Source organism: Ochotona princeps, chromosome 14 (genome assembly GCF_030435755.1).
Source record: "Ochotona princeps isolate mOchPri1 chromosome 14, mOchPri1.hap1, whole genome shotgun sequence".
Taxonomy (NCBI): domain Eukaryota; kingdom Metazoa; phylum Chordata; class Mammalia; order Lagomorpha; family Ochotonidae; genus Ochotona; species Ochotona princeps.
Window position 1 is genome coordinate 4,460,446 of NC_080845.1, and position 62,314 is coordinate 4,522,759.

At 51.5% G+C, this 62,314-nt stretch overlaps 2 protein-coding genes and 1 non-coding gene across 10 annotated transcripts in view; 1 reads left to right on the forward strand and 2 right to left on the reverse strand.

Moving 5' to 3' along the window:
- The window catches only part of SPTAN1 (spectrin alpha, non-erythrocytic 1), a 59,215-nt gene extending 38,110 nt beyond the window's left edge, over positions 1 to 21,105 (reverse strand). For all 8 annotated transcript variants that reach the window (XM_058672791.1, XM_004593516.3, XM_058672788.1 and 5 more), the window contains exons 1-9: positions 20,947 to 21,105; positions 9,972 to 10,211; positions 8,182 to 8,307; positions 5,016 to 5,156; positions 4,542 to 4,688; positions 2,472 to 2,605; positions 2,189 to 2,333; positions 1,942 to 2,096; positions 872 to 1,007 (exon numbers count right to left, since the gene is read on the reverse strand). In XM_058672791.1, coding sequence (XP_058528774.1) covers positions 872 to 1,007; positions 1,942 to 2,096; positions 2,189 to 2,333; positions 2,472 to 2,605; positions 4,542 to 4,688; positions 5,016 to 5,156; positions 8,182 to 8,307; positions 9,972 to 10,208 — 1,221 coding nt within the window. In that variant the 5' untranslated portion in view covers positions 10,209 to 10,211; positions 20,947 to 21,105. The remainder of the gene's footprint in view (positions 1 to 871; positions 1,008 to 1,941; positions 2,097 to 2,188; positions 2,334 to 2,471; positions 2,606 to 4,541; positions 4,689 to 5,015; positions 5,157 to 8,181; positions 8,308 to 9,971; positions 10,212 to 20,946) is intronic.
- Positions 21,106 to 29,421: 8,316 nt separating this feature from the next.
- GLE1 (GLE1 RNA export mediator) lies at positions 29,422 to 60,637 on the reverse strand. The gene is made up of 16 exons (XM_004593517.3): positions 60,477 to 60,637; positions 50,421 to 50,624; positions 49,517 to 49,627; positions 47,793 to 47,941; positions 47,488 to 47,548; positions 47,126 to 47,380; positions 42,902 to 43,133; positions 40,467 to 40,579; positions 40,238 to 40,307; positions 37,798 to 37,940; positions 37,521 to 37,711; positions 36,955 to 37,084; positions 32,666 to 32,770; positions 31,098 to 31,180; positions 30,190 to 30,253; positions 29,422 to 29,553 (listed from the first exon to the last, which is right to left on the reverse strand). Exons 1-16 carry the CDS (start codon positions 60,573 to 60,575, stop codon positions 29,485 to 29,487), a joined length of 2,079 nt encoding a protein of 692 aa, XP_004593574.2. The 5' UTR covers positions 60,576 to 60,637; the 3' UTR covers positions 29,422 to 29,484.
- Positions 53,291 to 53,400, forward strand: LOC118759987 (U6 spliceosomal RNA). Its single transcript, XR_004996511.2, has one exon. It is a non-coding gene; the product is annotated as a U6 spliceosomal RNA (small nuclear RNA).
- Positions 60,638 to 62,314: the final 1,677 nt, after the last annotated feature.

Consider the following 62,314-nt stretch of genomic DNA (forward strand, 5'->3'; position numbering starts at 1 on the left):
CTCCCAGCCCCGAGCTTTGTATCAGCCCAGCTCCAGTTGTTGCAGCCATTTAAGGAGTGAACCAGTGGAACAGCTTTTTCTCTCTATAAATCTGACATTCAAATAAATAAATCTCAAAACAAACAAAACCAAAGTAACAATATTTTTAAAGATTCTATGCAATAACATTTTCTAAGCTTGCTTAAAATTTTTCAATTCCTGGGCCCAGCGCTGTAGGCTAGCAGCTAAAGTCCTTGCTTGGGGAGGGGAAAGCAGTGGCCTGGGAAAGCAGTTGAGGGCAGCCCGAAGCCTTGGGACCCTGCACCCACGTGGGAAACCCGGAAGAGTCTCCTGGCTCCTGGCTCCTGGCTTCAGCTTGGCGCAGCTAAGGATGTTGGGGCCACTTGAGGAGTGAAGCAACAGACAGAAGATCTTCCTCTCTGTCTCTCTTCCTCTGTATATCTGACTTTCCAATAAAAATAAATCTTTAAAAACAAAAATTTTCAATTCCTTTCAAGATAGTGCCTATTAAAGCTCATATAATTATGAGCTATGTCCCACAGACCATACCTTGGGGGAAATATCAGAAAAACACTTTAGACTTATTCAAACCAACCATGAAATCTGTCATCTAAAAATGGTAGCACAGCAGGGCTGTGCAGGGCTGTGCAGGGCTGTGCAGGGCTGTGCACCCGTATCCGTCAGAACTAGCCTCTCTGCTGCTGCGGGTCACAGGTCACCGACACCGGATCCGCTCAGACCTTGGCCAGAAGCAGGAGGAGCAGGTCTCCCTAGAAAGGCCCCACAGGAATTCACTCGGCCCTCACTGCCCAGGACAGGCTGCTGTGGTGGGAGACGATGGCTTCAGTACTGGCCAAGCCTGGCAGTGTACCTTGTGCTCCTGGTGCCTGTCCAGAAGGGCTTCGGCTCCTGCCACATCATTGGCGAGTTCATCGGCATTGATGAGGGCTTTCATCTCGGTCACCCAGCTGGTGAGGTCACGGAAGTCAGCGAGGAAGCGCTGAAGCCTAGAAAAGCAAAGGGGACCCATCAGATGTTCTGGCAGAGGTCCCATGCTTCGAGGTCTACGTTCTCCAAATCCTAGCAAATCATACAAACTAGAGGCCAGGAAACTATCTGCTCAGTGCAGACTGCAAGGGAAAGCAAGACAAAGCAGTAATCAATCTTCTGGAACGATGGTTCTGGTGGCAGTATGCTGGCGCAGTGGGCTAAACTGCTGCCTGCAGTGCCTGCATTCTAGATAGATGCCAGTTCAAGTCCTGAGTACTCTACTTCAGACTCAGCTCTGCACTAATGGCCTGGGAAAGCAGTGAGAGATGGCCCAAGTGCTTGGGCCCCTGCATGCACATGGGAGACCCAGAAGAAGCTTCTGGTTCCTGGCTTAGATTTGGTCCAGCCATGGACATTATGCCCATTTGGGGAGTGAATGAACTAGCAAATGGAAGATCTCCATCTCTACAATCCTGCCTTTCAAATGCATAAATTTTAAGAAAAAAGAAAAAAAAGAAACAAAGAAAGAATTAAAAAAAAAAAACTTACATTCTTTCCAACACTAAAATATTCTGGCTTTTAAAAAATTTTAAATTGCCCAGACTTATTCTATATGTTCAAGTGAATTGTGATTCTAGCAGAACATTCTTTTCGCTCTAGGCTATTTCCCAGGATGCTCAGAGAACGAAGCAGACACTTCCCTCAGTGTTACGGCACTGGCACGTGATGAAGTAGTAAAGCTACATATATACACTGCACCACCAGCTGCCATTCTCCAGCCAAACAGAGTGAAAGGAAAGGGATGGCATTTTCCGACTGGGCAACACTTGACAGGTGTAAGGAAATTTCTCAGTGTCTGAAGCCAGCCCTCCACCTGTGTGCCCCTCTTCTCCAGTGAGGTCAGTGACCCCGGCTGATTGGCGCTGGCTGGCACTGGAGGACAGCAGTCACCTGTATGAGTCGTTGAGCCGTGCGTGTCTCTCTGCGGCCAGAGTGCGGATCTGCTCCCAGTTGGTAATCAGCTCCTCTCGCTTCACCTGGATCTGCGGGGCACTCAGCGGGTGGGACTGCTGCAGGCGGTCTGCCTCGGCACACAGGGCCTTGACCTAGAGACACTCTCTCTTAGAGCCATGCCCCTGGCCCTTGAGGCGGACCCCAGGGTGGGACCAACTTCAAGCTCAGCTGTGTGCACACCCACCTTGTCCTCCAGGGCAGCCAAGTCCCTCTCCAGCCCTTCGTGCTTCCGAAGCAGAGCCTGCACGCTTGCCAGATCACGCCCAAAGTCGTCAGAGGCCATTAACTGCTCCTTTTCCTTGATCCAGCTGATGGTCTCGTCCACATCCCTGCAGAACCAGTGCATCAGCTGACGCAGTCATGACAATTGCCCGGCGAGCAGGGATCTCGCGTGAGCCCGAGGTCATGCTGGCATCTCACGGCTACCGAGCCCCACCCGGCAGAAAGGTGTCCACTCAGGCCAGTACCTGTTAAAGCGCTGGACCTCAGCAGCCCCGAACAGCTTGCCCTGTCTCTGAAGAGCGAGGCCCTTCAGGCGCTGCCAGGCTGCATTCACCTCGTCCTGCTTGGTCCTGATGAGCTCCTCCTCGGGGTGCTGTTCCTGAAGCAGGCAGAGCAGAGGGGACGGGGCGGGTTGTAAGCCTCAGCACAGTGGACTGTGCCTCACAAGAGCTCCTCCTTTATGGAAAAGAGCAGATTCATAGCCCACGCCTCGGGATGGCATGGGCAGTGCTGAACGCAGCTCTGTGCATCAGCAGTCAACTCCGCGGCAGCCTCAGCCACCTGGCTCACACATGGGACTGAGAAGTTCACGAGACTTTCAGGGCTCAAGGGTTTGTTGCCAATTCCAGACTTGAGACATTCTGTTCAAAGTACTGCTCCCCACGGTGGGTGTCTGGCCCCCGGGACACGTGCATCCAATGCCCGAGGGGTCTCGGTGGAGCCCTGGCTCTGCTTCTGAAGCAGTCCTCTGTCAGGGACACCCTGTGAGGCAGCACCAATGGCTGAAGTCCCTGGTCCCTGCCACCCGCGCGTGACCCGGAGGCAGTTCCATGTGCCCAGTGCCAGCTGTTCGTGGGCATCTGGGAATCAATCAGTGCATAAAGATCTCTGTCTTTATGTTCTTCAAATAAAATAAAATCTAAAGAATTTAAAAATTAAAAGTACCCTTCGCCAGCTACATTTTGGTACTTATGTTTTGAGTCCATTACAAAACAGTACGTAGGGGCTGCTGCAGTAGTAGTAGCACAGCAAGTTAAGCCAGCACCAGTTCAAGCTCCAGCTAAGCAGCAACAGATGGCCCACACACCCACATGGGAGACCTGGATGGAGTTCTGGCTACTGGCTTTGCCTGGCCCAGCCCAAGCCATCAGGGCCAAGTGGGAGTGAGACAGTCAACAGGCAGAAGATCTTGGTGTCTCCCTCTTTCTCTAACTCTGCCTTCAAACAAAGGGAAAGCAAAGGCCCGATGTGATAGCGTAGTGGTTAAAGTCCTTGCCTTGCACGCCCGAGAACCTACATGGTCGCTGGTTCTAATCCCGGCGGCCCTGCTTCCCATTCATGTCCCTGCTTGTGGCCTGGGAAAGCAGTCAAGGACAGCCCAAAGCCTTGGGACCCTGCACCCGCATGAGAGACCCAGAAGAGCTCTTGGCTCCTGGCTTCGGATTGGTTCAGCTCCAGCCGTTAGCAGTCACTTGGGGAGTGAACCACTGGACGGATGATCTTCCTCTCTGTTTCTCCTCCTCTGTATATCTGCCTTTCCAGTAAAAGAAAAAATAAATCTTTATTAAAAAAAAATAATAAAGCAAAAAGGTGAAGCGACTCAGGGGTACAGCACCACCTGTGAGACAAGGGGCCTGGGCTAACTGCTCAGGGCGTGCGAAGACCCAGTCACTGTGGAAACTCAGGTCTTCTGAGCGACACTGGCCACTCTGGCTGGGATTCACTCAGCAGGCCTGAGGCAGATCTCCAATGTAACACCTGTACCTCTGGGATCCACTCTCCCTATAGCTGCTGTTAGCTGAAGTTGCCAGAGCACCTGAACTTGGCAGTGGCAGGGGAGGGTGACAGCGCAGCTTGAGGAATTTCACACACGGGTTGCGGAGGGGCGTCAGTCCCCTCCAAAGGAGCTACCGGTGTAAGAGCCCACTGGAGACACGGCTCCCCTAGGCTGCCAACAGAGTGCCAGCAAGCTTCCCATCAAAAAGGAAGTGAGGAGCTGCAAGGGCCGTGGACGTTTGCCAAGGCTAAGCAGGCGCTGGCCTGAGAAACCCTGAGACCCAGCTTCCAAGGCCCAGTGAAAGCTTCACCTGGCCCCACCCAAACATGGGTGGGGCAAACATCAAATGAACTCTGCCCTTCCTGCCTGGGGCAGGCGTTAAACCTCACTCTAATTAGCAGTAATCAGCCCTGTGCCTCACTCACACTGAAACAGACACCCTCACAGAGCCTGCGACCAATCGCCAGGTATTCCTCCGAATAGCTGAGGAAGTCGGCCCAGTCACATCCGGAGAGGCACCCGGCTCTCGGCCACTCACCTGAATCAGCTTGGCGGCAAACTGGTTCACTTCATTAACTCGTTCTTCATGAGCAGCCATGTCTGTTTGAAACTCTTCAAATTTCTTCTGTAGAACTTCTACGTGTTCCAGGTCCTGGCCTAGCTCCTCGGAAGTCACAATTGCCTCCTAGACAGGGCCGTAACAGCCGGAGTTACCAACCAAAGCAGGGTTGCAAAGGCTCCCAGAAACACACCAGGCAGCAGGGGGACTAGAATCGGGGCCTCATCCCTGATGGACGCGGCTGGCTGTGTAGCCTGTGACTTGGGCCCCTCTCAGTTAAGGGGCATTTCGCCTCACATTCGGCTTTTAAAGTCAGCAAGCAGAACAGAGCTGGCCAGTCACAGGGCAATTCCACTCTGCCAACCGTGTGCTGCACCGGCCCTCCACTGCAGCTCTTGGCGGGGCCTCTCCCCTCCCTGGAAAGGGCTTGCAGGCCTTCCTGTCCCAACGCACCTTGTCATTGATCCAGTCCATCACGTCCTCACACTCGCGCAAATACTGCACCAGCTTCTGGGCCTGCAGCAGCTTGACCCCCTTTTCCCGCATCTTCTCCAAGAGAAGGTCCCACTGGCGGTGCAGCTCCAGCAGGCGCGTCTGGAGGTGAAACGGCAGGTTGCCCGTGAGGTTACGACTCTGCCACACAGTTCCGACAAGCTGTAACCTCATGGGACTCCAAATAAAAATCCATTCAGAGGGTAATTCCTAAACTCCAGATTCCACCGAGTGGCCAAACTGCACTCTCCCAGCGGCCGGTGGGCCTCTGAGTCTCTGAACTGGGTTTTCCAAGGGAGACACTCCAACTGACTTCAGGGAAATGAGTCCATCACCACAGTGGGATTCCTGGGCTGGTAGACTATCAGGGAAGGAAAAATGGGAATTAACAAGGAAACTGAGCAGAAAAACTGAAGGGTGTGCTCTCAAGTCATGGAGGTAAGCAGAAAAAACAAAAGATGCCTCCTAAACCTAACCGCACAGCCGCTGCGGCACAACAGGAAAATCGCAGCGTGGAAGTGGAAAAGAGGGGAGTCCTGAAAGGGGATCATGTGTCAAAAATTTTTTCTTGGCTTTAGTTTTGGAATTTCGAAGAAAAAAGAAAGTTTGCAGCACAATGTATTCCATGAGACTGATTTCAGATGTCACCCAGGTGGCAGCCACAGGGCCAAACATACCGAGCTCCCAGCATCTGTGGGTTCTGATAGCACAGGCGCGCTAAGGACTTGCCAAGAACGGCGCTGGTGGTGAGGATGGGGATGGTGGGGGCGTTACAGGATGGCAATCAGTCCAGGATTCCAGCCCAGCCTCCACGCCTGGGTTATACACACCCAAGATCCTGGGAGCTCGTGAGAAACACTGACAAAGACAAAACCTCACAGGAAAGGAAGTTGGGGATCCGCCCACCACTGACAAGTCACTCCCAGCAAAACAGAAACCTGAGAGGCAGGGAGGCGGTCAGCATGGGTGGATGCCCTGAGAGACCAGTGTGGCCGGTTCGCCAGCAAGGAAAAGGCAGTGGCGGAAGTGACTGTCACACACTTGGCTTCTGCCACCGCCGGCTAAGACCGTGAGCCAGCACCGAGGAGAGCGCGACAGGCACTGCAAGGCAGGCGAGAGTCAAGCACAGCAAGGCGATGCTCCACCTACTCGGATGTGGGACCCGATGTGGGTGGCCGTGACTATGGGGCGCCACGCCGTCCGGTACGGGGTGAAAGTCTAGACCGGTGACACACAGGTTATCCAGGGCACAGACAGTCTCCCCATACCACCCACCTTCCTCTATGCCCATGCTGCCTGCAAACTAAGGTACTGAGTTATGGCACCAAGCACACTGCCTCGCCAGGACCACCCAGGAACTTGCTCAAGTTAAGCGAGAGGCTACGCTAGGCGATCAGAGAAACACCTCTCATGCTTAAAGGCCACTGCCAGCCTCGCACATTTCATTTTCACACAATTAAGCTGAGAACCGGGGCAGGGCTGACTCCAGCAGTGAGGAAGCGTCCTGTTCATGGTCTTTTTGATCTTGCAGAAGACAGGTTAGGGAGGGTCCAGTTTTGCAAGCTTCCTACTATCTGAGAGTATGAGTGGGCAGAGCGCAGGCGTGTCACAAACACCCTGAAAGCAGACAGGGTGGAGAGCAAAGCCCGGGTGTGATCTCGCAACAGAGGCACCAACTTTCAGAGACGCAGCTGGAGGGAGACTGAGGAGAGGATGGGAATGAAAGCCAAGCCAGTCGGCGTGACTGGGGAGACAACTCTGGCTCGGCCACCAGAGGAGGTGACTTTGGGAAAGTGACCCCAAATACTCTGAGCTTCAGTCCTTTCGACCAGCTGTACGGCTGCTCCACAGGGTGCGAGCAGTACTTCTAATGCTGCTTCACAAGGCTCTCTACCCAGGACACAGGGCAAGGCCAGCTGCAGGGTCTGCCCTCCTCCAAGGTCACTCACCGCATCCAACGCTGCATCTACACCTCAGATTTCCTGAGTCTGAGGACCCATTTACTTTGGGAAAACCACTTCATCAAAGAAAGAACAAGGCATACTGATTTCATTGACTCTAAGACACTACATAAAATAATGGAAAAATGGGCAGGTATATGTGTGTATTTAATTATACAAACACATACTACATTGCCAAAATTGGCTGAATGTGTAAACAGCTGGTTGCATGGCATGTGGAGTCCATTTTCTTTCCTATTTACCATTATCACTAGGAATAGCTAATAACCTTCAGTCCAAAGCCCAGAGCTTACTGCAAGTCTTTATCTGAGACTACAGAGGAAAGCAGGGCAACTGTGGACAAGCATTTTGCTGAAAGCCACTGGCCCGGACCCTGAGGGGGCGACAATTCCTCGCTGGGGCTTAAGCCCATAGCTTTCATCTCAATCTTTAGGACTGTGTTGACAAGAAAAAGACAAGAAAAGCCTGGGTCCTCAGAGAAATGTAGCTTTAGATGACAAAGATGTGAAGCGAACACAGAGCCAGACACGGGGTCTAACAAAGAGGGATGAGAGTTGAGCTGTGGGAAACGCGTGTGCACGCCTCATCGTAAGGAGAGCTCTTCTCCCTCAGCAGCCCGGGCCTGGAAATGTGGACGTGAGTCAAGCAAGATGAACTACTACTGCTCCCACTCCAACCACCCGGAGCCAAAGCGTGCCAAGACACTGCCTCTCTGTCCCAGGAGAGGAACAGAGGTGCCCCAAGTCGGTCCCCAATGCAGCCTTGGGTGGGCTTGCTGCCCGGACTTCTGCAGCTGGCTCCGGGGGTGCACCTGCAGGTTCAGGAGGGAGGACTTCCTGGGCAATGCCTCTGAAGCTCTGACCTTCATATCCAATCCCAGAGCACACCGACTTCACTAACAGGCTCTGCCCGCTGAATCCTGTCTCTCTACGTTATTTTATGTGATTTCTCAGAGCATAATCTCTAAGAAGAATATTGCTAATTTCCTCACTGAGTATATAAACAGCTGTTTTACCTTCATGCTGGATCAGCTAACTGAGGCAGGATTTGGCAACTGAGGTACGCACCTTCATACATGGAATGTATGAAGGTTTACCTCTTAGGAATGCCAATCGCTACTTCAGGGCGCCCCACGCACCTTAACTCCCAGCCACTGCTCCACTCACCCGGATGGTTTCAGATGCAAAGTGCCCTTCTGAGATCATGAGGTTCCCGGTCTCGTCCAGCTTCACGATGGCTCCGGAGTTGGCTTGCACTTCGGCCTCAAAGGCCTGATGCTTCTGCAGCTTGCCCTGTGGTGGAGGTGGCAGTGAGCCATAGGTGCACCCCCATGACACTTGTCACTGGACCCTGCCCCCCAGCAACACCAGAGCTTCAGACCCTGAGACCAGGTTCGAGAGGGGGGTGCGGGACTTTCGGCTAGCAGTCACCGGCCCTGTGTCTCACAATGGAGTGCCTCGGCTGGATTTGCAGCTCCAGCTTCTGGACCCCACTGGTAATAGCTAACGCCACTGGGTGCCTGCCCCTGATATCCCTGTGGGAGGTGTGACCAGCATTCCCACTCCCAGCCTTGACTCTAGCCTGGCCACCACCAAGCTCCACCCATGCTAAGCATCTGGAAAATGAACTAGCAAACGGAATCTCTCTCTCTGCCTCTTGCATAAATAATGTTTAAAAAAATAGTTTGAGGGCCTGGCACGATAGCGTAGCATTTAGTCCTTGCCTTAAACGTGCCGGGATCCCATATGGGTACCGGTTCTAATCCCAACAGCCCCATTTCCCATCCAGCTACCTGCCTGTGGCCAGGGACGGCAGTCAAGGACAGCCCAAAGCTTTGGGACCCTGCACCCGTGTGGGAGACCCGGAAGAAGTTCCTGGTTTCAGATTGGTTCAGCTCCAGCCTTTGCAGCCGCTTGGGAAGTGAACCATTGGATAGAAGATCTTCCTCTCTGTCTCTCCTCTTCTCTGTATATCTGTCTCTCCAATAAAAATAAATAAATCTAAAAAAAAAAATAGTTTGAATATGATATAATTTCTGTACTGAAAATTTCTGGATGCATTTTAAGATTTCTTTTTTGGAAAGGCAGATGGATAAAGAGGAGGACGGGGGGAGAGAACAGAGATCTCTCACCTGCTGCTCTTCTCCAATGGCCACAACAGCCAGGTCTGGGTCATGCCGAAGCCAGAGACTTCATGCTGGCTTCTCATGCCAGTGGCAGTGACCTAAGTACTTGGGCCACCAGGACTCCGACTGCCATCCTGATACCAGCTGCCAGTGTTGCAAGCAGTGGTTCAACCCAGGGCACCACAAACCAGCCCCTAGGTTTTGCTTTAATTTTTATTAAGGGATTCCTCATTATGAATCTTTGCTAGCAACAGAACTGTTAGCATGCCTCTCACAAACAACACTAACAAAAAAGCTTACGCATAAATTCCAGGAGATCAACCCAGACCTTCCTTGAAAAATGTTAAAGGATCCCCAAGAGTTTCGAGTCACTAGGTTGAGAATACTGACGTTTAAAGTATTTAGAAGCAGCAATGCAGTGGCAGAATGGCATAAGCCACTGCCTGTCACGTTGGCACTCCTTATGGGCACTGAATGGAGTGGCAGCTGCACCTCTTCCTGGGAAAGCAGTGGAAGAAGGGCCAACTCTGCAGGAGACCTGAAGGCAGCTCTTGCTCGGGCCAGGGCAGCCCAGCCGCACGGCCATGTGTGGGCAGCAGTGCTGAAAGCCGTACCTTTCCCTTTCCGACTCTGACGCTCAAACAAATAATCAATCTTTTTTTAGAAAGATACACTCGTCCATCCACCCTCACTACTGCACTAAGGGCTGTTCGGAGCAGTGAGTCAATCCTGCCTTCTGACTGCTCCACACTCCTGCTGCTGCCCTGCCCCTCAGCACCCTAGTTAGCTAATTTGGTCTGATCTGGGAGCCCCAAATCTTGGCAGGCGAACCTGCAGGTTGGTAGGGTCTTTGTAGTTCTCATCAGATGCAATCTGAAGCTTCTCCTGGATCCACTTCTCAAGCTCCTCGGCATCTCTCTGGAAGAACTGGAAGCGGTAGGAATCTTCTAGCTTCTGACGTCGCAAGGTGGACAGCTCCTTGAAGCGGTGGTACCGGTCCAGGACCTGCTGCCGCCGCTCCTGGATATCCTCGGCCGTTTCCAGCACTTTGACCCCGCTTGGGTCCATTTTCTGCAAAGACAAACAAAGGGCCTTGAGGTGAGTACCACAGGATACCATGGGAACCACCTTTCTGAAGCGAGAAGGAACAAGCGGACAGCCAGGACAGATCATCACACCAAGGCAGCCCCTGCCACAGCTCTAATGAGGAAACCCAGACCTAGCCACTGTATAAAAATGACAATCGACTCTCCTTGCCAGCTTCCTGAGCTGGGACACTCACAGAGCACCTACACAAAACAGCAACACAGCGAGTGAAACGCAGGGAGGGGAGAAGGGCGGTTTCTGCCGTAGACTCCACCTCTGGTAAGTCCACCCCAAAGCCCTCCCACCTGGCCTCTGCACTCCATTACGTGGAGATTGGAATGAACTGACTCACACCTTAACCAGATCTCCTCTTTCCACCTCCCAGCCTGCGCCAGGAATTATCATAAAATATAATTGAGTCCACAGGAGAGGAGGCAGGGTAAAAAAATACATGTATCTTGGGCCTGGCGGCTGGCCTAGTGGCTAAAGTCCTTGCTTTGAACTCGCCGGGAACCCATATGAGCGCCGGTTCTGGTCCCGGCTGCTCCACTTCCCATCCAGCTCCCTGCCTGTGGCCTGGGAAAGCAGTCGAGGACGGCCCAAAGCCTTGGCACTCTGCACCCATGTGGGAGACCTGGAAGAAGTTCCTGGATCCTGGCTTCAAATTGGCACAGCACTGGCCATTGCGTTCACTTGGGGAGTAAATCATCGGACGGAAGATCTTTCTCTCTGTCTCTCCTCCTTTCTGTATGTCTGACTTTGCAATAAAAAAAATAAATCTTTAAAATATATATATATATATATACTGAGTCCTTACGGTCAGTAACCCAGAGAGTTCCCCTGAAGTATTAAACTTTCCAGGAACTTCAAAATGTCAACCCTGCAAGTCTTTAGACTATCCCAAAAGGTTGGACAAAAAGCAGCTTCGTTATATCAGAATACACACACAAGTCCAAAAGTCGCGGTATATATTGGGGGTGGGGGGAAGCGTTATTGTGAAAGAGTACCCTACTTCTTCTACAACTACTCTGAAAAGCAACAGAGCCACTGTATAACTTCACCATCTGTTTCAAAGCTGTAGTACTGAGCCTGTACCACTCCAAACCCTCAGCTTTACGGGCAGTACCATCCTGTTTCTTTTTTTTTTTCCTAAATATTTATTTTATTTTTATTGAGAAGTCAGATATAAACAGAGGAGGAGAGACAGAGAGGAAGAGCTTCCCTCCAATGATTCACTCCCCAAACGGCCGCAATGTCTGGAGCTGAGCCGATCCGAAGCCAGGAGCCAGGAGTTTCTCCCAAGTCTCCCACACGGGTACAGGGTCCCAAAGCTTTGGGCCGTCCTCGACTGCTTTCCCAGGCCACAAGCAGGGAGCCTGATGGGAAGTGGAGCAGCCAGGATTAGAATCAGCGCCCACATGGGATCCTTTAGCTGCTAGCTACCATGCCAGGTGCATCCCATTTTAATATTAAAATGAGAACCTGACCAATTTTTCTGAAAAGCTCAGAATATGCTACTTAGACCTTACCAAGAAAAAACTTTTATCCTGAAACAAGTAAGGATTACAGAGGGAGACACATATAGATGAATGGTACACGGTCTCCCAGGAGCACGTGACCTCACACAAGCCACTTCTCCCTCTCTATGCCGCGGGGACCCAGAGTGGAGTACACAGGGAAGGGCTGTGATGGGGGTGTGGGCGCAGTGTGGCTCCTGCTGGCACCTTGAGGACTGTCCTGGGCCTCAGAGGAAGGAGGAGCAAGGCCCTGCACAGCAGGTCTCTCTGGCTGTGGACACACCAGCATGTGGCAGGAAGCTGAAACGGCGGGGGGGCGGGGGTGTCTAATGCATCTGGACCACCTTAAGTTTTTTCTTACAGGTTATCTTTTTTTTTTTAAGGATTTATTTATTTTTTTATTGCAAAGTCAGATATACAGAGAGGAGAAGAGACAGAGAGGAAGATCTTCCGTCCGATGATTTACTCCCCAAGAGACTGCAACAATGGTCAGTGCTGTGCCGATCCGAAGCCAGGAGCCAGGAACCTCTTCCGGGTCTCCCAAGTGGGTGCAGGGTCCCAAGGCTTTGGGCCGTCATCGACTGCTTTCCCAGGCCACAAGCAGGGAGCTGGATGGGAAGTGGAGCAGCCGGGATTAGAACCGACGCCCATGTGGGATCCCGGTGTGTTCAAGGTGAGGACTTTAGCCACTAGGCCACGCCGCTTGGTCCCTTACAGGTTATCTATTTTACTCCATGGAAGGCAGATTTTGGATAAAGGTATGAACGTCAACTTGGCGATACGGCTTTGAGTGGGGGATCGGAAACCAACACTTGAAGTGCAGGTGTCCTGCCATCCTGAGGCCAAGCCAGGCATGCAGCTCACCTGCCGAAAGGCACTGGGCGCTCAGCAGAGGCGATAAAGGTCTCTCAGTATTAACAGATTTCTGCCAAACAAAATTCCTACCATTATCCAAAATGGCAGCTGTGCGCGGCCCAGGGACTGAGGGCTTGGCGAGGAAGCTGACCAGGTAAGCGGTCTCATCACTCCCAGCTATTGTTTCTTTTTTTTTTTTCAAGATTTAATTTTTTTTTTTATTACAAAGTCAGATATACAGAGAGGAGGAGAGACAGAGAGGAAGATCTTCCTTCCGATGATTCACTCCCCAAGTGAGCCGCAATGGGCCGGTGCGCGCCGATCCGATGCCGGGAACCAGGAACCTCCTCTGGGTCTCCCATGCGGGTGCAGGGTCCCAAAGTCCTGGGCCGTCCTCCACTGCTTTCCCAGGCCACAAGCAGGGAGCTGGATGGGAAGTGGAGCAGCCGGGACCAGAACCGGCGCCGATATGGGATCCCGGTGTGTTCAAGGCGAGGACTTTAGCCACTAGGCCATGCCGCCGGGCCCCCCAGCTATTGTTTCAAAATGGATTGTTTATGAAAGGAATGAACACTGCTGGCCAGGAAACATCTGCAGACTCTTCCCACAGTTCTCTGCCCCAGTGATGGAAAAGTCACGGTGCGCAGAAGGCTCAGCAAGGCATGTTGGCTAGCAAACCCTACCATGTTCAGCTAGAGGTCACAGCGTGGCTGGGAGGTCAGCACTTCGAGCTCATGTCCGAGTGCTGCAGGGACTGCGGCAGCTGTACGTGCCCAGAAAGCATCATGTGCGCCTGCTCAGCTCTGGGGAGCACTGTCCTCAGGACCAGCACAGGGGATGGGCTGAGTGGTACCCCATTCCCTCCAAACTATTCCCTACATAGAAAGCGGGCACTTGGGGGTGGCACAATGGTTAAACTCCAGGAGCCAGCATGCCTTATGGGTGCCAGTAACTCAAAGCTTCAGGACCCAGTGCTGGCATGGGACACCCTAGCTTCAGAATGGCTCAGCTCTGGCCATTGCAGCCATTTGGGGAGTGAAGCAGAGCATGAAAAAGTATCTCTCACACTCTGTAAATCTGTATTTACAATAAAAATAAATAGATCTAAATAAATACATAAATGGAGGAAGGAATGTAATATTCATGTTGTATTCATGGTTTACCAGTTTTTTTCCCTACCTAAAAAACAAGCATTTGGGCCTGGCGCGGTGGCCTAGCAGTCACTCAGGGGGTGACTCACACAATCTTCCTCTGTCTCTCCTCTTCTCTATATGACTTTGCAATAAAAATAAATAAATCTCTAGAAAAAAAGCACTCTGCCTCACCACTCGCAGATCTCTGTGGCTTCCTTTGGACAGAGCAGGACCCCACAATGTTGGCAGGACCGCAGCCATCTGGCCCAACGCAACTGACATCACCTAACCCATGACCTTGTCTTGCAAAGGAAACACATGACTGCCTTTAAAACTCCAACCCATGGGGGTCCCAGCACTGTAGCCTAGAGGCCAAAGTCCTCACCTTGTATGCGCCAGGATCCCACATGGTGCCGGCTCATATCCTGGCCACTCCACTTCCCATCCAGCTCCCTGGGAAAGCAGCTGAGGATGGCCTAAGGCCTTGGGACCGTGCACCCATGTGGGAGACCCGAAGAAGCTTCTGGCTCCTGGCTTCGGATCAGCTCAGTTCCAGTTGTTGTGGCCACTTGGGGAGTGAACCAGCAGATGGAAGATCTTCCTCTCTGTCTCTCCCCCTCTGTTCTTGTCTTCCAATTAAAACAAACACGAAGCCTTGAGCTGCAGAGGATCTCGCACTGGGGAGCAGCCTCCCAGAGAGAGAAACATCTCCTCTCTCGTACACCCCAGATTCCACCTAGGTAAGTCCCCTGCCGGGGCCAGGAGTGCCAACTCAACCCTACAACACTGGGAGGCCCTGCTGAAACCAACCAGCCTAAAAGGCCCTCTTTGTGCCCCCTGAAGTAGGACGAGTCAATTCTAGCCCAAGTGCTTTGGTCAGGCAATAATGGACTGTTCTTTCCTGCAGTCGATCAGCTGAAGTTAGGAGGGGGCAGCTCGGCCAAGTGACGCTGGCTGGTCTTGTGGAGCGGAACATTTCACAGTCACCAAGGACTCCACTGCAGTCAGCAGTGAAACATTTCATTTTTGTGAGCTCAGGAGACAATAGAAAAAAAAAAAAAGATGAATTAACTTCCCCTTTAATCTAATAGGGAGCTGTCCCTGTCCCTGGTTACCTACAAGAGTTCCAGCAGTCAGCTGTTGGACACAGCCCTTAAGCCACCACTAAGGGTGCCCATGTTCAAACCCCACGTTCCCCACAGAGTCAGGTTCCTACTAAGGCGCACCTGAGAGGCGGCAGGCTTTGGCTCAAGTACCACCACCCAGCTGGGCAACCTGGGCTGAGGTCTCAGCTCCTGGGCCAGCCCCAACGGTTACAGGCAGTGGAAAGTGAACCAAAGGATGGGGGCTCTGTCTCTAGTCACTTCAGTCCTCAGAAAATCAATAATAATAAAATAACCCAGTTTCATTTTGCTCATTAAAGAGTCATTTCCAGGGCCCGGCAGCGTGGCCTGGAGGCTAAAGTCCTTGCCTTGAACACGCCAGGATCCCATATGGGCACAAGTTCTAATCCCGGCTGCTCCACTTCCCATCCCACTCCCTGCTTGTGGCCTGGGAAGGCAGTCGAGGACGGCCCAAAGCTTTGGGACCCTGCACCCGTGTGGGAGACCCGGAAGAGGTTCCTGGTTCCTGGCTTCAGATCGGCACAGCACTGGCCATTGTGCTCACTTGGGGAGTGAATCATCGGATGGAAGATCTTCCTCTCTGCCTCTCCTCCTTTCTGTATATCTGACTTTGTAATAAAAATAAATAAATCATAAAAAAAAGTCATTTCCAGACTACAATAAAAACGGAAAACTGTTCATAAATATCACTGAAATCTACTACCAAAGGCCAAGCAGCTCTCACCCCTGAACGAGCTAGAGCCAGCCGGTGCGTACCCCGCTGCTCCCCAAGAGCAGGGCCCCTCTGCCCACAACCTGCAGCAGGCTGATAAGGCACACTGCACCGAGGCTGTGCTGGGCTGTTACCAGCACTGCGAGATTAACACCTTTTGAGAGTGCCAAAAAGGAACAATCTGGAGGCTGTGACACTCCCGAGGAGCCTGTAATCTCAGCCATGTGCTCCGCTGAGTGCCTGAAACCCTGCTGCAGGGAGCACTCCCGGGCACGCGGAACCCGCCACCTGCTCAGCTCAAAGCTGCTGAAGAGATTTTTGGCCAAATTCACGTGTTTGGAGAATGAAGGACAGAAGAAGTATTAAGTTTATTCTCCGTATGTTTCAGGTCAATTTTTGACTAAGGTGTGAGGAAAAAGGTCCCATTTTGGCAAAACATATTAGGGAAGTCTGCAGAGACAGGTTCTTTATAAACTGCAGGGCTACAGTCAAATCGTTCACTGCCTCACTCAGCAAGAAGCATGAACTGATCTCAGGATGAGGAACCTAGACTGACTACTGTGCCCTCCGTCATAGTCCAAAGGACGCATCAGCATCCAGCCAACACTGAGAGGCTTCTGGGGAAGAACGGGGCTTGGCCAGAAACTGCTAATTTAATCCAAGGATGCAACACCTCAACTGAAAACTCATTTCTACAGAACTACAGAAAACACTGGACATGTTTGTCTTGTTGACAAATGTTAAGATTCAGCTATGTCTGACAGTTCTGGGGAGTGGATTCTAAAGGCCCTTCCGTAGGGCCCTGCGTACCGCCTCAATTGGCTAATCTTTCGCCCTGCAAGTGCTGGGATCCCATATGGGCACCAGTTCACATCCCAAATGCTCCACTTCCCATCCAGCTCCCTGCCTGTGGCCTGGGAAAGCGGTAGAGGATGACCCCAAAGCCTTGCGACCCTGAAACCGTGTGGGAAACCCTGAAGTTGCTGTTGGCTCCTGGCCTCAGATTAGTTCAGATCCGGTCATTGCAGCCACTTGAGGAGTGAACTCGTGGATGGGAGATCTTTCTGCCTCTCTCTCTCTCTCTCTCTCTCTCTGTGTGAATCTCCTTCTCCCCAAAAAACAAATAATCAAATCTTTTTTTTAATAAAAGCCTTCACGTGATCTACAGAAATGTTATTTGTCCCCCTCCACCCTTGTACCAGAGGGCATGTCTGTCCATCTCTGAGGACCCAGGGAGGCGGTGGGTGGGAGTCACACCATGTTAAGCAACACCCAAAGTGCAGATACAAACTTTTTCAATCCAAAGGTCAAATGTTCTGGAGCCTGCAGTCCTGGCAGCCGCACCAGGCAGCGCTGGACACCCCCACGGGGGAGCTTGGGCAGCATGAGGTTTTGGCACTCGCCATCTCTCTGCGGGACCCAGCAGAGGACACCACCAAGGCGGCTGCATCAATACACAGCACGCCAAGCCGGCCCTGCTGTCTGCAATCTGAATGGCTGGATCAGAGAGGCATCAGGAATGCCGCAGAATGAATTCTGACTTTCAGACAGGATACAAAACATGCGGTTTCACAAAGGCATTTTGGGAACCAACAAGATAAACGGATCATGTAGCTCTATGAAAAAAAGAAAATTCATAAATGTCACCCAAAGCCCAAGATCACAGACACCCTTCATCCATTTCGCTTTGTTCCTTAGCGACCAAAAGTGTACAACTGACAACACCTTTCCCCATGGCTCAGGAAGCCAGTTTATTACCAAACCTGAGATTGGCAAGCAAGAGAACTACGCCCATGGACGTAGAAGGGTTCCCTGGGAACAAATTACCAAAGAATTGATTAGCACTCCCCCAATCTGTGTACCCAAGGACCCTCAGATCAAACAGATCACATCAAAACCAGCTTAGCTGCAGACCTTAATGGCAGATGTGATGGTAAGCTCAGAAGTACATGGTTCATAAGAGACTTATAACATGACAATAAACAATTTTTGATCAAACCACATTCCAATCATGACCGTGGCTGCCACGACAGCTTTCATGTCACCTGCTTCGCACCGTTCCGCAGCGGGGAGCAGGGGCACTGGCTTTAAGAAAGCAGAGTCAGACCACACTGCATCAAGATCCAGAATCGCAGAGTGAGGGTGAGCACGCGGACTTCTGAACAACTCCCCGGCTCTCCTGGCACTACTTACCTTCCAGCCTGGGAAATCCAGGAGAGGCACTTAAGCGCAATGTACTGTCGCTATGATTTGAAACAGGACACGATTATATATAGAAAGGCCCATGTTTACAAATCCCATTCATCAACTGGTCTGATTTATAAAAGGGCCTGCCTTGAATTTAGCATTTGTAATCACTAGACATTTCCAAAGTTTACAATTTCTCAGGTTGGGCTATCAAACTACTGATTTTTAAGCTTTTTCTAAATTCAGAAAAAGGCCCTATTCAGCAAACACACAAAAACAGTACACAAATAAGACATTTTTCTAAACAAGAGTCAACAAAAAAGGAAACAAACCCAAGTTTATAATATTTGTCAAAAAATGCTGTTTTCACTTATATTATCAGATTATTTTCTCAAATATCTAGGATATTTTAACTCCCTTGGTTCCCAGGAACCAAGTATCATAAACAAACAAACAAAAAAGCAGCAAACTACATGCAAAGACCAGAATGGCGGTAAGAAATTAATAAATATATCCATGCCAGAGAGGAAGGAGAAAAACGGGCTTTGCAGATTTCAGAGCAAGGAGTGCTGATCACAGAACGCCAAAAACCCCAGCAACCCTCGCCAATCCGCTCCACGGAAAGGCCAGGCAGAGGGGTTTTTCACCCCGTCGCTGCAGATCACTGCACCTCTCGGCCACGCGCGTGCCTGCACTGCAAGCCAAGCAAATCCGGGGCGGCCACACAGTTCTGCATGCTGGACAAATACCTGGGCTCTGCGTTTACGAAACGATGACAACATGACGCAGGAATGCGCAGTCTGAAGAGGGAGGGGAGGAGCAAGGTCACGAGCTTCCAGGGGCCAACTGAGCAAAAACCACTTGGAGGGGAGAGAACATCCTGACCCGCAGCCCACGCTTGACGCGCCACCCGGCATCTTAACCCGGTGGGGCGCTCAGAACGTGGACAGGGCACTGAGGGGTCAGGGTTACTATCCACCTGCTGCCTGGGCCAAGTCACACCCCTTCTTGGGCCAGTTTTTCCACTTGTCAGTCGAAATACTAAATATGTTTTTGAAAACTAAACATGCCTCCAACTTGATCCACATTCTAAATTAACCTGAGAACCCAGGACTGCATTCCTAACTGCCCTTCGTTGATAGCATGAAATTACCCAGAAATAACAGGGACTGGGGCTACCAAGCTCTGTGCTGTGGGCCTGGGCGTGTCCACAGCCTGGACAAAACACCATTTCCTGATCGAAACTGGTACTGGTACAGAGGAATATGCAAAAAAGGTGGCAGGGGAGAGGGTGATGGCTGCCAGTCCAGCTGCCCCTTGGTCAAGTGGCTTGGAGCTCCTCCACCGCATTCCTGGAGTCAGCTCTGCATTCCTGCCCTGCACTGCCACAGCTGAGGGGCCAAGGCAGGCAGGGCTGCACAGCTGGGGGAGTCCTCACCCAGACACCGATCCACTAGGCGCAGGCGCCCTGCAGCACACTGACCTTTGTGTGTAGGACGTGGGAACAAGGATGGGAATTTCTCCCTTGGCACCTGCAGCCAGCCCCACCCTCGGGAAGGGAAAAGGAAGAGAAAAATTCCAACCCTGGGAACCTAAGGACACGCGCCGCACCCTTTAAGCCTCTTCCTCAGATTGCTCAGACTGGCACTGCAGCCTGGGACGGATCAGGTGTCTCCAATTATTAGATTACTAGAAAACACACAGCCAAGACCCAGAGACCCAGAGCCTCCCTGCAGACCTGCTCCCCACTGCCCTGCACTGGGCCCCGCGTCCAGGTCCCTGGGTAACACTTAACACACTTTAAGGGTCCCTCGGAGCAATGATTAGCCCAGTTACTAAAAAAAGGCTTATCGCTCATTTCCTGCACAGAGGCCCTGACGGGGATCCGACCCTGCAGCACATCTTTCAAACGCTGAATTCAATGTTACCTTCCAAGAAATCTAAGATTCAAGCTGCAAGATAAGAAGAACAGGAATGACGTGGTGCAAGAAGCTGCAGCCCTGGTTTCAGGGTCCTGCCAACCTCGGGCTCCTGCTGCTTGTTCTTGAGATTTTGTTTCCTGGCACCCAAGACATCCCCACCCTCCCATGTTGGATGCCTTCTGTCTATGACGACGCAATTTCCCAACACGTTATGAGACCTTCAGATGGTCTCTCTTCTGTTCTTCCCAGACAGCCATGATGGGAAGTTTTTTTTTCCTCCAATACCATGATGAAGCCAGAACAAAGGGCCTAAATATTTTAGGATCTATTATATAAGGAATGGGATAATATGCTGCAGCACAGAGCCAGCATCCTCACTCCTAGAATTTGGGGCTGAATTCAGCCTTCTTAAAGGAAAAAAAAAAAAAAAAACCTAATTTTAGCAAACCCCTTATTTAATAAGGTCTATTTTATTCCAGTATCTGAAGGAATCTGGTGAAAAGCAAATTTTCTTTGAGAAACGTCTTATCAAATTCGCAGGATGGGTATCACACAAAAGACTGCTCTGTCATTCCGTATCAGCACGGGGTGTAGGATTTTTAAAAAGCAATGTATGGCTTTCCGCTGGATTCGGTCTTAGAAAAATTAAGGGGGTATGGGGTGGGAGGGCTGTAACCTATTAAGCAAAATCAAGCAAGTGTAACACCTTCTCATTATTGCCACTAAATCACAACTGGGGAGCGAAAATGTTTATTACAGGGAAAGATAAGGAGAGAGCCCATCTAGCGCCCTCCGGGGTCCAAGAGAGGACCAAGAAAGTGCCATTCCGCACGGAATTAAGGTCAAAAGCAGCCCGGCATTCTAAGGCTGCGCTCCTCCTCATCCAAGGGCCAGCGGGGGGAAAAAATGGGGGTGACGCCAAGAAAGGGGTGGCCAGGTCGCACCCGGGAAGCCCCCGCCCAGCAGCCTGCCTGCAGAGGCCGCAGGGCGCAGGGCGCAGGGCGAGGACGGGCCCCCTCCCCCGCGTCCGTGACATTCCAGAGCCGGCGCCCAGACTCGGCCCGGCGGCTCCCACGCGCCACAAAGGCGGTGGCGGCTGCCCAGCTCGCCCTGCTCCTCGGAAGACCGGGGAGGGCGCGGCCAGAGGCCGGCCCGGCTCACCTGTCCGTGCGCCGGCCCCGCCCCGCCAGGCGGCTGCCCAAGAGGTCGGCTGTCCAGCGGCCACCCGCCCCCCGACGCCCGGCCCGCGCTTCCCCGCGGCCCCTCTCACCGGGTCCTGGTGGGTGAGGGGCGTGGGCGCGCCGCGCTGAGGGGTGCTGAGGGGGTGCAGAGAGAGCGAAGCGGCTCCGCGGCCTCCGGTCCGGCGGGTCTCTCCGCAGCGGGTAGTGGCGGCGACGCGCGCGCCCCGCCTCTTTTATAGGCGGAAATGCGCGCTCCCGCGAAGGGCGGGCGCGAGCGCGCGACGGGGTGGAGCTCCCGCCGGCTCGCCGCAGGAACGGCTGGCGGAAAGGGCCGAGCGCTCTGCGGAAGGAGCCGAAGCGGCGTTGCCGGGGAAGAGGCGACCGAGGGCGGGCCTCGGGAGGATGGGGAAGTAGGGCGCGCGCGAGGGGTGAGGGGCGGTGGTGCAGTGGAGGCGCTGCCTCCGCCCAGGCGGGCCCGGGGGACTCTCAGCGCTCCTCCCCCGCCACAGCCCGCGCCTTCCAGTCCTGGCTGCCCCTCTCGGCCCGTCCTGCGGAGAATCGGCCCACACCCTTCAGTCCCTGCCGTCCCCACCCCGCACCCCACCCCGGGAGCCCTTCCCGGGACTGCGGCGAAGGGCGGGGCGGGGGCCGCTGCCGCAGTCTGGCTGGGGATGCTGCGCGCCCCGGTTCCCGAGGGTGAGGTCACCCTGGTTCCTCCGCTTCCTTGCCCGCATTCCCGAGGGAGGAGGCCGGCGATGAGGGCCCCCCCAAACAGCCTGAGAGGTTGCCTGGAGACCGTGATTCGGGGGTCTCAGTTTGAGCGGAGGGAGTGGTGAGACGAAAAGGCCAAATTCGGATCAGAAAACAAAACAAAAAAAAAAGGTGGCCTCATTTGGGGCAAGAACCTGTCCTGTACTCTAAGCTAGACATGAAGGTGCTTACATCACAATAGAATTTTCCTTGGGCTCTGAGAATCGTGCTGAGAATTTTGTGTGACACTTTTATATTTTTTTTAACCGTTGCAATTATTTTGTGAGGTAGATTAGTTTAAAAAATTTCATTTCTGTGAAAGAGCCTGAGAGGGAGACAGATCTTCCAGCCACTGGTCCACTGAGCCCACAACGCAGGCCAGGAGGAAGATATTCCTCAGAGGCCTCTTTGACAGGACCCTCGCTGCAGGTGAAGTGGCCAGCACTGGGGAACTTGCGGTGAACAGTGGGGACCCTGAAATTGCTTGCTTACTGTGGGGGTCTCAGGCTGGTCACCGAAGGCCCTGCCCCTCTCCTGGCTGGTGACAGCTGGACTGCAGCCACTGTCACCCAGCTCATTCCTGTGCAGTCAGGCAGAGCCAGCCATGCAGCCAAAGGCCCTGGCCTCCCTCCCCTAGCAGAAAGAAGCTTCGAGATGCTGGGCTCTGCACCAGAACTTGGTCTGGGCCCAGCCCAGGCTCCTCAGACCTCTGCACCCGGGGGGGGGGGGGGGGGGTGGTGCGGAAGAAAGACAAGACGCAGCCACACCCCAGTCTGCAGGAAAAACGTAGAGGAGCTGGGAGGCATTTCCTGCAAACTTCTGTGCAGAAAAACCGAAAACAAACCCCAAGGCATGGATGGTCACTCCCCCTGGGCGGGGGGCAGGGGGTGCGTTTCTGGAGGCAGCTGACTGCAGTTGTTGCTACAGCAAAATGTTGAAGCCCACGCCTAATTCTGGGTACAAAATGGCTAACACAGCCCAGCTCTCCAACATTCCCAGCAAACACACTAGGTCTTTGCGTACATCACCCAGATCCCCTCTTTGAAATTGGGTGGGTGGGTGGGGGTGCTTGGGATTCTGCCACCTTGGAGATGGGTGGGCGAGGGGACTGTGCGGGAGCAAGCCAGCTCTGCGTGGAAATGGAAGCCCCAGTCTTACTCACTTGCTCCTTTGTCTGATCTGAGAGCCGGCCAAGAATTCGGGCCCACTCCAGCTCCGGCTCCCTCAGCCGCGCCTGGCTGCATTGAGCAAGGAGACACTTGGGGAGCCATGCTTGCCTTCTCATCTCCGCCTCCTCACCGCCCACTGCAGCCCACTGTACTCGGTGTGGGAAGAGGAGAAGATAAAGCAGCTCATGACTCTTTTTTTTTTTTTTCCTGAGAAACTCATTAAGAAAAAAACCATTGGCCCACACAGGACAGTATCCTGCTCTGTGCTGCTGGGCTTTGAGAAGCACAGGGTGGGGCTGAACTGGCAGCTCCCTTCAGCAGCCCTCTGGGGACACCTAAGCCAAAGCACCTCATGGTCCTAATAACCCGTCCCCTAGTGTGTGTCCCGAAGCTCAGCTGTGGAGACATACACATGCTGTGATGACCTCTGTCCGTGTGCCCACTTGCTCCTGGTGCCCTTGAGCAAAAAGGCAGACACTTTTCTAGTTTCCCTGCCTAGGAAGGAGCTGATTCACCAGTGTCACTCTTTGGCAAGTGGACTGCTCTTTCCAAATGACATTCTGCAGCGTCACAGCTGGCAGGACCCAGCACAGACCTTCAACACAATGACAGAAAGAACCTTGAAGCCGCTTGGTTAGGTGCAACAAAGCCAGTTACCATATGGGGCCACTTAACGTGAGATCCCCAGACTTCTCAGATGTACATAATAGCAGGTAGAATAATGGTTGCCAGGGACAGGTGGGGAGAAATATGAGGGAGAGGTGTTAGTGTTCCCCAGGACAGTTCCAGGGGGGTAAGCTTCTGGAGGTAGATGACGGGAAGGGTTGTATAACTCTGTGAATGCACTCAAGGCATTGGACTTAAGGATGGCTGACCTGGACACCAGGCATTTAGCTAGGTAATTGGAATGATCCCATCTATATCAAAGCACGTGAGTTTGGCAGAGCCAGTGTTGTGATGTTACAAGTTAAACCATCAACTGCAACGCCGGCATGCTATATGGGTGGTGGTTCTAGTCCCAGCTGCTCCACTTTTGCTCCAGCTTCCTGCTAATGCACCTGGGAAGGCAGCAAGTGATGGCCCACCTGATTAGGCCCCTGCTAACCTTGTGGGAGACTTGGATGGATTTCAAGGCTTCCGATTTCAGCCAGACCCAGCTCTGGCCAATACTGCCACCTGAGGAGTAAACCAATGAAGGGAAGATTCTGTCTATCCTCTATGTAATTCTGATTTTCAAACTAACAAATCTTTTTTTTTAAATTATTTATTATTTAACTTCATTAATTACATTGTATTATGTGACACAGTTACATAGATACTTGGGTTCTCCCACCCCTCCCCAAACCCTCCCACCATGGTGGATTCCTCCACCTTGTTGCATAACCACAGCTCAAGTTCAGTTGAGATTCCCAAACTAACAAATCTTTTTTAAAAAAGATTTATTTTATATATTTTATTGGAAAGTCAGATATACAGACAGGAGGACAGAAAGATATTCCATCTGCTGATTCACTCCCCAAGGAACTGCAACAGCCAGAGCTAAGGGAATCAATCTGAACCCAGGAGCCCAGAGCCTCTTCCAGGTCTCCCACATGGGTACAGGGTCCCAAGGCTTTAGGCCATCCTTGACTGCTTTCCCAGGCCAAAGGCAGGAAGCTGGATAGGACCTGGGGTGCCTGGGACTAGAACTGGTGCTCAGGATACAAACTAGCACCCATATGGGATCCCGGCGCATACAATGCAAGGATTTCAGCCTCTAGGCTACCATGTCAGGCCCCCAAATAAATATCTTTAAAAAGTATCTTCTCAGGCCCGGCTAAAGTCCTTGCCTTGCACCCAGCTCCCTGCTTGTGGCCTAGGAAAGCAGTTGAGGACAGCCCAAAACCTTGGAATCCTGCACCCAAATGGAAGACCTGGAAGAGCTCCTGGCTCCAGATTGGCTCAGCTCCAGCCGTTGAAGTCACTTGGGAAGTGAACCATCGGACAGAAGATCTTCCTCTCCGTCTCTCCTCTCTGTATATCTGCCTTTCCAATAAAAATAAATACATCTTTAAGAAAAAAAAAGGTATCTTTTCAGGGGGTGTTTTTGTTAAGACAACCTAATTCCACATCAGAGTGGCAGGATATTTAAAATCGATTTATTTCTATCAGAAAGTCTGTTTTTGTTTTTGCTTCTTTTTAAAGAGGAGAAACTGAAAGATCTTCTGTGCACTGGTTTACTCCCCAAGTGGTTGCAACAGCCAGAGCTTAGCTGATCCAAAGCCAGGGGCTTTTTCCAGGTCTCTCATGCAGGTGCAAGGTCCCTAGGCTTTGGGCCATCCTTGAGTGCTTTCCCAAGCCACAAACATCCCAGGATATAAAGGTGGTTGGGAGGCTGGGTATGGCTTCTCCCCCTTTTTATTATTATTTTTTAAAGATTTATTTATTTTTATTACAAAGTCAGATACACAGAGAGGAGGAGAGACAGAGAGGAAGATCTTCCTTCCGATGATTCACTCCCCAAGTGACCGCAACGGCCCGCGCTGCACTGATCCGAAGCTGGGAACCACGAACCTCCTCTGGGTCTCCCACGCAGATGCAGGGTCCCAATGCATTGGGCTGTCCTCGACTGCTTTCCCAGGGCACAAGCAGGGAACTGGATGGGAAGTGGAGCTGCCGGGATTAGAACCGGCGCTCATATGGGATCCTGGCGCGTTCAAGGCGAGGACTTTAGCCACTAGGCCACGCTGCCGGGCCCCCCTTTTTTTTTATTATCAAAGATTTATTTTCATTGCAAAGTCAGATATAGAGAGAGGAGGAGACAGAGAGGAAGATCTTCTATCCAATGATTCACTCCCCAAGTGAGCGCAACAGCCAGGTCGATCCGAAGCCGGTTACCAGGAGCTCTTCCTGGTCTCCCATGCGGGTACAGGGTCCCAAAGCATTGGGCCGTCCTCGACTGCTTTCCCAGGCCACAAGCAGTGAACTAAATGGGAAGTGGAACTGCCAGTCAGAACTGGCGCCCAGATGGGATCCTGGCATGTTCAAGGCAAGGACTTTAGCCACCAGGCCACCATGCTTGGCCCTGGCTTCTCCCCTTATCTCCTCCCTTGCCCTAAATACAGGAAGGAAAAAAAGGAAATGTGGAGTTAATGGTATTACTCACCTTCCTGTAGTCCTTAACCCTTTGATTGCTAATCAACTATGTAAAGATCAACAAAAATTAAAAATAATTAAAAAAAAGTTTCCTGGGGCCAAGTGCGATAGCCTGGTGGCTAAAGTCCTCACCTTGCATGCACCAGGATCCCATATGGGCACATTTGTGACCCGGTTGCTTTACTTCCCATCCGGCTGTCTGCTTGTGGCCTGGGAAAGCAGTGGAGCAGAGCCCAAAGTCTTGCATATGAGACCTGGAGTAAGCTCCTGGCTCCTAGGTTTGTATTGGCTCAGCTCTGGCCATTGCAGCTTCTTGGGGAGTGACCCAGCAGATGGAAGATCTTTCGTTCTCTCTGTAAATCTTTTTTTTTTTTTTTTTAAAGATTTATTATTATTGGAAAGCTGGATATACAGAGAGGAGGAGAGACAGAGAGAAGATCTTCCGTCCGATGATTCACTCCCCAAGTGAGCCGCAACGGGCCGGTACGTGCCAATCTGATGCCGGGAACCAGGAACCTCTTCCAGGTTTTCCACACAGGTGCAGGGTCCCAAAGCTTTGGGCCGTCCTCGACTGCTTTCCCAGGCCACAAGCAGGGAGCTGGATGGGAAGTGGAGCTGCCGGGATTAGAACCGGCGTCCATATGGGATCCCGGGGCGTTCAAGGCGAGGACTTTAGCCGCTAGGCCACGCTCCCGGGCCCTCTCTCTGTAAATCTTAAAACAAAATAAAAACCCTATTGGATGGGGCACAGAAAAGGGGAGGAGCTGACCAGGTGTGATAAGTTCCCTGCAGGAAGCCCTGGGTTCTTGCATAGTCTTGGAGGATGTCCAGCTCCTGAGGCCACAGAAAGTGTGAGAGAATGGATACTCCGAGCCCCGTGAGAAATCTGCGGAAGGAGGCCAGTCTTCTGTCCGGCAGATGTGTGTTGCTGGAATTTGGGATGCATTGTCAGGTTTACTTTAGCCAGGTCAAAGGCTTGACAACATGGGCACTCAGTGAGAAATGAGGTCAGGCTTGGGAGGAGGAAGCAGAACGACACGCGAGTGCTGGAACTGAAGAGGGAATGCAGAGTGGAACCCGATGCCCTCGCCCTGAGGAGCTGCCCTTCTCGATACCACGGGGAGTATCAAAAGCCCGACCGCCCGGTGCTCTCGCTTCTTGGTTTACCGAGAGCCCGTCAGGAACAGCAGCCCTGAATGACACGTGCTGAGGCTAGGAGCAGGCCGTGCTCAGGCCTTTTTCCATCGAGTGACACATACGGACTGTCCTGCCAGTAATTTTTCACTAAAAAAAAAAAAAAAAAAAAAAAAATTGAAAAGAGAGAAATCCTCCAACTGCTGGTTCACTGTCCAAAGGGTCGTTGATGGCTGAAGCTGGGCCAGACTGAAGCCAGGAGCCTGAACCACTAAGTACTGGGCCTCCCATGTGGGTGGCAGGGATCCCAGCGCTTGGGCCAACACGTGCTGCCTCCTAGGGCACCTGGGTGTCCCAGACAGGGTCTTACCCTGCGGCCAAGTGCCCAGCCCTCATGTGATTTTGACAGAGGAATTTTTCCACATAGATCTCCACTGGAAGCCCCACTATGTACAGCATACAAGGCACGAGTGGTGGGGGAGAGCGTCCTGGGGCTCAGCTACAGCCCCCTTAGTGACTGCAGATTGGATGCTGCTCAGCCCTAGGGACCCAGCATCAGGGACACTATGCAGCTGTGCCCTGAAGGGAGAAATGCCTTAAAATTAAAAAAAAAAAAAAAAAAAAAAAAAAAAAACAGATTATTTTTATTGCAAAGTCAGATATACAGAGGAGAGGAGACAGGAAGATTTTCTGTCCCATGATTCACTCCCCAAGTGATCGCAATGGTTGGAGCTGAGCCAATCTGAATCCAGGAGCTCCTCTAGGTTTCCCACACGGGTGCAGGGTCCCAAGGTTTTCGACTGTCTTGGACTGCTTTCCCAGGTCACAAGCAGAGAGCTGGGTGGAAAGTGGGGCTGCCTGGATTAGAACTGGCACCCATATGGGATCCCGGAGCACTCAAGGCAAGGACTTTAGCCACTAGGCCAGGCCACCAGGCTTGAGGAACACCTTCTGAACAGGGCACAGAGCTTACAGGTGAGGACTGACTACTCGCCACCATCCTGGCCTTGAGTCAGTCCTGGCTCACAGAGTGAGGCCACATGTATTACATGGGTTGAGAACAGGGGTTCTAGGGGACAAGCAGCTTGCTGGGCTGAGGTGGGTGTGTTCCTAAGGACCTGGCAGTGACAAGGTCAAATTTTTGTTCTGCAGAGGGAGATGTTGAGGTTCTGAGGGCACATGATTCAATGCAAAAAAATGGGAAAGAAATAATAAAAATAGTGTCTGGAGTCATGGCTCTCCACTCCTGATCCTTCTTGAGTTTGCTCCCCCACGACATTAAAGAGACAGCACAGGGTGAGTTATTCACACATAATTAAAAAAAAAAAAAAGGAAAAAGAAAAAAAGGGGGGAAGCAACAGTTTCTCAATGTGATGGGCAGAACATAAAGGGGAGAGACATGGCACCCTCCCCACCCAAGGACCCCCATGGCCGAGTACAGGAAGCAGATCATTCATTCAGCCTGCTACATGGCAGCAATGTGTTTACAAAAGCAACATTTATTACCTATTTTTTGGCACAGTAGTCAACAATTCACAAAACTGATCACTTTCAGCCAAGTGAGGACCAGTGGACGCTATCTCCCCAACACCTTCCCCAAAGACATGGGGTCCAGAGAGTGAGGGCCACTGCCCCGGTCATGGCCAAAGGCATGACACTTTCCATCCACTGATGTTAGCAGCTGACTCAGGATCTCCGTGGCAGCTCCACTGGGCAAATTAACCATCATTTGTGATTCAAAATAAGTAATACATTTTAAGGCAACACTCAATTCTTTTGTCTTTATTTAGCCCCACTCGTTGCTTATGGATGGTCAACTTGCTGACATCACAAGCGCCATCTCAGCCACCTTCATTCAAACTGATAAACCAAACATACAGCACCCACCCTGGCTCCAGCATCCCCAGGGACCAAATTCCCAGTGCTGCCTGAGTTTCTGGACACTAGGCGGTCCAGTGGGTGGGAGACTCAGGCCACGCCCACCTTGCCCCTTCCCTGCACAGCTGGGAGAAGCACCCTGGGCCTCACGGGGTAGTGCATGTGTCTGAACTCTTTCCGGTAGTTCACCTGGAAGGCGGGGAACATGGCTGTTGCTCCCCAAGTCAGAGGGCGATGGCTATTATGTCTTACAAACTTTACAAACACAGAAAAAGATACAAGGCAAAAAACTTGATCCTAAAATCCTCCGCCTCGGAGCTTCTGCAGAAAACCCGAGAGGCTGAGGGCATCAGCTCTGACCGTGAGGCAGGAGGAGCTATTGCAGCACCAAGGGACAGCCGAGCTCTGGTGATCCAAGGACTCTCCCCTCCCTGTCATAAGCTATAAACTCACACACACACATTGACAAGTGTCTGTCGGAAATGACTTCTCCCAGTCTGCTGTCTTCTGGCTTTATTAGTGCCTCTTCGTGCCCAGTGGAGGTGGAGGGTGCTGCAGCCATCAGGAGCGCCAGAAGGAGGTGGTCAGAAAGCCCTTGGGAACAGGAATCTCCTTGCGCTGCAGACATTTCTGGTCAAGGAAAGACGAACAGAACAAGTCTGTGACGGTGCCACCTCCGACACCAGCAGGAAGAGACTAGGAGACAACGAGCCTCAGCCCCGTGGGCGGCGGGGCGGGAAAGCCAGGACGACGCAAGGCCTGCCTGTGCTCCTGTAGGGAAACACCGTGCTCGGGCCTGCCCAGCCGTTTCCCTAGGGCTTCACCTCATCACCCCCGGCCCTGCCTTCCCAACTGAGCTCCGGACAGTGGACGCTGTGCCGACCTTCCACAGAGCTCTAAATTATCTGTCAAAATTCACCTCAGAACACTTGCCACTGAGAAATCAGGGAAGAGGCTGGTCCGAAGTGCAGTCTGTCCTCATAAGGAAAAATGGCCACACACTAGCACCCCAGACCCGCCATGGAATGTGGCAAAGAGATTGGGTCCATTACACACATTGCGTTCATCTCTAAGGACAGCTCCTCCACGGGAAGGGAGAACAAGGCACAGAGGGTGACAGAGCAGCCCCTAATCCCAAGGCTGTGAGGGACAAGGGAAGGAATGCAGGGTTCAGAGGAACTGAGAAGGGACTGCAGTATCTGGAGTCCCACGGCTTGTTACACACAGGCACCATCCAGGCCATGGACAGGTCCAAGGTCTTCTTACCTCGAGGAACTGCTTGAGGCGAATGAAGGAGCCCATCTGGCCCGAGCTGGTGATGGCTTCAATCCTACAGCAAGAGAAAGCACAGCAGTGAGCTGTATCTGGGATGCACACCTGCCTGCCGGAGCAGGATCAGGTGCACCATGGACCTGGAACAAGGGTGGGATCAGTGACTCAGTCATGGTTTCTGCCTAAGGATGCTGTCACCCTCCCAATGGCCTAGTGGCTAAATCCTCAACTTAAAACTGCTGGGATCCCACATGGGTGCTAGTTTGTGTCCCGGCTGCTCCCCACTTTCCATCCAGCTTCCTGCTGGTGGCCTAGGAAAGCAGTGGAGGATGGTCCAAAACCTTGGGACTCTGTACCCATGTGGGAGACCTGGAAGAAGCTCCTGGCTTCTGATCGGCTTAGCTCTGGCTGTTGCAGCCACTTGAGGAGTGAACCAGCAGACAGGAAATATCTCTGTATATCTGCCTTTCCAATAATTTTTTAATTTTCACTTGAAAAATTAGAATTAGAGAGAGAGAGGTATCTTATTTCCACTGGCTCACTTCCCAAATGGCCACCATGGCCAGAGCTAGGCCAGGCTGAAGCCAGGAGCCAGGAGCTTCTATGGGATCTCCCACATGTTGCAGGGTCCCACAGCTTTGGGCTGTTCTCACTGCTTTCCCAGGCCACAAGCAGGGAGCTGGATAAGAAGCAGAGCAGCCAGTTCACAAACTGGCACACATATAGGATGCCAGTACCTCAGGCAGAAAATTCCAGAGACAGGAAGGAATAGCCTGCTACACCAGCATGCCCACCCAATCTCTTCCTTTTACATCAAGTGGCCCAGAAGAACATGCAGCAGCTCGCCAAAGGCCTCTGCTGACTGCCTCATGGCTTTGCTGCCGGCTCAGGGTGCCCGGTACCTGGGGAAGTACTCATCTCGGATGACAAGAATCATCTTCCAGAACTGCAGCTGATACTGCTTCATGAGGGCGTTCCCACACACCTGGCGGGAGAGCAGGCACGGTCAGAGCTGACGGCAGCACACACCCCAGGAGACCTGCGCAGCACTAGCTCGTTGCCTTCCACTGTTGCTGAAAACTTCAGCCACAGGCCTCTCAAGCAGAAACCCAGGAGTATGTGGGAAACCCCAGGTTTCTCTCTGAATATTGTGGCCCACCAGATCTGGTCTTTCATGCTACTAAATGGAAGCTTTTTCCAGCCTCTTAGTAAGCAAAGTGCACAGAGTATCACCTATGTCCTCGGGGTTCTGGTCACTTTTCCTGCACTGTGGCTTTGGGTTAGGGTATTGCAGGCCAAATGTACTGCATTTTCCTCTTTTCGGAAAATATTGATGATAGAATTCAAAGGCAAAGAGATGGCCAGAGACAAAAAGCAGTAGACATTCCCACAAACCTTTCTCACCTAAGAAGTGTCTCCTGTAAACAGAAACCTATACCTCCCTCTACAGTGCTGAACTGTGACAGACAGAGAAACTAACTTTTCAGCTACTGGTTCACTCCAATGTGGCCAAAACAGCCAGGTCTGAGCCAGGCTGAAGTAAGAAAGCAGGAGCTTCTTCCGGGTCTCCCATGTGGTGCTGGGGCCCAAGCATTGGGCCATCATCCACTGCTTTCCCAACCACATTAGCAGGGAGCTGGACGGGAAGTGGCGCAGATGGGACATGAACTGGCGCCCATATGGGCTGTTGGCCTTTCAGGTGGTGTTACTACACCACAATGCTAGTTCCCGACTTTCTTTTCTGTGCGATAAAAGAACACTCACACAGAGATGCTAAGTAGAGTGAGTAGAAAAAGCAAAAGCTAGGCCTGGCACAGTAGCCTAGCAGCTAAATCCTTGCCTTGAACTCGCTGGGACTCCATATGGGTGCCAGTTTATGTCCTGGAAGTTCCACTTCCCATCCAGCTCCCTGCTTGTGGCCTGGGAAAGCAGTTGAGGACGGCCAAAGGTCTTGGGACCCTGCACCCACGCAGAACTGGACGAGGCTCCTGGCTTTGCATCAGCTCAGCTCAGCTCCGGCCACTGTGGCCACTTCAGAAATGAACTAGAAGATGGAAGATCTTCGTCTCTGTTTTTCCTTCTCTCTGAAGATCTGACTTTCCAATAAAAATAAATCTAAGAGAGAGAGAGAGAGACAGGAAGGAAGGAAGGATGGAAGGAAGGAACGAAGGAAGGAAGGAAGGAAAGGAAAGGAAAGGAAAGGAAAAAGAAAAAGCTGGGAATGCCTTTTGACTCAGGGCAAAAAAAGTATGACGTGGGAAACTCACGTTCTATCGCAGTATTTTTATTTGTTTATTTTACTTGAAGCTGGAATCAGAAGTTGAGATAGGACGGACTCATTCCTGGGGACTCTGATATGGGATGCAAGTATCTCACGGGCACCAGATACTCATTTCCTGGCATATGTGTCCCAAGCTCTGCTACCCAGGGGCCCAAGGTGGTCCAGATGGTGACCAACTGAATCACATACCTCCAAGAAGTCAAAGAGAAGAGTGGCGGTCACGTCTGACAGAGGCTCCATGTTCAAGATCTGTGCCAACCAGCGCCAGCCATGATTTAGACCATGAGGGTGAGTCTGGAAGGAGAGATGCCTGATCAGGATCTGATTTCATTCAGAGACCTAAACTCCCAATAAATAAGATTTATTTGCTTGTTTTGAAAATCAGAGTTAAAAAAGAGACACCTAGAGATCCTTCCTCAGCTGGGTCACTCCCAGATGGCCACAACACTACGGCCAGTGTATGGACAGGCGTCAGGAGCTTCATCAGGGTCTCACAGGTGGGTACAGAATGCTAGGACACAGGCTCATCAGCAGGGAGCTGCATCCAAAGTGGAGCAGCTGGCCCCAGATGGGATGCTGGCCTTGAGGGGTGATTTAACCTGCTATATCACAGTGCTAGAACATACAGGCAGAGAGGTGTTTTTTTTTGTTTTTGTTTTTTAAGATTTATTTATTTTGGGGGCCCAGCACAGCAGCCTAGTGGCTAAAGTCCTTGCCTGAATATGTCGGGATCCCATACAAGTGCCTGTTCTAATCCTGGCAGCCCTGCTTCCTGTCCAACTCCCTGCTTGTGGCCTGGGAAAGCAGTCTCACCTCCTCTCTGTTTATCTGACTTTCACTAGGGAAGTGAATCATCGGACAAAAGATATTCCTCTCTGCCTTACCTAGAGAGGAATGTTTCGTCTAATGATTCACTCTCCAAGTGGCCACAACAGCCGGAGCTGCACCGATTCAAAGCCAGGAGCCTCTTTTTGGTTTCCCACATGGCTACAGGGTATCAACACTTTGGTCCATCCTTGACTGCTTTCCCAGGCCACAAGCTGGGAGCTGGAAAGGTAGCAAGGCCACCAGGATTAGAATCTGCACCTATACGGGATCTGTGCATACAAGGCAAGGACTTTAGCCGCTACGATACCATACCAGGCCCCTCTATTCTTCTCTTTTAAAAAATAGGGCCCGGCGGCATGGCCTAGCGGCTTAAGTCCTTGCCTTGAATGCACCGGGATCCCATATGGGCGCCGGTTCGTATCTCGGCAGCTCCACTTCCCATCCAGCTCCCTGTTTGTGGCCTGGGAAAGCAGTCGAGGACGGCCCAAAGCTTTGGGACCCTGCACCCGCGTGGGAGACCTGGAAGAGGTTCCTGGCTCTCCTGGCTTCGGATCGACACAGCACCGGCCGTTGTGGCTAACTTGGGGAGTGAATCATCGGATGGAAGATCTTCCTCTCTGTGTCTCCTCCTCTCTGTATATCCGGCTTTCCAATAATAATAAATATATCTTTAAAAAAATAAATAAATAAAAAATATTTATTTTTAGTGAAGGACAGTTAGAAGAGGAGTTCCATCTGCTGGTTCATTCCCCGAAGTGGCCACAATGGCCATAGCTGAGATGATCCAAAGTAAGGAGACAGGAGTTTCTCCAAGGTTTCCCACATGGGTGCAGGATTCCAAGGACTTGGGCCATCCTCTACTGCTTTCCCAGCCATAAACAAAGAGGTGGACTGAAGTGAAGCAGCTAGGACACCATCTGGTGCCCATATGGAATGGCAATGACACAGGGCTGAGAATTAGCCTGTGGCACCACCACGCATCCCCCAAACAGAACTTTTTTTTTTTTTTTTTTTAAAGATTTTATTATTATTGGAAAGCCGGATATACAGAGAGGAGGAGAGACAGACAGGAAGATCTTCCATCCAATGTTTCACTCCCCAAGTGAGCCGCAACGGGCCGGTGCGCGCCGATCCGAAGCCGGGAACTAGGAACCTCCTCCGGGTCTCCCACGCGGGTGCAGGGTCCCAAAGCCCTGGGCCGTCCTCGACTGCCCTCCCAGGCCACAAGCAGGGAGCCGGATGGGAAGTGGAGCCGCCGGGATCAGAACCGGCGCCCATATGGGATCCCGGGGCTTTCAAGGCGAGGACTTTAGCCGCTAGGCCACGCCACCGGGCCCAGAACTTTTTTTTTTTTAATATTAAAAACAAAATAGGGCCAGTGTTGAGATACAGCAGGTAAACATTCACTTGTGACACTCATATCCCACTTGAGTGCTAGTTTGAGATCCAGTTGCTCCACTTATGATCCAGCTCCCAGGAGATAGGGTTGGAGAAGCAACAGAAGATGACCAAGTGCCTAGGACCCTGCACCCACTAGATCGGAAGAAGCTCCTGGCTTTGGCCTGGCCCAGTACTGGCTGTTGGCAGCAATTTGGGGAGTGAGCCAGAGGATGGACGGTTTCTTTGGTTTTGCCTCCGTCTCTGTAACTCTTTTAAATAAACAGAGCTTTTCTTCAACATGATTTTCAATAATTAAAAATAATTAAAAAACAAGCTCTCCCATCTACTCGTTCACTCCCCACTTGTTTGCAACAACTGGGACTAGGCCAGGCTGTTGTTAGGAATTCAATCCCCACCTCTCTTTTGTGTGGCAAAGACCAAAGTACCTGGGCTGTCACCTGATGCCTCCCTGAGGGCAAGCTGCCGGAACCTGGGGCTCAAGCCCAGGCACTCTGCTATGGGATGCAGTGACCCAAAGGCATCTCAGCAGCCATGCTCAACACTTGCCCACAGATGTCGGTCTTAGCTATTCCAGTGCTCCGGTTTCCACCCATTCTTGCCAGGATTCCTCTGATACACTTGTGCTGGCTTCAGTTTCAGGGATTCCGCAGGCCAAGAATTATCCAAACTGACATTTCATTCATTCCTTCTCCATGGTATCTTTTTTTTTTTTTTTAAAGATTTATTCATTTCATTACAGCCAGATATACACAGAGGAGGAGAGACAGAGAGGAAGATCCTCTGTCCGATGATTCACTCCCCAAGTGAGCCGCAACGGGCCGGCACGCGCCAATCCGAAGCCAGGAACCAGGAACCTCTTCCAGGTCTCCCACGCGGATGCAGGAACCCAAGGCATTGGGTTATCCTCGACTGCTTTCCCAGGCCACAAACAGGGAGCTGGATGGGAAGTGGAGCTGCCGGGATTAGAACCGGCGCCCATATGGGATCCTGGCGCGTTCAAGGCGAGGACTTTAGCCACTAGGCCACGCCGCCGGGTCCTCTCCATGGTATCTTTAGCATAGCGCCAAAGACACAGCAGATGCACAGGAAGGACACCTGGAGAGGCAGGCATTGAGATCCTGCCAGGGACGCCCACGTCTCCTGGAGGAACGCCTGGGCTCACGTCCCAGCTCTGCATCCAGTTCCCACTTCCTGCTAGTGTGCACCTGGCACCTGCCCAAGCACTTGGATCCCTTCCCTGCACATACAACACATGCACAGAGGAGCGTGCAGCTACTGGCTTCAACTGTGTGCAGCCCTGTCACAGTCATTTGGGAAGTGAATCAGCTAACTGAGGTCTTTGTTTTTCTGCCTTTCAAACACTATATAAAAAAATGGGGGGAAAAACAAACAAAAAAATCCCCATCTTTTGTAATCTAACCTCTAATTTTTGTCTATGGGTCTTCACCCTCTTTACCTTCTCCACCCTGCTAATCACAGTTCCTCAAGAAAGGAGCAGAACTGGGCCCCGTGGCGTGGCCTAGCAGCTGAAGTCCTCACCTTGAAAGTCCCGGGATCCCATATGGGCGCCAGTTCTAACCCTGGCAGCTCCACTTCCCATCCAGCTCCCTGCTCGTGCCCTGGGAAAGCAGTCGAGGACGGCCCAATGCCTTGGGACCCTGCACCCACGTGGGAGACCTGGAAGAAGTTCCTGGATCCTGGCTTTGGATCGGCGCAGCACCGGCTGTTGTGGTCACTTGGGGAATGAATCATCGGATGGAAGATCTTCCTCTCTGTCTCTCCTCCTCTCTGTATATCTGACTTTGCAATAAAAATAAACAAATCTTAATAAATAAATAAATACAAATTAAAAAAAAAAAAGAAAAGAAAAGAAAAGAAAGGAGCAGAGCTAGGAGGTCTGAGCCCTGCTCGCCCAGGCATGCTGTCACCATCAGATGTGCTCCCCTCTGCCAGTGGTCTGATGGCTTCCAGTCAAGGAGGTCCAGGATGACAACTCCCTGAGACACACCTTGACCCCGCCAAAGACTCTGGATCGGCTCTCCTCTGGTGGACTCCATAGGGGTGAGGCCTTCCAGGAGGGCCAGCCCATAGAGCATCCACTCCTCCACAAACAACTGAACAGCTACTTTTGGCCTCCCTGTCCCTCGGGAAAGGGTTTTGGGAGGAAAATGACAGTCTCCCATGGGTGGAAACACCCACATGGGCTCCGGTATGAACTATTCCCAGCAACAGCAGTCCTTCCGGCTCACCTGCTGTCGGTTTCCGTACGGCCAACGGAGCTGGATGATGGCCGCATAGAGACGGATCATGCCAGACATGCGTTTGAGGAAGGTGTCCTGCTGCTCTACCTTGGAATCCTTCACTTGGTAGCCAAGCATCCTGTGTGGGAGCAAACAACTCAGATGGCCTTTGAAGCCTGAAAGCAACAACAGACACCCTTGACATTAGGAATGTGCTGTCACGTGGTATTACATCTGGGGGAACACTACTGCTGCCAAAGGCATCCGGTCACACAAGCCTGTGAGGAGGCGTCTCAGGTAAACAGGGAGTTCAATCACTATTGCTGGTAAATAGGGAAACGTGCTCAAAGAGTCTACAGGATTTACCTGTTGCATGAAAGCTACTAAGTGAAAAACAGGAATAAATTCAAGGCCCCGGCTTCTAGATCTGGTGTTCTTACTACTAGACTATCACTGAAATCCACAGATCCACCATGTGGCTCTGACAGAGGAACCGGGGAAGAGACACCTGCCAGCTGCATTCCTATCTCCCTCAGCACTGATGGGAGAGCAAGTGAGGAAGGAAGCCGCCTCACCTCTGATAGTCCTCCAAGGCCATCCCCTCCTTGAAGGCCGGATAGAAAGGGACCGAGTATGGGCACTTCTTGTGCAGGTGGGCAAGGATGAGGTCCCCCACCCTTGGGTGGAGCTCCCAGATCCCAGAAGCCACCACGGCGATGGGGAAGGCAGCTTCGTGATGAGAGGCCACTTCTTCCTCACCTTGTTTCTGCAACACAGACGATCCGAGGCTGAGGAGAGCCAGCATGCTGTGCACCTGCCTCTTCTCCCCCCACAGAAACAGGGTCTCCTCACCACAAATTTCTCCGCCAGTTTGTACTGGACAAAGTCCAGCCCCTGCGGGCTAAGTGTCACGGACACGGAGTGCCCGCCAGACTGGACAGGCTTCCCAGAGAGCAGACTGTGAATCTTGTCAAAGATCTCCTTCAGCTTCGAGCCTGCACGGGACAGAGAAGCTGCTTAACAGCTGTTCCTTGGACGGGTGGGTTCTTTCCCAACAGCGGAATAACAGAGCTGCTAGGCAGCAACACACAAGTGCAGAGCCTACAGACAGCACACAAATGCAGGGGCTGGCACTGCGCTAGAACCACCTGTGGTGGGGGCCAGAATCTCATGCTGGCGCCAGTATGAGTCCCAGCTGCTCCATTTTCCCTTTCCGTTTCCTCCTTAAGGCCAGGGAAGGCAGCAGTGCATGACTGAAGTTCTTGGGACATCTGCACCCTCATGAGAGACCTAGAAGCTCCTGGCTGCTGGCTTCAGATCAGCTCAGCTCTTGCTGTTGTAGTCACTTGGAGACAGAATGTGAGGAGGGAAAATCTTCCTGTCTCTCCTTCTCTGACTTTTCAATTTAAAAAAATAATAAATCTTTAAAAAAAAAATAAAATGGTGGAGAGAGAAGACAGAGAGGTCTTCCATCTTTGGTTTACTTCCAAAAGGACTTCATGGCTACACTGAGCCAGACCAAAGCCTGGAGCCAGAAACTCAGTTCAGGTCTCCAAGCCAGGAACCAGGGACTTACCCACTGGAGCCATTGCTGCTGCCTCCCACGGTATACACTAGTGGGAAGCAGGAATTGGGAGTGGATCGGGGGTCCCAACCCAGGTACTCTGATGTAGGATGGGGACCCCTCAAGGCCTGCCCACATGTATCATCATCTGCCTGAGGAATCAAGACTTGTTGTTTTGTTTTCCTCTTAGAGTTATGTGACTAGTGCTGTGTTAGTAAAATCACTGCCTGGGTGCTGGTTCTAGTCCTGGCTCCACTGCTGGCCCAGCTTGCTGCTAATGTGCTTGGGAAAACAGCAGAGAACGGCTTGGGTTCTGGAGAACCTGCACTCACGATGGTGACCTGGAGGAGGTTCCTGGTTCCTGGCTTTGGACGGGCCCATCCCCAGTTATTGCATTCATCTGGATGGAAGATCTCTCTCTGGCTCTCCTCCTCTATCTTTCAAGTAAACAGAAAAAAATCTAAGGATTTCATTAGCTTAAAAGAAATCCCTCAAAATACCCAACTGCAGGCCCAGCAGCATGGCCTAGTGGCTAAAGTCCTCGCCTTGAATACGCTGGGATCCCATATGGGCGCCGGTTTTAATCCCGGCAGCTCCACTTTCCATCCAGCTCCCTGCTTGTGGCCTGAGAAAGCAGTCGAGGATGGCCCAAAGCCTTGGCACTCTGCGCCCGCTTGGGAGACCTGGAAGAAGTTCCTGGCTCCTGGGTTTGGATCAGCGCAGCATTGGTCATTGTGCTCACTTGGGGAGTGAATCATCAGATGGAAGATCTTCCTCTCTGTCTCTCCTCCTCTCTGTATATCTGACTTTGTAATAAAAAAAAAAAAAAAAAAAAAAAAAAAACTAAACTGCATGAAATGAAAAAAGAAAAAGAAAGAAAATCCTGTAAACTTTCTTAACAAACAGGTAGGTGTTATGGTATGTGACGTTAAGAAAGGAAGGATAGGGCTCAGCGTGGTAGCCTAGTGGCTAAAGTCCTGGCCTTACATACGCCGGGATCCCATATCTGTGCCAGTTCATATCCCGGTGGTTCCACTTCCCTTCCAGCTCCCTGCTGTGGCCTGGGAAAGCAGTCGAGGATGGCTCAAGGACTTAGGACCCTGAACCCGTGTAGGAGACCCAGAAGAAGCTCCTGGCTTCGGATTGGCTCAGTTCCAGCCATTGCAGTAACTTGGGGAGTGAACCAGCAGATGGCAGATTCTCCTCTGTCTCTCCTCCTCTCTTTAAATCTGACTTTCTAATAAAATAATTAAATAAATAAATCTTAAAAAGGAAGGAAGGAAGGAAGGAAGAGAAGCCAGTTGTATTTCCTAAGAAGTAAAAAAACAGGTGGATGTCATGGAATAGCAGGTTATATTTCCTCCTAGGATGCCAGACTCCACCCCAAGACAGAGAGAGATCTTCTCCCTGTTGGGGTGCTCTCCAAATGACTTCAATGGTCAGAAACGGGTCAATCTGAAGCCAGGATCTTCATCTTGGTCTCTTATGTGAGTGCAGGGGCCCAAGGATTTGCACCATCCTCTGCTGCTTTCCCAGGTCATAAGCAGGGAGTTGGACTGGAAATAGAGCAGCTAGGACTCAAACTGCTGCCCATATGGCATGCTGGCATGACAGGAGGAGGCTTAGTTTGCTATACTATCATGCTGGCCCCCCAACTCTGCCTTTCAAATGAAATTGATTTTAATAAGAAAATAAAAATCCACCATATTCTTAGCATCCCAGACCTACCTGCAATGGTGGAGATTTGGCTCACTGGGATGGTGGCCGCTTTCTGGAGGTCCATCTTGATCTTTTTGGCCTGTAGGAAAGAGCAAAGCAGTACAGACACAGTGTGTGGGACAGCAGAAGAGCTACCTTGTAGGCTCAGGGATGGTGATGCAATGCTACGCTTTTCTGGGATGAGAAGCCGCAGGGCACACCGGCAGGCCCAGCATCGCACTGCCCGTCCCTGCCATACCTGGCTGTCCTTGCTGCTGGTCAGGCCCTCGAAGGCCCTCACACACTGGTCAGAAGCCTCCTGCAGCTGCTGGTACCACTGCATTGTACTGTCTTGCACCTTCACCTGCAGAGCTGCACAACAGAAAAAGGGATTTAATAACAGCTAATGTTACGAAGTGACAGTCCCGAGGCAGGCATGGGGCAGTGGGTGGGGCCACAACATCACATGGAGGAGTGTCTAGGATCGGGTCCAGCCACCAGCTCCAACACAGCTTCCTGCTAATAGGCGCCTTGGGAGGAAGCAGATGGTGGCTCAAGTGCATGGGTCCCTGATACTCCCATGAGAGAACAGTGTTCCTGGCTCCTGGCTTTGGTCAGGCTGTTGTACACATTTGACAAGTGAGCCAACAGATGGAAGATTCTCTCTGCTGCTTTCAGAAAATTAAAGAAATAAACTTGAAGTATTTTCAATATCTAGCATAATAGTTCACATGAGGTAGATACTGTTGTTTGCTTTTTCTTTAAGATTTATTTATTTTTATTACAAAGTCAGATATACAGAGAGGAGGAGAGACAGAGAGGAAGATCTTCCATCCGATGACTCACTCCCCAAGTGACCACAACGGCCGGTGCTGTGTCGATCCGAAGCCGGGAACCAGGAGCTCTTCCTGGTCTGCCACGCGAGTGCAGGGTCCCAAGGCATTGGGCCATCCTCGACTGCTTTCCCAGGCCACAAGCAGGGAGCTGGATGGGAAGTGGAGCTGCCAGGATTAGAACCGGCACCAATATGGGATCCCGGTGCGTTCAAGGCCAGGACTTTAGCCGCTAGGCCACGCTGCTGGGCCTGGTATTGTTTTTTTAAAATGTTTGGTTTTACTTTCATCTACCTGAAAGGCAGAGTGAAACAAACAGAGACAAGAGAGAGTGAGAGAGCATGTGCAGCAAAACACTTCCATTGGCTTCCACCTCCAGGGCTTGCACAGTGAGGGCGGAACCAGGCCAAAGCCAAGGGCACGGAACTCTGCTCTCTCCCCTTGACAGCAGAGAGCGCAGAAGTGTAAGCCATCATCTGCCATCTCTCAGGACACAGCAGCAGCAAGCTGGACCAGGAGAGCTGGGACTCAAATCGGCACCCAAAAGGGGGACGCAGATGTTTAAGAGGTAACCCAACTCACTGTGCCACAACTTTCATATATTTTGAGGTTTTGTTCTAGTTTGAGTTATTTTAAAAATAAGGATATAGGCAGAATACATTGCACATAAAATGTTCATTTAAAAATTCAAAACACCTTATGATGATTAAATCAAAAAAAGGAGTAATATGGTTTTAACTGTAACTCCAGAAATATCTTGCACCCTGAAGACTTCGAGGTTACCAAAAAGGGAGAAATTGCCACTTAATTATGTAAATGCATAGTAACAACTAATTTAAGAATAACAGGGGCCTCCTGTCCTTCCTAGTAAGTCAGTTTGGATCTTAAAATTATGCATTGTCCTATAACATGCTAGAGATTCAGTGGGGTCCCACAGTCTTACTCTGCAAGTGCACCAAGCACCCGTCATAACGCAGGTACGCCTGGCTCATCAAGGAGGACACATGCTGAAGAGACTGTAGCTCTACCTTTGCTTTGGATGACTTTTCTGCTTTAACCTTTCATATTCTAGTATCTTCTCTACATCATTTGTGAGTCTATACTTAGAATGAGGACTTGCTGAGCCCGGTGTGATAGGCTAGTGGCTAAATCCTTGTCTTGCACACACCAGGATCCTTTATGGGTGCTGGTTTGTGTCCTGTCTGCTCCATTTCTCCACTTCCCATCCACCTCCCTGACTGTAAGCTGGGAAAGCAGTAGATAAAACCTGCACCTATGTGAGAAACCCAAAAGAAGCTCCTGGCTCCTCACTGGCACTGGCCATCGTGGTCACTTGGGAAACGAACTAGCGGATGGAAGCTCTTTCTGTCTCCCCTTCTATGTATAACTGCCTTTCCAATCAAAAAACAAAAAAAACCTCCAAACCCCAGAATGAGGACTTTTTGGTCCTCAGTGTGGTGGAGGTAGAGGAGCAGGGGTGGGGGAATGGTGGTCAGGTCACTGTAGGGCCAGCACACGCCATGAGCTCAGGGTTGAGTCCTGGCTGCTCCACTCTGATGCAGCAACCTGCCGATGTGCCTGATGTGGTGAAAACCAGCAGACAGCCTGGGTCCTTGGGCCCCTGCCACCCAAGTGGAAGGCCTGAAGGAAGCCACCTCTGTTTCTGTCACCGTAACTCTGCCCTTCATACACCAAATCAATCCTAACCAGACCAAACCAAAACTGTGGGAATATGAAGTGAGGTTTCACATGAACTACAACTATGTGGAACACACAGAACACCTAACACATATTCAGTACACACTCACTTCATTTTCTGTTCAGCAGCAAGATGCTGGGCTATGCCCACACTGAAACCCACCTTCCTGTGGCTTATCTGCCAGGCCCTGGCTGGGAGCTGAGGCCTCCTGCCGGGCCTGCTGCCCCTGTTGCCTCTGGGCTTCCTGCAGCCTGACCTGGGCCTCCTTCTCCTCCTGCTGCTTCTTGTCTTCGCAGGCTCTGGCAATCTCCTGCCCCAGGGTCATAAGGAGGTTGCGCATTTCCTGCAGGGCTTGTTCGGCTTCAGCCTGGTTCTCTGAGGTCGGGTAGCCGCTCTGCAGAGGAACAGGGACACAGTTTAAGTGCTCAGGCAAAACATGCCCTGGTGGAGTCCGTCATGCCTTCATAAATTAATAAACCCCTGAAGTGAGAGTGGTGCCAGTGTAGTGCCCACTTTCAACATGTCAATGTCATTTACCTGTTCCCATGAAGGTGATATCAGCACACATCTCCTAGGCGCTCACCAACAGCCAAGAACCGTTTCCCATGACTCCCCAAATGGCCACAATGGGTAGAGCTGAGCAGATCTGAAGCCAGGAGCCAGGAGCTTCTTCAGGCTCTCCCATGAGGGTGCAGAGTCCCAAGGTTTTGGAACATCCTCTATTGCTTTCAAAGGACACAAACAGGGAGCTGGATGGGACGTGGAGTAGTCGGGACATGAACCAGTGCTGATATGGAATTCCAGTACTTGCAAGATGAGGATTTAGCCACTAAGCTATCATGCTGGACCTGGCTGCTATACTCTAATCCAGCTTCACGCTAATTGCCTGAGAGAAACAATGGAAGATGGTCTGCGTCTTCACTACCCATATGGGAGATCCGGATGAAGCTTCTGGCGCAGGCTTGTGCCTGCCTTTGATTATCGTGACCATCATCATGACTGCTGGCCTTGGATCATCGTGACCATCATCATGACTGCTGGCCTGGGATCATCGTGGCCATCATCATGACTGCTGGCCTGGGATCATCGTGGCCATCATCGTAACTGCTGGCCTGGGATCATCGTGGCCATCATCATGACTGCTGGCCTGGGATCATCGTGGCCATCATCATGACTGCTGGCCTGGGATCATCGTGGCCATCATCATGATTGCTGGCCTGGGATCATCGTGGCCATCATCATGACCTGCTGGCCTGGGATCATCGTGGCCATCATCATGACCTGCTGGCCTGGGATCATCGTGGCCATCATCATGACTGCTGGCCTGGGATCATCGTGGCCATCATCGTGACTGCTGGCCTTGGATCATCGTGGCCATCATCATGACTGCTGGCCTGGGATCATCGTGGCCTTCATCGTGACTGCTGGCCTTGGATCATCGTGGCCTTCACGTGACTGCTGGCCTGGGATCATCGTGGCCATCATCGTGACTGCTGGCCTTGGATCATCGTGGCCATCATCGTGACTGCTGGCCTTGGATCCTCGTGGCCATCATCGTGACTGCTGGCCTGGGATCATCGTGGCCATCATCGTGACTGCTGGCCTTGGATCATCGTGGCCATCATCGTGACTGCTGGCCTTGGATCCTCGTGGCCATCATCGTGACTGCTGGCCTTGGATCATCGTGGCCATCATCGTGACTGCTGGCCTTGGATCATCGTGGCCATCATCGTGACTGCTGTCCTTGGATCATCGTGGCCATCATCGTGACTGCTGGCCTTGGATCATCGTGACCATCATCATGACTGCTGGCCTTGGATCATCGTGGCCATCTTTAGAATAAACCAGCCAGCAGAAGATCTTTCTGTCTTGCTCTAACTTTTATTTTTATTCTCATTATTATTTTTTAAAGATTTATTTATTTTTTATTGGCAAGTCAGATACACAGAGAGGAGGAGAGACAGAGAGGAAGATCTTCCGTCTGATGATTCACTCCCCAAGTGACTGCAACGGCCGGTGCTGTGCTGATCTGAAGCCAGGAACCTGGAACTTCTTCCAGGTCTGCCACATGGTACAGGGTCCCAAGGCTTTGGGCCATCCTCCACTGCTTTCCCAGGCCACAATCAGGGAGCTGGATGGGAAATGGAGCAGCCGGGATTAGAACCGGCACCGATATGGAATTCCGGCGCTTTCAAGGCGAGGACTTTAGCTGCTAGGCCACGCTGCCGGGCCTGGCCCCTCTAACTTTTTCTTTTCTTTTTTTTTTTTTTTTGCAGACAGAAAAGTTTATTTGCGAAGGGACCAGGTGAACAGGGAAGGGAGAGGGGAGGGAAGCACCTCCAGAGAGAAAACCAGGATGTGGGGTGCCTCTTGAAAGAGGAGGGAGAGAGAGAGACACCAAAGGTTTGAGGAAGGGTCTTGGGATTTTAAGCCTTCCTTGCCCCCGCCTTTTTGGGCAGGCAACCTACAGGTAAGATGTTCCCCATTGGTGGTCTCTTAATTAATTAGAAAATGGGTGGGCAATGCTGGTACCGCCCACCTGAAGGTGTGGCCAAGACCTCAACAGGCCTGGATGGGCTCAGATCCCGCTCTTGAAATCCCACATCCTACTTCTGTAGGGGTAAGGGGCTACAATGTCTTTTGGCTACTTCCTGCTGAATTGTGTCGTCGTTTGGGTAAGGGCTGGCCCCTCTAACTTTTAAGTAAAATAATTTATACTGTTGTAAGAATATAGGGGAAATCAGTGGGGGGAGGGGATTTGGGAAGGAGAGGAGGAAAAATTCCAGAGCCTGTGGAACTGTATCAAAAATTTTAAATAAATTAAAAAGCAGAAAAAAAGTAAAATAATTAAATCTTTAAAAAAGTTTGTGACAATGTGCTATAAAAAAGTGGTAATGCTTTAATTTGCCCTGCATATATTAATAGATGCCTTGAACTTATTTTCATATTTAATTGGCCCTTACATAATTTTGCTTTTTAAAGCGGCACGTCCTGTCCTTTGCTAATTTTGTTCTTATCAGTGGGATGGAAGTAGAAAGTGACAGTAATTTATTTATTTTTCTAAATTATAAGAATTCTTAGGGCCAGCGCAGCAGCAGGCTAACCTTCAGCCTACCAGACTGGCATCCCATGTGGGCGCTGGCTCGTGTCCCGGCTATTCTTCAGATCCTTCTCCCTGGGAAAGCAGCAGAGAACAGCCCGAGTCCCTGGGCTGCTGCACCCACACGGCAGACCCAGAAGATCCTCCTGGTTCCTGCATTCATCCTGGCTCAGTTCCGGCCATTCTGTGGATTGAATTTACCACCAAATGCAAGATTCTTTCTCTCTGTAAAAATCTGCTTTCCAATAAAAATAAGTACTTTTTAAAAAAAATTTAAGAACTCTGTTTCGGGCCTGGCAGCGTGGCCTAGTGGCTAAAGTCCTCACCTTGAACGCGCCAGGATCCCATATGGGTGCCGGTTCTAATCCCGGCTGCTCCACTTCCCATCCAGCTCCCTGCTTGTGGCCTGGGAAAGCAGTCGAGGACGGCCCAATGCACTGGGACCCTGCACCCATGTGGGAGACCCGGAAGAGGATCCAGGTTCCTGGCTTTGGATCGGTGCGCACCGGCCATTGCAGTCACTTGGGGAGTGAATCATCGGACGGAAGATCTTCCTGTCTCTCCTCCTCTCTGTGTATCTGACTTTGTAATAAAATAAATAAATCTTAAAAAAAAAAAAAAAAGAACTCTGTTTCAAGGATATTAAATTGTGGTCTACTGTATATGTTGCAAATATTTTCCTCCTGAATCCTCATTTCAGTGTGGCTCAGAACCAGCTGTTTCTGACATCTGGAGAGTTAGTTAGTGGATGCCGCATCTGTTTCTCTCTGCCTTTCAAACTTAAAAAAACAAAACAAAACAAGGATATGATAACAATTTCACCAGACACTGCCAGTAACCGTGAGAACCAGTACAAGTTTCAGATGTGGCCTAAAATCATTACATTACGCAATGGAGTAGCACTGGCATAGTGATGCAGTGGGAAATCTACCTGACACAGGTTTGAGTCTGGGCTTCTCCACCTCCAGCCCAGCTCCCCGCTAATGTGCCTGGGAATGCAGTGAATGATAGTTCAAGTGCTTGGGCCCCTGACCCATGTGGGAGACCAGATGAAGCTCTTGGCTCCTGACTTTGGCCTGGCCCAGCCCTGGCCATGCCTGGGTCACTGTGGTCACATGGGGAGTAGACCAATAAATGGAAGGCTGATCTTTCTCCATGTCTCCCTCTCTGTGCTTTTTCTTCTCTCTGTAAGTCTGTCTTCCAAATAAATAACCTTTTTAAAAAGTGAACTGAATTAAAGGTCTTGACAAAGGGGAAAACCCAGAGTCCCTCTAACTCCCCCTCACCTCCGATGAGGCCCGAATGATCCCGGACACAAGGCTGCAGAGCTGGTTGCCACGGGTCCGGAAGGCAGCCAGGTCGACTTTGAGCAGGTCCCTGGGCTGCTCCGAGGCATCCAGCTGCTGGTTGAGCTGCAGCACCTCCTCCTGCAGGGCATAGAGGCTGCGCAGGCGCACCTGGCCTTCCTCCTTCCACAGCCGCTCCTGCTCCTCCTGCTTCAGGCGCTGCTGCTCGGCCTCCCGCAGCTTCAGGTTGAGGATCTACAGAGGGGCACTGGGTTACTCTCGGTGGGCTCCTGGCCTTGCCACGGGCCAGGCCCTCCAAGCAGGCTGTCCATTTGAGCCTGCGGCCTCTCCCAGGCTCAAACCTTGGCTCTGTGACGATGTTCAGCTTTTAGTTTCTCCTGGTGCCCCAGGGCTTCTCTGGTGCTAAACGAGAAATGGAGAGAGTTATAGTCAGGAAGATTTCTGGAAACTTCCACATCTCCCAAATCCTCCTGCTAGGTGTTACACTGGTCATCTGTCTACACTTGATCATCTGTTCAGACCTGAAGCTTCTCTTACTTTGGTATTTAAGGATTCAAAAGAAGGCCAGCACTTTCTCCTGGGATTCCTGCAGGAATAGTTCTGGCTGCCCGCACCACAGCCACAGTCGCCATGCAGGGTCACTCACCTCTTCTCGATCACTTCCCGTAAGTCCTGGAACTCTTTATGCTGCTTCAGCTCCTTCCGCTCATCAAAGCGCTTCAGTTGCTCACAAGCCATTTCTGAGAGGGCCCGCACCTTCCTCTCCTGCTCCTCCTGCCACTGCCTCAGGCCTTCCTGCAAGGGAGCAGCATGTGTTCCAGAATCCTCCACTGCGTGCTGCCCTCCTACCTGGATCCTTAAGGACATGGAATCAACACACCATCTTTGGAGCTGTTCTGGATAACTCCTCCAATCTAGCCCAGACATCACTGCCAGTCCAATGTGAGCTGGGAGCAGGCAGGCACGCCAAGGCAGAAACCCAACAGTCACATGTGCACTTCCAAGGTTCCAGCCTGCGTGTCCATTTGGGAGAGCCACAGTGACCCACAGAATCCTCATTCCAACAGACAAATTCCTAATTTTACCCCTTTCCTCCCACTGCTATTTCTGCATATTTTTTCTCCCCCACCTCCACTTACTAAGAAATACCTCCAGGAACCAGATATTTATTATTGTATGAGAAGACATTTACACACCCATGCGGATACAGGGTCCCAAGGCTTTGGCCCATCCTCTCCTACTTTCCCAGGCCACAAGCAGGGAGCTGGACGGGAAGTGGGACAGCCGGGATTAGAACTGGGGCCCACATGGGATCCTAGCGCATGTGAGGTGAGGACTTTAGCCCTACGACACTGCGCCGGGCCTCGCTGCTCCATTTCTGATCCAGCTCTCTGTTATTGTGTCTGGGAAAGCAGTGAAGGACAGCTCAAGAACTTGGGCACCTGTATCCATGCAGGAGACCTGGAGGAAGCTTCTGGCTCCTGACTAACCCAGCTTTTGTCTGTCACAGCCATTTGGGAAGTCAACCAGTGGGTGGAAGGTATCCTCTTATTCTTTCTCTCTCCCCACCCTCTTTCAAACAATTAAAAATAAATAAATAAATAAATAACTGGAAAGGCAAAAGGTAAGCTAGAGAGACTAAGAGGAAGATCACGAGCAGAAGGCTGGAGGATGGGCAGCTTGTTTGGGAGCGCAGAGTTGAGCAGACACACACACACAAGCATGCGTGCACACACACCACGCCTCAGGGAAACCGAGAAGCCGGGGAGTGGGAGATGCCAGGTACGACGAGACGGACTCATGGGGCTAAAAAGCAAGAAGATGTGCTGAATATGTCAGACAGAACAGTCAGGAGACAAGCATCTGGGCTGCAATGGCATGAACACAGATCTGCCAATTCCCTCCACTGGTCACCCTGAGCAGGCGTTTATCACTGGATGAACAGAATGTGCCAGATTTGTGCCATCTGACTTGAGGCAAGGGTAACGTGGAGCCTGGCACGATGGTTCAGGCACAATTGAATGCCCAGAGCACTGAGATTCAGGTTCTGCCTCTACTCCCTTTCCCATTTCCTGCTAACACACACTGACAGGCAGCAAGTGGTGGCTCCGGTGCCTGGGTCCCTGCTAACATGGACTGAGTTCTGGATTCCTGGATCCAGTTAACACAGAAGCACCAGGACTGGAAACCAGATCTGAGTTCATCATGCCTGAACATGATCCCTACATTATAGTATCCCCTGAAATGGACCAGGGAGCACAAAGTGAGGCTCAGGACAGTTAGAGGACACAGCGGGCATGCTAAGCCCTGAGGAACTCGGCCACGTGTGGCTCCCAGGTTAAGTCTGGGCCTCTGCAGGAGTTCACTTACCGCCCCTTTCATTCTGTGCACTTCTTCATACATTCGAATGCATCCCTCAACTCTGATCCCCCGGGCTGAATGAAGTGCCATAGACTCCGTGTGCTGGGACTCGTGTCTGTCCTGCACAGATCAAAGGTGGAAATGAAAACAGATAAACACGGTAAAGGTAGTGTTATCTCTGAGACCAAAACCCATACCCCAACTTCCAAGCCACCATCAGCAGCACTGCCACCATAACTTAGGAGATAACTAGAGGCCGAACACAGAGCACAGGTCACTTGACAGTCTAATCGCTTCACTAACTTGATGCTTGTTCACTGCGCTCATTTTGCTTTGCCCTGTTTGCCCGGCCCAGCCCAAGCTGTTGTGGATATATGGGGAGGCAATTAGGTAATAGATTTCTTTCTCACTCTTCCCCCTTCCTCTTTCCTTCACTCTTTTTCAAATAAATGTGCATCTTTACAAAAGTAAATTAAAATGGAGTTGCCTATGTTGCTCTCTCTGTAACGCTCACTTCAACTAATTAAATACAAAAACAAACAAAAGAATCACGCAGATTTATCACAGATGCAGCAATTCTACTCTGAAGTTTAACACAGAAGAACTGGAAAATAATAATGATAATAATAATGTAAAAACTCACACAGAACCCATGATTACATACATTTTAAGACCATGTATCAATTATACTCTAACCTCAAAAACCCCCAATGTTGATTGCTATTCCTGCTAGTGACAACAGAGAGGAGGTTCTCTGAGGTTCCCAGGGAGAGCTCGGAGTGACAGGGTGAACATCGTCCCCCAACATAGCTGCAGTGAGAAGCAACCATCATCTCCCTGGGCTGCCGGACAACCTCAAGCACCTCAACTCTACAGGTCCCGTGCCCTTGCCTGAAGCTGACCCAAACCTTACCTTGACCCCATTTGGTGTGGTGGGGGATGTCGATGGGAACGACCTGGAATCGGGCGGGGGCTGGTCTAGGCCGGAGGAGGACCCCGAGGATAGAGACGTCTCTGAGGTGGGTGCATCCTCGTGCGTGTAGGGCAGGACATGGTCAACCACCCATCCAGAGTAAGTTGACAGCTTGGGAAGAGACATGCATTCTTCCAACACATCCTACAGAAAAGCAGAGGGTCAAGGCCAACTCACTTGTCAATTGACCTGGCATGATCCACTGCATGTCTTACTGAAGGCCTAAGGACAATCCAAGGACTCAAAGGAATAGTGAAGGTTGGGATTGGAGTGTGCCAAGTCAGGCTGAGCTCAACACCCACCAGTGTGTGGTTGGGATTGGAGTGTGCCAAGTCAGGCTGAGCTCAACACCCACCAGTGTGTGCGAAAGCCATGATTGAGAACTGGTGTGATAGGAGAGCTTGAGGAGCTCCCCTGTTAAGACACAGCCCCAGCTGGGCAGTCCAGTTCAGGCTGGGCTACAGTACCTGTTGGCATACATATGGGTCAGGTCTGGAAGTGGGCCAGGCTGGCTAGGCAGAGTTAGGCTGCAGCACCTCCTGGCAAATGCCAAGGTGAGACGGGCCATGCCAGACTGAGCCACAGCATCCACCAGCACATGCAAGACCCCAGGCCGGGAGTGAACCTGTTTGGGGGGCTACGGGGACTCCCCTGCTTGACCACTGCTCCCACTGGTGAGCATGAGAACTGGGACTGGGGGGACACAGGGCTCTAATAACCACTGGCCTGAATGTGAGCTGGGTTTGTGGGAAGGCCAGGCTTGGCCAGATCATTACATCTGCTGGCGCAGGCAAGGGCCAGGATTAAGTGCTGAATGACCAACTTTCCTGCAGCATCCATTAGCAAGTGTCAGGTGCAAACTGTATCAGATTGGATCACAATACTCCCTGGGAAATGCAAGATCCAGGACTGGGACTGGATCTAGTAGGGAAACTGTGGGCACTCCTCTGCTGGGCTGCAGCTTCTGTTAGTAGACATGAGAGCCAGGGTTGGGGGCAGGTCAGACTGAACAAGGTGGCGGCACCTGGCAGCATACATGGAGACTGTTTCGTGGGGTGCGGTGAGCTGAGCTAAGCTGCAACACTCCTAGGTGTATGTGAGACCCTGACAGGGATGCGGCACTATTGGAACAGTCTGCTGAACATACTGGCATGTGCAGGAACTAGGGCTGGTTCAGACGTGGTGGGGTTTATCGGGGGGTCACCCCAACTAGGCTGCATTTCTCGCTGGTGTCCGCAAGGTCTAAGCCTGCGGCATGCTGGGCTGGACCTGGCAGTAACACTTGTCGGTTTGCATGGGACACCAATATGTACACAGGCCAATACGATGACAGACTGAACTGGACCTTACTGGCTGGCAATGCAAGAGTCAGGTCTGGGGCCACGCAAGGTGTGGTTTCTTGGGGGAATACCCAACGGACCACTGGACTCCAAACTTTAGCCACAGGGATAAACCTAGAATTTGTGATCTGGCCTTGCAATGCCTGTTTCGGGACTGGGCCTCCTCGACTGCTGATGTCTGTACAGTGGACGGCATGCTGAGGTGCATGTGTGAAGCCAGTGGACCTTGGAAGGATTTTCTCAACCTTGGAGCAACAAAACCAAAAGTGTCTCAGAACTCAACACTACTCAAGCAATACCCTTGGAACATTCTTCTCCACCTCGGGGGTTCCAAGATGACATCAACCAGACATCCCCATTCTGGGACTTGATGCAGTTGGGCAGCAAACCCCTCTACTTCCCTTGTCCCCCACCCCATACAGGAGAAAAGGAAAGAAGAGGAAAACTGGAAGCATCTGCCCCATCCATCTCCATAGCAACTCTCCCCACCCTATTCGATGGTCCTCATAGGCCTGCATTCTTGTGAACTATGTGAACAACATCAAAAATAAATGTTTACAATAAATAAATATTAAAAGGGCCATCAGGTCAAATAACTAACTACAGAAGTGACAACTGTAATGGGGGAAATGTGGGAGTCAAGCTGACTGGATGATGAACATTTACAAATCCGGTCAATTTCTATTTCAAGTCAATCTCTAAGGGTGTTTTCAGATGAAACTGGATGAGTTCAAGAGAACAAGGTGGCAAGAAGCCCAGACATCAGAGTGGGTGGATATAGTGTGAGGATCTGGGGACAGTCATTGCAGAGGGCAAACTGGTCTCCCCCTCTGAAAGCAGGGACTTTGTAGCTCCTACCCTGGGCCTCAGAGCCCTGGCCTTGCTGGCTTGGGACATAAGGACTTTGCAACAGGGCCCCTTGCTGGCCTAGGACTTCCGAGCTTGCCACCATGGCCCCTAACTGGCCTGGGACTTTTGGATTTGCCACAAGGGCCCCTTGCTGGCCTGGGACTTGCAGCCTTGAGTTGACAGCTCTCATATTGGCTCTTTTGAGGCAGGGCTGACCATACTACTAGCATCCCAGAATCTCTAAGCTGCCAATAACATGGCATGCAACTACTTAGTTGCCATGAATGTATGAGCCAAGTCTCCTAATTAAGTGCTTCTCAGAGTAGGTATAACCACCCTCCCAACACGCACGTGCACACACACACACACACACACACACACTCTCTCTCACTAATTTGCTCTCCATAGATTCTTGACTAATACATGAACAAGGCACAAAATACATGAACAAGGCACAAAGAATACCATTAAAGCAAATTTGAAAGCAATCTAACACATTAGAACAGATTGGAACATGGAAGAAATTTGAAGGAAACTATAAAACACACAATCAGTGGAATATCAGTCATTGAAAAATACAGGCCAGGGGTGCTCACTTCGGGAGCATATATATGAAAATTGGAACAATACAGATTGGCAGCTCATATGCTAAAACTGGAACAGTACAGAGAGGATTAGCATGGCCCCTGCACAAGTATGACACACACTTTCGTGAAGTATTCCATATTTTTAAGACTGGAGGGCAGAACAGAGAGGAAGGGAGGGAACTTGGGGTGGGGGGAAGAGAGGCCCCAGTGCCAACTAAACTATCTCAAAAAACAAAAAAACAAAACAATACAGGCCAGGGGAAGAGGTTCTGGGCTCCTGGTTTTGGATTGGCACAGCTCTGGGTGTTCTGACTGTTGCAGTCACTTGGGGAGTGAATCATCAAATGGAAGATCTTCCTCTCTGTATATCTCACTTTCCAATAAATAAATAAATCTTTTTTTTAGATTTTTAAAATTTTTATCACAAAGTCAAGATATACAGAGAGGAGAGACAGAGAGGAAGATCTTCCTTCCGATGATTCACTCCCCAAGTGACTGCAACGGCCGGTGCTGCGCCGAACTGAAGCCGGGAACCTGGAACCTGTTCTGGGTCTCCCACATGGGTGCAGGGTCCCAAAGCTTTGGGCCGTCCTCGACTGCTTTGCCAGGCCACAAGCAGGGAGCTGGACAGGAAGTGGGGCTGCCGGGATTAGAACCGACGCCCATATGGGATCCCGGAGCATTCAAGGTGAGGACTTTAGCTGGTAGGCCACGCTGTCAGGCCCAAATAAATAAATCTTAAAAAAAAAAAAAAAAAAAAAAAAAAAGGCCAGGGCCTGGTCCAGCAGCCCAATCCACTGGGATCCCATATGAGTGCTGATTCATGTCCTAGCTGCTCCACTTCCCATTCAGCTCCCTGCTTATGGCCTGGAAGGCAGTAGAGGATGGGCCAAAGCATTGCAACCCTGAACCCATATGGGACACCCGGAAGAAGTTCCCAGCTCATGACTTTGGATTGGCTCAGCTCCAGCTGTTACAGCCACTTAAGGAATAAACCAATAGGAGATTTTTTTCTCTGTATTTCCTCTCTGTAAATCTGTCTTTCCAATAAAAATAAATTAATTTTAAAAATAAACAAGCACAGGCCACAACCTGTGTGTGCCAAAACACGGGTCTGGGAGCAGGTCCTGACACTGGGTTTCTGGGCAGGTCACACTCATGGCATACAGCTGAGTACTGCCAGGGACTTGAGGCCAAGGTCTGGGAGGGCACTGATGGCCTCTGGTAGGCCAGGTACCTGACAGATCCTAGGCAGGTCACATCCACTACATAACTGTGCTGGTCTGGGAAAAAAACCTGACAGATTCCAAGTGCTTGCAACCATGCTGGGCCAGGGGTGTGAGGCCAACCCTTATTAACGGGTCATAGCATCACCAAAAAACGCACAGTTTCATGACCTTTTGTCCATAAGTGGCAGGATCTCTGGTCTCAGAGACCAAAGAGCAGGTTGTATGTCCTGGCAACGGAGCACCCAGCACACTGCCTCCAATGCCACCTCCTGGGCAGGGGAGGATCCTGCCCAGGTACACATGAAGGATGAGTCCGCCTGCTCCAGAACCTGCTGAGGCCACTGGATGCCACCACAAAAGCCAGAAGGCGGCAATCGGCTTCTTGCCACTGGCACCAGCTACACTTTCCACAACAGGCGAGGTGGATCCATCAGGTGAGAGGGAGAGTTCTCCAAACGATGCAAGGAGGTGCAAGGCCTACACCCCCAATCAACCAGAAGCAGCTTCAGGAGATGAGAGGAAACTAAATTCTTCAGCAACTACCAGGAATAGGGGTCAGAAACCTCAGGGGGGAATGAAACCGACAGGCAGGCAGCAAGCTCAGACTCCTAAACTGGAAGCCATACCTCCGCCACGATATGTAATAGTCTGCCTACTCATCAGTCAAATGACCCCTTACCCAGGTTGCACTCCCCTCCCCTAGGCCTGGAGGGAGGCATCACGTACCCACCCCTTCCAGGGCTCACAAGAAGCCAGGCCACAGGAAGGGGCGCTCCCGCATCCCAGCGCAAGATGAAAGCATGGAACATTCTTCCAGCTTTTCCATCTCTGCCCACCATATGCCTGATTGCTTCTGTTATTTCATCATCATCTTTTTTTTAAAGATTTATAACTAAAATTCTCACATTGCACACCCAGGATCCCATGTGGACACGGGTTCTAATCCCAGCAGCCCCGCTTCCCATCTAGCTCCCTGCCTGTGGCCTGGGAAAGCAGTCAAGAACAGCCCAAAGCCTTGGGACCCTGCCCCCACCGGGAGACCCGGAAGAAGCTCCTGGCTCCAGACTGGCACATCTCCAGCTGTTGAGGCTGGTGAGTGAATCGTTGGACAGAAGATCTTCCTGTCTCTCCTCCTCTCTGTAAATTTTTCCAATAAAAATAAATTTTAAAAAAGTTATTTACCTGCCGGCCGTTGAGGCTCACTTGGGGAGTGAATCATCGGGCGGAAGATCTTCCTCTCTGTCTCTCCTCCTCTTTGCATATCTGACTTTATAATAAAATAAATAAATCTTTAAAAAAAAAAGTTATTTACCTGAAAGGCAGAATAACAGGAAGACAGAGCTCTTGCAGCTGCTGGCTCACTCCCCAAATGACCACAACAGCTCAGGCTGGGCCGGGCCAGGAGCCAGGAAGTCCATCTGAGTTTCAGATGTGGGTTGCAGGGACCCAAGAATTTGCACCATCTTCTAGCTGCTTTCCCAGGAGTACTAGCAGAGCACTGGATTGGAAAAGGAGCAATCAAAACTTGAACCCACACTGAGTGGGTGGGGGAAATATCTAAGAGAGACCAAGACAAAGCTCCAGACTAACTTCTAAGTTATTGCCGCCAAAGGCTGCAACAATGACATGGGACTTTCACAACTAAGAATTAATGGAACTGGTCAATTCTGGAAAAAAACAAAAACAAAAAAGGCTTGAGCCAGCACTCCTGTATGGGATGCTGGCATTGCAAGCAACAGCTCAGTCTACAGTACTACAAACCTGGTCCCCGGTTTGTGTGTGTGTGTAAAGATGTATCTCTGTATCTGAAAGCTACAAAATGAGAAAGGCAGAAATAGGAAGGATCTGTCCACTGGTTCACCCCCCAGATGGCCACAAAAGCCAGGACTGAGCCAAGCTAAACCAGAGTCTAGCTTTTTCACACGGTCTCCCAGGCTGGGACAGGGGCCCACACTTCTGCATCATTAGCAGAAGTGAAATGACACATCTAGGGCCCCGGCGGCGTGGCCTAGCAGCTAAAGTTCCCACCTTGAATGCGCCAGGATCCCATATGGGTGCCGGTTCTAATCCCGGCAGCCCCACTTCCCATCCAGCTCCCTGCTTGTGGCCTGGGAAAGCAGTCGAGGACGGCCCAAAGCTTTGGGACCCTGCATCTGCGTGGGAGACCAGGAAGAGCTCCTGGTAACCGGCTTCGGATCGACACAGCACTGGCCGTTGTGCTCACTTGGGGAGTGAATCATCAGACGGAGGATCTTTCTCTCTGTCTCTCCTCCTCTCTGTATATCTGACTTTGTAATAAAAATAAAATAAATCTTAAAAAAAAAAAAAGACGCATCTGGGATACAAACTCATCTCTACATGAGATGCCAGGATCGCAGCCAGAGGCTTTATCCACTATGCCACTATGCCACAACACCAGTCCCTTGATTTTATAATCATATTAATGCTTCACATATTCAAAACATCAAAATCAATAAAGGGAGAGAGAATGAAACCTTAAGTCAAGTACAAACAAAAACCAAAGAATAGGGCCCGGCGGCATGGCCTAGCAACTAAAGTGCTCACCTTGAATGTGCCAGGATCCCATATGGGCGCCGGTTCTAATCCCGGCTGCTCCACTTCCCATCCAGCTCCCTGCTTGTGGCCTGGGAAAGCAGTCGAGGACGGCCCAAAACTTTAGGACCCTGCACCCACGTGGGAGACCCAGAAGAGGTTCCTGGTTCCCGGCTTCTGATCAGCGCAGCACCGGCCGTTGCAGCTCACTTGGGGAGTGAATCATCGGACGGAAGATCTTCCTATCTCTCCTCCTCTCTGTGTATCTGACTTTGTAATAAAAATAAATAGATCTTAAAAAAAAATGAATAAAATAATCCCACTGGCAGGCCGTGGGAGGGAGGCAGAACTCACCTAAATAATATTTTGTTTTGTTTTGTGTTTTAAAGATTCATTTATTTTTACTGCAAAGTCAGATATATAGAAAGAGGAGGGCGCCAGGCCCTAAGCAATGTTTTAAAAATATTTACTTATTAAGAAACCAATAGAGGCTTCAAAAGTCACGTGTTCCTCTTATTGTGAGTCATACCACATTTGATATAAAAAAGGAAAATGATGGGCTCTCTCACTCTCTCTCTTGACAGAAGGTGGGATGGAAGGTGGGACAGTGTCTTTCTCACTTTCCTGGCCCACTCTCCTTGAACATGTCCCACATGTGTCTGTATGACTTACCTTCTGAATAAACCTTACCACTTTCTTTAAAAAAAGAAAGATATACTTATTTGGCCTGGCACGATGGTCTAGCGGCTGAAGTCCTCGCCTTGAACGTGCCGAAATCCCATATGGGATCCTTGGGACCCTGCACCTGAGTGGGAGACCTGGAGGAAGTTCCTGGCTCCTGGCTTTGGATTGGCACAGCTCCGGCTGCTGCGATCACTTGGGGGAGTGAAATCATCGGACAGAAGATCTTCTCTGTCTCTCCTCTTCCTCTGTATATCAGACTTTGCAATAAAAATAAATCTTAAAAAAAAAAGAGAGAAAGAGAGAAAGAAAGAGAGAGAGACACTTGGCAGAAAAGGTGGGCACCGGAGCTGAGCAGGAAGAGGCACCCTTCATTGCCTGGGAAGGGCTGGAGGTGCGGCAGAACAAGGTCCTCCACCCCTTGGCTTGCCACGGAGGATTCTGCTAAGCAGCTCTGGATTTGAGAACTGGCAACCAGTGGTGGCTTAGCCCACTGTGCCACAAGGCTGGCCCCATAAACCAATCTTCAAATATTTATGTATACATTACTGTGTGCATGTGCTCACAGCTGTGCATCCACATACACACACAATTTCCAAGCTCAGCCTGAGAAGACCTCAAAGCAATAATGAGCACAGTTAGCTGCAGGTGCGTGAACTCCACCCTCCACTTGAAACGCTCAGGCTGCTGGGACATGCAGCTGCCTCCACGGTCGGGCCAGGAAGAAGCACTTCATCACCACTCTCCACTTGAAACGCTCAGGCAGCTAGGACATACAGCTGCTTCCACGGTCGGGCCAGGAAGAAGCACTTCATTTCTGGGATGCCTTCCTTTACCAAACACGCCAAAGGGAACTAACAGCCCAATTATCCCAGTTACATCTGGGATCAAATGAAATACAGCCAGGATGGGGGCGAGGAAAGGCCCCACTGGGGTCATACCTCCTGAGCGCCTGAGGCTGGAGGATCAGGGTTCCTGCCACCCCCATGGCAACTTCTGGCTTCAGCCTGGCCCAGTCCCGGCTCTTGCAGGCGTAAAGAAAGGGGAGCAGCAGATGCAAGACCTGTCGCTCACTCTGTCACCCTTTCAAATCAAAAAATAAAAACTTCAGGGGAGAAAAAAAAAGATTTCCACTAAATAAAATTAGAACCCACAAGACCATACTGACACAAATACTTTAACCAGGGGGAAAATAAAGCTCTTTTATCTAGAACGATATAGCAACCAGCTTGTTTTGTATTGTAACAAATTAACTGGGAGAATCTAGCTTTATGGAGGAAAGAGATTTACATCAGGTCAGAGTTCCATTCAGCTTTCAGCTTTCGTGCTGGTGGGGCCCTAAGGTACCACACAGCAAGAAACAGGACAGCTGTGGATCTACACCTATGTAATTTTTTTTTGTGTGTGGAAAGCAGTCAAGAATGGCCTAAGGCCTTGGGACCCTGCACCTGCGGGGGAGACCCAGAGGAGGCTCTGGGCTCCTGGCTTCAAATTGGCTCAGCTCCAGCCATCACCGCTACTTGGCGAGTGAATTGGTCCACGCTGATGTAAGCTATCTCTCTTCACCCCCCTGTGTGTGTGAAACTCTTTCAAGTTAAAATAATCTCTTCAAAATGCAAGCAGTAAAATCCCCTCCCCCAGGATCTCAGCCCCAACACCACAACTGTATTGAGTTTCCAACTTAACCACATCAACCCAAGTCCCAAGCAATTCGCGGCAGAAAGCAACGGAAAGCAACAATGGCAGAAAGCAAACACAGCGGATGGAGGCGACGACTCGGGCAAGAGTTGACCTCGGATGGCCACAATGCCAGCAGAGCGGCAGAGCACTGCCAGCCATGAAGGGAAGGCATCCCAGGCCCAGGTCAGTAGTGTCGGTGAGCCCTGACACAGACGCACAGGTAGCCAACCTACAGCCTTCCAAACCTACAAGAGCGAGGCCCCCCCACCCCCCGCGCCCCAGTCCTATCTGGCCAGGGCCACCGGCACACGCCCTCCTCACCCGAGACAGGGCGCGGTCACCGCCCGCAACACACACACACACACACACACACCCGAGACAGGGCGCGGTCACCGCCCCCAACACACACACACACACACACACACCCGAGACAGGGCGCGGTCACCGCCCCCAACACACACACACACACACACACACACACACACCCGAGATGGGGCGCGGTCACCGCCCCCAACACACACACACACACACACACACACACCCGAGATGGGGCGCGGTCACCGCCCCCAACGCACACACACACACACCCGAGATGGGGCGCGGTCACCGCCCCCCAACACACACACACACACACACACCCGAGATGGGGCGCGGTCACCGCCCCCAACACACACACACACACACCAGAAACGGGGCGCAGTCACCGCCCCCAACACACACACACACACACCCGAGATGGGGCGCAGTCACCGCCCCCCAACACACACACACACATACACCCCGAAACGGGGCGCAGTCACCGCCCCCCAACACACACACAAACCCGAAACGGGGCGCAGTCACCACCGCCCAACACACACACACACACACAGACGGGGCGCAGTTACCGCCTCCCAACACACACACACACACAGACGGGGCGCAGTCACCGCCTCCTACACACATACACCCCGAAACGGGGTGCAGTCACCACCGCCCAACACACACACCCGCCCACCCCTCGCGAGCGGCCCCGGCCCGGCGACGAGGCCGAAGTGGGGAACGGCCGCCCCCCGCTCCGGACCCGGCGGGGCTCACCTCGCCCCGCAGCAGCCAGTCGCGGTGGTAGCACAGGCGTCCTTTGCTGGAGCTGCGCAGCGCCTGCAGGGTCTCCCAGCAGCGGCCCTCGGACGGCATGGCTCGCGCGGGTGGGGGACACCAAACTACGCTCCAATCAGACAATGCCAAAGGGGGAGCTGCTTCCGCTTCCGGGGCACGCAGCCCTCCGCGAACGGGCCGCCGAGGGCACGCCTGCCGCCACCGCGCCTGCGCGTGAGGCCAGGCCCCGGGGGCGCGCCTGCGCGCTGGGCCCGTCGGCGGTGGGGTGCGCGTGGGAGCTGGAGCCCTCGGATCGCCGAGCAGGGGTCCCCTCAGACCGGGCCGTCCCTGCTGAAGCGTGTCCGCCGCCGCCACAAAGGGAGCGCCCCGGAGTGTCTCCCCACCACCCCGCGACCAGAGACTCGGTCACAGCAGGGTCTGGGATTTCTGTTTGGGCCTGACGAAAAATGGGCGACAGACAGATCCACGGGTGGGTGGACAGACTAAAAGACTTCCACGCTTAGCGAATGGGGGTTCTTACGGCCTTGACGTTATCTCAGTCTAACATAGCCCCGCGTTGCCTGCTGGCTCTATTGTGCCCTCATGTCACAGGACCTCTGAGGTAGACAGGGTTCCTTCTGGAGTGAAAGCCATACAAACGTTTTGACAACTCCCCTCCCAGAACTTTTTCTAACACTTAGAAATAAACAACATAATAGCACCAAGCCCCAGCAATGCACCCAACAGGTTTTTCACGGATTAAAAAATTATAATGCAGTTTGTCAAGTGTCCTTTCTAAGGAAAGTCCTGTTTAAAATGTAAAATTCAGATCCCTTTACATCAAGGGTGTGCGCATATGGCCAATTTTGTGACGATTTGCCCGAGAGAAATTGAAAACTACAAATGTCCTGAAAAATCCAGTGGACAGAGTGGTCAGACATTTCTGGCCTCAGAAATCCAGATGTGCCTGTGTGTAGGGGAAGAGGCAGAGCACAGGGAAGAACCTTCTGGAATCTTGGACGTCAGCTGGACTGGCCAAGACAACACCAAATCAAACGGTAAAGTCAGCGTCCCGGTTGGTCTGCTGCTCCCTGGAGAACCTGTTTTTTTAAGATTTTATTATTAGGGCCTGGCGGCGTGGGCTAGTGGCTAAAGTCCTCGCCTTGAACACGCCGCGATTCCATATGGGCACCGGTTCTAATCCCGGCAGCTCCACTTCCCATCCAGCTCCCTGCTTGTGGCCTGGGAAAGCAGTCGAGGACGGCCCAATGCTTTGGGACCCTGCACCCACGTGGGAGACCAGGAAGAGGTTCCTGGTTCCCGGCTCCTGGCTTCAGATCGGCACAGCACTGGCCGTTGCGGCTCACTTGGGGAGTGAATCTGTGGACGAAAGATCTTCCTGTCTCTCCTCCTCTCTATATATCTGACTTTGTAATGAAAATAAAAATAAATCTTAAAAAATAAAACGATTTTATTATTAGAAAGTCAGATATATAGAGGAGGAGAGACAGAAAGGAAAATCTTCCATGCAATGATTCACTCCCCAAGTGAGTGCAACAGCTGGAGATGTGCCAATCCGAAGCCAGGAGCTTCTTCCTCTGGGTCTCCCACATGCGTGTAGGGTCCCAAGGCATTGGGCCGTCCTCGACTGCTTTCCCAGGCCACAAGCAGGGAGCTGGATGGGAAGCAGGGCTGCTGGGATTAGAACTGGCGCCCACATGGGTTCCCGGCGCATGAAGGCGAGGACTTTAGCTACTAGGCTATCACATGGACCTGACCCTGTTCTAATAAAGACAGAAAGATGTCAACAAAAATGGCCCACAATGTTAACAGTTCAG

Coding starts and splice junctions, on each gene's coding strand:
- GLE1 (XM_004593517.3), bottom strand. CDS start 60,575: ATGCCGTCCGAGGGCCGCTGCTGGGAGACCCTGCAGGCGCTGCGCAGC. Junction 47,381..47,487: donor AACATCGTCACAGAGCCAAG/GTTTGAGCCTGG, acceptor GCCCCTCTGTAG/ATCCTCAACCTGAAGCTGCG. Junction 37,085..37,520: donor GCCTTGGAGGACTATCAGAG/GTGAGGCGGCTT, acceptor GCTCCCACACAG/GATGCTTGGCTACCAAGTGA.